Below are 71,871 nucleotides of genomic sequence, written 5' to 3' on the forward strand. Positions count from 1 at the left end.
CCTTGGGAATAACTGAACACAGCACTGAAATTCTGTGCAGCTTCAGATTCTACTTAAAAGTGTTTTAAAATCTCAAGCAACAGTGTCTCAAGGGAACAGGGCAGAGCCAGCACCAGAATTGCTCCTCTAGTTGCCCCTGAGCTGCGTTTACTGACAAATTTACTGACCTCGGCATCACTCCCTCCCTCCCTCCCTTCCCTCCTCTCTCCCCACCTCCATTCCTGCCAAGTGTTACTTTCTTCTCACATCTGCTGATAGAAGCCCTTGAAAGATTGCCCTCTATCATAGTAAATATGATTTTTCTTCTCTTGAAATATAAACTGTTTTCCATTCCAACTAGCTGTTGTTCACTTTGAATAGCAACATAAAAAAAATGCAATGGTATTAAATATAAAGTTACAGAAGGGCCAATAATTACACATTAAGGTGCAAAATTTAAAGTTTTGGGGGCTGAGAGATACAACAGCTCTGTATTTAGATATCCTATGGACTGCAAATTCCAACATTTTTGCAGTGAATGTGGCTCAGCCACACTTCCCATGTGGAGACGCCTCAGGGGCAGCAATAACTGGAACAATTCATCCCTGAAAGGAGAAAAGTCAGAAGGATATTTAGTGTGGAATTCATAATTTTCCAGATGAGGTAATTAGTCTTTTTTCCCCTCCTCTGTATTTGTATTTGTATTCTGTAGAACATAATCAACAAGAGGCCATTTGAAGTACAAATATATAAAGAGGAACTTTGGAGACCTCATTACTGCAGAATCTTGGAGGAAGGTGGTGATTTCAAAAGGCATCAAACGAGAGGAAGATAAAACCTTATTGACTTGCTTCTTCAGAAAGCAAACTGAGCCCTGCTCTGGAAAATTAATTCACTGGGGACACAAGGACGTGTCCTGTGCTAATTCTTGGCCCCAACCTGACGTGGGGACAGGGCTCAGACAATGAGTGAAATGCTGAGCTGGGATTTAGGGGTGCTCTGCTTTCAGCTGCCCACAGTTCAATTGTACTTTCAATTAAGGGGCATTTCTAAAGCCCTGCTGTCACTTGGGGTCAGTGGCAGGAAAACTGGGAAAGTCGCTGGGAATCTCTGTGTGCCATCAGTGCTTGTGGCCTCTTGCAAGCTGCTTAAACTAAGCTCTCTGTTTACAAAAGAGCCATTAATTTTCTACTTAAAGCTTATCTGTGCTAAGCTGCTGAAGACAATGACACTTGGTGATGATCATTAATGTCTGGAAATGTTTTGACCTGAATTTAGTGCATTTTGAGATAAACATTTCAGGAAGAGAACTACCATTCAACCTCACTGCACGCAGGTGGGCGATAATCCCTAAGCAATGTCCTAGGAGAGCTCCAAAGTATGAAAAATGTATTTTTGACATCCTATGTGCATAACTACTTTTATGGTGGCCCTCTAGTGCAGGCATAGTAAACCACTGAACACCTCACAAATAATTTATAGCCAATAAAGGGCTGCGTTGACCTGAACTGCAGCACAAACTTACATGGTGTCCAAGCCTGCTTGCCAAAGCACTGAAAGAGTGCCAAAAGTGGTCAAAAAATTTAAAAAAATAAATAACACAGCTGGTTTCACAAGCATCATAGGAGGGATCCTATATTTTTCAGTTTTTTGAGCTTGCTTTGAAGCAAAACCCATGGTTTTTTTCTCTATTTTTTTTTAGCTGTGTCTTTGGGCTTGAGCAAAAATAGTCTGTGCGACAGTGAGTTACCACAATGCCCTCGTTTTTTTATATTAATGCAGTTAATGGTGCCTGGCAGTGTAAAAAGAATAAAAAATAGTGCACACTTACGAATTGTTCTCTCCTGTGCAGTGTCCAGACCATCTTCACACATTTCAGCCAGCACCACTTCAGAGCTCAACGCAGCCCTCCCTGAGACCACTTTCCCTAGTAACCACCCTAAGTGATGAGGAAAATTCTCCATCAGAGTCTGAGTGAAAGAAACCCTTCTGTTGTTGTTACCATGCCCTGATATATGGCTGGGATGAACATCAACACTAATAAAATATTTAACAGCCTGGATTTCACCTGGCTGGCCATAGGGTGCAATGAAGCTTTTGACTTGATTAAATATCCCACTTCCAGTGTGGGATGCAGGTTTAGCAGTTTTAAATTCTTCCCCAGAGCACCACGACAGGTTTTCACATAATTAAGTGGGTACATCCAGGCTGTTTACAACTGGCATCCCTGATGGGACTGTTGTCTGAAAACTTTATGTTCTTCTCAAAACTACATAGAGGCTGTCAAGTTCCTTAATAATTTCCCCTGTAGTGGCTGTTCCAGAAAGAGTTTTAAGCAATTTATGATTAAGAAAGCCAAATAGGGAATCCTCTCCCCTCCTTTTTAATTTTTGTTTCTACTTTCTTATTTTATTTTCTGCCACGGGTTAACGGGTCTTAATTACAGGAGTAATTGAGAAAAAGCTAAAACAGAGCTAGCTTAATTTGAGGCATAGAAATGAGCCCATTTTCAATATATTAATCCATGGAATAATTAAAAAGCAAAGGACAAAACTTTAGTTCACAACTGACAGAGCTACAGCAAAGAAAATTAAGTTTGATACATTAAAAAGCCACTAAATCTGAACCACTGCCACCAAAATACCTGTGACTGTGAGGAAATAATCTAATAGCATATGAAACAGTCCTCTCTCTTTTTTTTCCCCCCTGCACAAATTTAATAAGATGGAACAGTTCCTTTATTTACAGGTCTCCATGCTTTAGCAGTCTGCTATCCCCCTGTCACGTCTCGTTAGGATGCAAGCAAAAAAATCAAATGGGAAAGGGGTTTCAAATAAATATTTCATTAAGGAGAGCACGACAGTAGCCAAGGGAGGAAGTCTGTACACCGAGCAAGTCCTGCATTTAGAAAAAAAGGATATTACTGCCCACATTGTTTCTGTTCAGTGACACAGCTGACCCAGCCAGGTGACATTAAGTGAATTTGTCTGCTCCCACACATCTCTTCCTCAGCATCCATGAGGAAACACAGTGACCATGGAATAAATTGCACTTCAATTGCAGGTGATGAATTCACAGCCAAAGAGAGGAAAGCAGAGCAGAATGCAACAAACACTTCCAATAAGCAGCAACAAAACATCCATGAGAGAATCACAGCACTGAGCCTTCTTCCTTCCTTCATGCCACACAAATAATTACACACTTGGAATATTTCCAGAGAGCTTCAGCAATTCCAGAGATGCACTGCTTCCCAACAAGGGTCCTAAATTTCCATGTGCTGATCCCAGCCAGAACATCATGCAGGTGTCAGAATCAGCTGTTCTTCCTACAACCCACCTGGGACATTGGCTTATTGAATATTTTGAAGATAAAAAATACAATGCCATTAACTTTAAAAAGATCATATAATTCATTGTTATTCTGCTACTTAATCTTTTAAGTGTTTTCTTGTCCTGAACGAACATTATAAAATGTACTACACTTCATATTTTCTTCAAACTTCTGTACTAATCTTTGTTAATCCATCCAAACTCAAACTGCTGATAAAAGCGTCTACTTTGAAGGAAACATCAAATAGTACAGCAATTAGTATGTAAAACAAGCTTATTTCAGGATCAGCCTCTAGTTCCTATCCCATAAATTACTCCTAACCAGAGCATATGGGCACACTGATCCACACACATCAAAGGTGGATGTAAATATTCCGCAGGCAGGAAGGAGATCACTGGGTTATCAATGGGAACTCCTGAGCTCAGTGAACACACCCTCTTACCATGGCCTTGCTAGGGACATGTGCAGCATTGCCCTCTGGAAAGCTGAAAAGTTAAAATCCTGCACTGTGACTGCAGAGAAACCCCAAAAATCCATCAGCCTCAGTCTCTGACCCCTGGAAAAAGTAAGGGCAGGACAACTGCACATCCACAAGAGCACTGCACATCCTCAGGACCACACCCAATTACAAGGGCAGACACACACACACACCAAGACACACAAAATCAGTGCCCTCTGAAGAGGTGCATTCCCCAAAAATCCTTTCACTTTCTAATTTTGTCTGCTGTAAATTGAGGTTGTGGCCTTCACTTATTTTGCTCCATCTCTTCAGAGATTTCACCAGCCACCAGTACAGTATTTGCAAAAAGCCATCTGCAGCACCAGAAGAGTCTCCTGAAGATGCTTTTCTCTCTGATATAACTGTATTTGCTATCACATCAAATGAAATACAAATCTGCATCGTAGAGATTTTTGTGTTCCAGTCTGTGGGTAATTTCTTTGGGGTCAATAATCAATAAAAGCTTAAATGAAAACAATGAACTCTACTCCAGCAGCATTTAGATCTCCAAGCAGTGGCAGAGCAGCACTTTCATAGCCATTAATTTAAATTTCAGAAAGTATTCCTTCTTTCCCAACATCCCAGTGCTGCTGAATGCCAGGCTGCTCCTAAACTCTGTTCCCTGTGAAGCACAGAGTGCAGGGCTCAAGGGGAAAAGTGTTCTGGCAACTGGGGACAAGCCCCCCACATCTGCTGCTCTGAGCTGCTGGAGGAGCTCCTGAGATGGGGAAAAACTGGCTCCAGCCTGACAGCAAATTATTCACAACTCTTGGAAGCTGGCACACTCCAGCACTTCTAATCTCCAAGATGCATTTTATGAGTACATAAACTAGGACGAGATCCGCTGTTGGCAGGGAGAACAAATCTGCTAATTAAGAAAGATGTAAAGGTTTGGTAATAATTACTTCAGCACCCACTGGGCCCTGGCTGATGGATGAGTCCACACCTCTGGTACTGCTTGAGTTCAGCAGCTTTCCCAGGCTTCCTGACACAGCCTCCTCTGGAGCTAAGGGAGAGCTCTGCCCACTGTCCAGGAGCCCTGACTGTGTCCTGCCCATGATAATTATGGATTTCGTATGAAATCCCAGCCCTGACCTGAAGGTGTAAGCGAATCGAGGCTATGTAGTTTGCTTGGATAACACTGACTGCAGAGAGCAGGACCTTCCTACAGTCAGTGGGGACAGAGGAACACATTTAGTGACCTTCTGGAAGAACCTCTTTCCTACCACTGACTGTAGAAATAAACCCAGAGAGATCAGCTGAATGTATTTCCCATTCAGCAGGAACAGTTCCTTTGCAAACATCATTTTAAAAGGTTAGATTAACTGGCCCACAGAGCGTTGGTTCAGGTTTTTTGTTTTTTTTTTTTTTTTTAATTCCACAGTTGTAGAAATGTTAAGAAACTAAACAAACAGTATGTAGCAAGTGCACAGAAACAACAGAAATGACCAAAATAAGCACCACCTTTTCCTCACTGTGATTCAATCCTGCAGAACTGTGGGGATAACGTGGAGCCACCTTAGTGGTAATTGAGCTTTTAGAGGCCTTTAGAGCTGGTGACAGATTAATAGGTTGGTCTCATAAATTCTGACATCCTTGCAATTTCTGTATTCCTGGATTTATACACAAGCTGAACACTGTAAACACTTCAGTGCCTCGGCTGCAGCATTACACATCTGTTAAGACCACTGGTAACTTTATGAAATAACACCATGTCACAGAACAAGTCAGCGTTCAGCAATTAAACTGAGTCCAGGCACCACGATTCCAACAGATAATTTTCCAAAGTAATTGCCTCAAGGAAACTCCAGCAACACTAAAAATCAGGTCTGTTGAAGACAACAGTGTAAAAGCAGTACTTTCATTGCCAGTAGTATAAACACAAGAGATTTTAAAGGGGTTTGCTGCCTGATTATTAAGTTCCATGCTGTGTAAAGCAATTATTACAGCTCTCGATTTCCCAATCTTTGTGTTTATTAAAACTAATGAATACTTTTAACATACAAGAGACTAAATAAATTTGCATAGGATTATAACAGTCAGCCTATACTCATCCCTGTAGGCTTAAACACTAACTGTAAAAGAAACATTTACCCAGTAAATAAGCAGGCTGAAACCTGAACTCCTCCTCCTTTAACTCAGTCAATGCCTGGAGTTGAATTGGAGTGGGCTGCAAAAATACTCTGACCACGGAGAGACTGGTGATCCAGGGCAATGCCAAGGTCACTCACGGACAATCCAACACTTCCCACATGATGCAGCTACAAGAAATCAGGCCTTGACATCAATAAAACACCAGGATTGTCAGTGCTTCAGGTCAGTTATTTCCCTAAGCAGAGCCCAGCTCAGCTCCTCCCTCTGTAATGAGCTATTCATCCACTCCTTTATGATGGAGAAGGTAAAAAAGAGAGAGCAGTGAAAAGTGGAAAGTTCATGTGGGGCTCTGTACTGTTCACAGCCTGAGGTACAGCCCAGGGGAGCTCAGCCCCACAACAGATGAAAAGTGATGTCCTTCCCCAAAGGATCACAAACGTTTTGTTGAATTTCTCATCAACTTCAGTGAGATTCCCTCCATATTTGAATCCTGCAGCTTCCTCTTCCTGGTGTCCTCTGTTCCTCTTCCTCCTCGCTCTCTGCTCCAGGGTGTTTAAAATTCTAATTCTTACTGCAAGCTGGAGAACAGGGAGACAGCTTCTCACTCTTACACCCAGCCTTCTTCCTGTTTCCACAGGCTAGAAGGGAATTTAATTCAGCACTTAGAAACTGCTTTGATGCCCAAATTCACACAAGTGTAAAAATTTGTCTCAGCAATGAAGGAGAAAAATTACAAACATCAATTTAGAAATAACTGTTATAAGGGAGAATTGGCTACTACACTGAATGATTTGTGCTATAAGCATAAAAGTTTCGTGCAGGAGAGAGTAGCTTAATATTCTGCCCTGTAAGATTCTGTCCATCTTCTATTAGAGCCAGACATAAATTAAAAGTATCTGCTTAAATCTTTAGCCTCATTTTCCTCTAATATGCCATCTAAGCCTGAACAGGAATTAATATCAAGGTGCTGAATGAGCTGGTAAATGCTAATAGAAGTTTTATCTAGGAACTGAATCACCAATGAAGACTTTTCCAAGTGAGGAAAATACAAAAGAAGGAAAAAATGAAAGGCCTATTTGTAAAGAGGTGGTGGGGAAACAATTCTGGTTAACATTTACTTTTTATTTTTCATACTAAAAGAGAAATTAGGGGGTTTTTGCACTTTTTCATGATACCAACATAAAAAGGGGGGAGAAAGAGTGGCTTGAAGCCTCTGTGGGAGCAATCTCTGTGATAATTACAAGGATTCTGTGGTAACAAGGGGGAAGTACACTGACATATAAATTCAAGCACTGTATTCCACTTTTATTTACTATCAACTCTGTAAGAGCAAAATAGAGTATCAGACAATAAAGCAAATAAATTCGAAGTTCATAACAACATTTGCAACTTTCAAAATTGTATTTAGGACCCATGGCTGAAAACAAAAAAGTATTAAAATCAGTGTAACTATGCATTGAGATATTAAGGACATTTCTTAAAATCTCCAAGAGCTTTGGTTTTCCTTTAAAAAAAAAAAAGATAAAATATTTGATAAAATATTAGAAACAGTCTCAGTCCACTGTCAGTTACAAATATTCCTAAATTTGGTAGAAAAAAAAGACATAGAAACCAGAGTTTTATCATAAAAGTTCTGATTCTACAGAGCCCTAAATAAAAATCCTCAGGTTCATAACCATGATTTCAGACAACTGCTCAAAATAAAGGGATTAATCACTTGAAACAAATATTCCCATGATCTGATCTCTGTTCAGTACCTGGACAACAACTCACTGCAGCCAAATTAAACAAGAAAAACTCAAAGAGCTGAAGAATCAGGAAGGAAATCCTGAACCCAGGTAGCCTTCAAGCAGTACTCTAAAGAAAACTGTGCAGCTGAGAGCACTGAGCTGATTCTGTAGGCTCTGAGTACAAGCCTCCTGTGCTTCAAGCCAGATAATTCTACTAAACAATGTTGTATTTATCTAAAATGAAGATTAAAGCTAAACACTGGCTACCGTGGTGGCAGTGGAACATTGCTATCCCAGTTTAAACACCCAGCTTTGGGAGCTGGAACAAAACCACCCTCAGAACTGCCTGTTTGGAGGGTCTGAGTAATTGAGGAGCACTAAGTAACTACAGCAAGTTTGCTTTTTTCAGTTTCTTACGAGATTTATGAACTCTTCAAAATGGGATAGCCGCTCGTTTAAAGTAATTTTACAAACTCTGTTCCAAGCTATTACAAAATGTGTTCAGAGCTTGCAGCACAGTTTCCCACTCTGCTCTCCCACTGCAAGCACTGCTCATTCACCAACCCTGAAAGGAAAACAGGGGAAGAGACCTTTTATTTCCTCTTATCAGCCTGAAAAGGGCTGTTTTTCAGCTGATCACATAGATATTTTTAAAAAATCTTTGGTGTGAGAACTTAGAAAAAAGAAATCTGTGTATAAACCCCGTTATTACAAGAATAAGCCATCTTTAGGATACGTGGGGAGTGATGTTTCCTGATAAATCTGCCTTGGATGAACACTTTGCAGGCACAAACACAGATTTATTGGAAATCATTGGATCCATCTTGTTTCTTTGAAGTGAACTGAAGCTCTGCTATTCTCTTGAATAATAGCACAGTCAGTTTCTCAGTTCAGACTCTTGTCCTACATATATTTATGTGGCACTCTGCATGTAAGAGCAAATACAAAAAAGAAACAAAACAACCCCCAAGCCACAGGACCGCCTTCATTTCCATCATAAATCAGTTTGTCTTTGCTATAGTAGAATTATTGAGAATCCAGGGCATGTATTTTATTTTTACCTATCATTTGAACAGGTTAAAGAGAAAAAAAAAAAAAAAAGAGGATCAGATTGACTTGGATCAGATTGACTTTCTATCTTTTATTAGCTTCTCTTTTTGCTTGGAGACAAAATTTACAATTACTGAAGTGCAATTAGGCTCTTTCAATCTCCAGTTTTCTCATAATAACATTCAGTTTTCAAGAATAAACATTTTCAACAGTAAATGTCCCTAGCAGCAAAGCAGATCCAGGGAAGAGGGCCTGGAATTTGGGATGAGGGACCCCTGCAGCCCTGTGCAGAAGGGACTCAAACCACCAGGCTGAGCTGAAATGGGGCTCCTGGGCCCAGGGAGAAGGTCCCAGGTGAGGCCACTGACATGTCTTGGTGCCCTCAGGTTCTGACAGAGATGAGTTTTCATTTTCCAAGCAGCAGCTGAAGCAGGTAATAAATTTCCCCGGGTGGAGGGGGGAAAGAAACAGTAGATTTCAAAAGAAAGGTCTTACTTGACAAAGCCTTACAAGCTGCACCACAGAGGTTTCTGTGGATGAACCACAGTGGTAGCTGGTTTTTATGGCTGTGGGTCATGCAAGAGAGCTCTGCTATTGCAGGAATCCTACCCAAGGCCAATCTGAGAGCGCTGTCAAAATGGAAAGAACAGAAGTATTTCTGTATAGAATTTTTAAAAGGAATTGATCCTGAGGGATGCTGACCATTTTCTGGCAGTTGGAAGGCTTCATCTTCCATCACCACTCTTCCTGTGCTAACATCTCTATCTCGAGCTTCTTGAAATTTCCAGGAATGTCTCAATCAGAAACTGAGCTGGTCCATAAGGTTTCCAATGAATAAAAAGACTAAGTAGGTTCATGTGCTTTTAACACAGTTTTTAGGCTTATGTCAACAAAATCTGCATCAGACTGTAAAGAAGTTTATTATAGAATCACATCAAACAAACACAGTGGATTTAAAATCATTATTAAACATATAAAAGTTCAACTTCTAGCTGTCCCTTACTAAGAAAAACAACAAGTCCGTCCACCTCTTGTTATGAGGCATGGCCAAAATTGTTTTATTTTAGTTTTCAAATGGAAAAAATTTGTACGTATCTAATGGATCCCTATTTAAAACTGCAGAATTGCTAGGAAGAGTGCATGTGGAAATATCATCAAGATTTTTGGTGAAAGTTCTTACCTACTCCTCTCTCTCCAAAGACATTATCCTGAGAATCTGACACAGAGGCTCTCTTTGGCAGCCCCTTTCCTGGGGAGGTGAAGCAGAAGGACCGATCAGCCAACTTTGAAGGCTTTTGACTTAGCTGAAAATGAAGTTCTAAAGGTGGGAAGGGATTTTCTGAAGTTTAATTCATTGGCAGTGTGATTCAAATGGTTTTTAAAAAGTCTTTTTCATATCTTTTAATGCTTCTGAGTAATGTTTTCCCTCTCCTAAGGGTATATTAGCTTATCTTATGACCCTAAATTACCTCAGTTACTGCTCACATGGGTTTTTTTTCTTTTGTCCCCTTCCTTGGGAATTGCTAACATATTGTTCTAAAATCTGTAATTAGGCAGTGCTCTCTTTTTGTCTCTTCACTGACAAAGAGGGCTTGATTCTTTCCTCAATTCTCATTTCAAATGCTGAGAATCACAATTCCCTGTGCTTTTAAGGACAATTGCTGCTCAATTCTGATCTCACTGACATCAATGTGACCTGTGTGTTTTGCTGGTTTAATGTCTAAAGGAGGCAAATACACCTCTGTAAGCCTGAGCTGGGAGCAGGACGGAGATGCTTAACTTCATTCACAAAAGGTCCTGACACACCTGAGAGAACTTTGGCTCATGATGAGGTTTTGCTACAGGGCCCAAAGGACAGGCTACACTCAGCTCTGTGACCTCAAAATTGCACAGCCAAATTCATGTAGTTTCCTGCAGTTATTTCAGAGCAAAAACTGCAGCAGGGCTGGCTGGGGCTGTAATCCCTGCCCCTCAGTGCCAGCCAGGTTTCCAGGAGCCACAGCTTCCTCAGGACACGGGGATGCTGCCCAGGAAATCGGAATCATTCCCTGCTGGGCACCAATCCATTAATGACACACTCGAGACACACATGGATTATTTATTTTAGAGTTGTGCAAGCCTGGGCTCCACAAATCCAGCACACCCCACCAGACAATATGGGAGCCACCGGGGAGAAAGATGCACAGGAGACAGTGCAAGGTCGTAAACTGAGACAGGGGAGGTTCAAATTAGGTATTTGAAAAAATTCTTTCATTGGTTGGGTGGTCAGGCACTGGAATAGGCTGCCCAGGGCGGTGGTGGAGTCACCATCCCTGGAGACGCTGAGGAGATGTCTCGATTGGGCATTTAAGGGCTACAGCGGCAGCGCTGGGTGAACGCTGGACTGGATGATCCTAATGGTCTCTTCCAATCTTGATGATTCACAGCACCACAAAATCAATTAGGTTGGAAAAGACCTCCAAGATCATCAAGTTCAACTTGTGATGAAACACCGACTTGTCAACCAGACCATAGCACCAAGTGCCACGTCCAGTGTTCCTTTAAACACCTCCATAGCCGCTGACTCCACCGCCTCCCGGGGCAGCCCAATGGTTAAGAAATTCCTCCCAAAGTCCAACCCGAACCGCACCTGGCGCAGCTTGGCATTGTGCCCAGCATGATTCTACGGTTCTAAAGACCAGCACAGCGACAGGCGGTATCGGGGGAGCTCCGGGCCATGAGGAACGCCGGCCCCGCCCGGGGAGGGGCGGCCGGTGACCTCGGTGCGCCACACTCAACATGGCGGCCGACACACCCCCACAGCCCCGCCACACTTTCCTCGCTTCCCATTGGCGGGGCGCGCTGTCAGTCTGCGGTCGCAACCAATCAGCGCGCGCGGAGCGGCCCGGCGGGCGGTGCCGCGGCCTGCGGCGGTGTGCGGGATGAGCCGGCTGTGCCCGCGCCTGGGCCCGCGCTCGCTGCTCTGGGCCGCGCGGGGCCCGCATCGCCTCTCGTCGGGCGCTTCTCCGGGCATGGAGGAGCTGCTGCGCCGCTCGGTGCCGCCGCTGCCACCCTACGAGACCAAGGAGAAGGCGCCGCCGCCCGCCGAGCTCCGCGGCGCGGAGTTCGTGCGGTTCTACCGCGCGCTGCAGCCCGGGCCGCCCCGCGCCGAGCTCCTCACCCGCCTGGCCCGCGACTTCGGCGTGGAGCACGGGCGGGTGGCCGAGGCCGCCGCCAAGGTGCTGCAGGCCCGCGAGCAGCGCAGGGAGCTCGGGGCGCTGCTGCAGGCCGAGGACCGGCTCCGGTACTACCTGAACCCCCAGTACCGCGGGCTCTTCCAGCACCTGGGCCGCCTCGAGGGCGGGCTGCGCTTCCTCGTGGAGCTCAGGGCCGACCTGATGGAGGGGCTGGCGAGCAAGGCGGTGGATGGGGCCCACGTCAAGGTGAGGGCTGGCCTGGGTGTCTCTAGAGGGAGTGTGGGGGGATGTGGTTTGGGGCTTGCTGCTCGTGGTGCTACTCGTGGAGCCACGTTAGGCTGGGAAGTGTCCCGTGAGCCCAGTTCACTGTCGGGGTCTCTATGGGTCCCTCAGTTCAGGGAGGGAATGTCAGGAAGGACACTGAAACGCTGGAGTGGTTCAAGGGAAGGGGAAGGCTTTAGAGGCCAAGACCGATGGAGAGCAGCTGGGGGGGCTCAGCATGGAGAAAAGGAGGCTCGGGGGGCACCTTCTGGCTCTCTGTAACTCCGTGGCAGGAGGGGGCAGCCAGGGTGGTCGGGCTCTGCTCCCAGGGAACAAATGACAGGATGAGAGGGAACGGCCTCAAGCTGTGCCAAGAGAGGTTCAGGTTGGACACCGGGAAGAATTTCTCCACATAAAGGGTAATTAAACATTGGAACAGACCCAGAGAGGTGGTGGAGTCCCCATCCTTGGAGGTATTCAAGAAACAACTGCATATGGCACTTAGTTGGTTGACAAGGCGGTGATGGGTCAACGATTGGACTCGATGATCCCAGATGTCTTTTCCAACAAATGATTCCATGATTCTCTAGAGAGACACGAGTGAACACTTTCCCACAGGCTGTGGCACCAGTGAGAGCTGCCCTGTGCTGACACTCAGGAAGGAAGTGGCCCCTGGTGTGAAACAATGGCATTTCCAGAGTGGCAGTGGGAAGTGCTGGCACGTAATACATTGTTTTAAAAGTTAATTTACAGTAATGCTGAGCTTGATTATTTTTCATGATGCTCTTGCAGTTTTTGTCGTGTCTGTATTATGTTCTTTTCATGTGTTCTGTTCCTTCTTTTCACCACAGGACACTGATTTTCCACTGCCCTTATAAACAGTTGAATTTCTGATGAGCCCTTGCAATGCACAGAGTGAAATTTGCTGAAAATCTGTTTCATGGGTGCAGTTCTTCCTCTTGCTGTTCAGAACCCTCTCACCTGCAACACTTTCACTTTTTCTGTGCCACCATTTTCCTCTTGAGATTTGTTACATTTTGCTTGCTTACTTATATTTCAGCCCTTGAAATATGACTCTGGTGAAAAATTCACAACATTATGATTTCAGGTAGCAAATCATCCAGCAATTGCTTTTAAAATATTCTTCATCTTTCCATATGATTTAGAAAAAGTCAGTGAAAAGTTCAAGTTGCTGGCAAAAGATAAGGAAAAAGAGCATTTTTGTCAAATTGATTTCTATATAAACCTGCTTCTGTAATTAAGCAGTGGTTGGAGTGTATTTGTAATCTTGGTCTTGTGTTGGTCTGCTGGAAGACAAGAAGCACCATTATTGTTTAAAGGTTTTTCTATAAGAAAAGTGTTTGCTATTTGCCTATCAAAAGTCCTGTGTAGCCATTTCATTAGTGCAAAGTTGATTTCAATTCTAACATAAAGACAAATGTGCAACGAGAGTTTTACAACCTCTGTATATTTGTGTCTGCACTGACAAGGAAATGTGGAAATAAAATTAAATGGATCTTCTTGATGCTGGTGGAGAATTACAGAATGCATTACACGGCCTACTGGGATTTTGGGTTTGCTCAAACTGCCTAAAATATTTCTTAGATAGTCCTTAGTTTTTACTTTGTAATTTGAAAGACCTATTGAAACAGGGATTGCCCATTGTTGTGTTGTAAATATGAAATATTTTTCTATTTCCTCAGCACTGTCAGCATAAAAGCAGCTTGGACTGCTCAGATATTGGGTGATGAAGGATTTCTATTTTGTGTTTGTTCAGCAGATTGCAGTAAAATATTACATTTAAGTGATTAAGTCACTTGAAAGTGCTTGAGCACGCTTTACTCATTGTCCAAATGAGCAGAAATGGGGGGGGGGGGGGGGAGGAGAGGGAGAAGAAATAATGATTTCAATTTTAAGAACAAAATGTCCAATAATATCAACCACAAGAGCTAGGAGAGTTTTCAGCACTGCCATTATCACTGCAGTAATTACTGTTAGCAATAAAAAAGCAGAACCCAGTCCCCTTTAATTTGTGTCACTATTGAATCTTATTTTGCTAGTGGGGATATTTTTGCAGTATCTCACCAGGGATATTCTCTATGTAGATTCTGGAGGTAATTTGTGGGGGAAAAAAACTCCGACAAATAAAACCCCCCAAACCCCCTCCCAAAACAAACCCAGTCAACCCGCCCACCACAGCCACCTTCAACTACTTGGCAGTATCAGAGCAGATCTGTAAGTCCAAAATGAAGTAAGTCAGGTTGAAAACTTCAAACATTCCAAACGCATGGGAAAACTCAACTCCTGTGAAGGGTCTTTTATTTAGTAGTTTGAGAGGGAAAGTGAAATAGTTCCCTCATCAGAGAGGCAGTTCTTTGTAATAAAAAAAAATTAATTGGAGTTTTTCATGAGAGTTTTCCCATTTGTTGCCCAAGAAATAGGTACTTGATGTGAAGATTAAAAAGCCTCTAATTTGCTGTCTCCTAGCAAGAACACAGAATGACAGAAAAATAATCACAATTTATTAGACTTGGCTAATAGAAATTGAAGTATAGCTGGTAATTTGAAATACTAATCTGACTATGTCTCATTGCTCAAATTTAAGACTGGGATGCTGAATAATGAATGTGCTTGCTTTTCTTTTTAATGAAGTGTTGCAGATGTAATTTTTATGACTAAAAAAGCCTCTGAAATGAAAATAAAAATTTACTTACCACTAAGTTTACAAAATAAAAGAACCTGCCACTAAATCTACAAAATAAGAGACCCAAACTTGAGCCTGTCCTTATTGGAGTGAAGCTTTTTGGAAATGTGCTGTACACTGAGATATTAAACACAAGTCAGAATCTTGTTTAGATGACTTGATTTAAACACAGTTTTGGATAGTGGAAACTTCTATGTCCTTCTGCACTAAAAAGTTCTGTCATCACAGAATCATGGAATCCCAGACTGGTTTGGGTTGGAAAGGACCTTAAAGCCCATCCACTCCCACCCCTGCCATGGGCAGGGACACCTTCCACTACCAGGGGTGCTCCAAGCCCTGTCCAACCTGGCCTTGGACACTTCCAGGGATGGGGCAGCCACAGCTTCTCTGGGTAGCCTGTGCCAGGGCCTCCCCACCCTCCCAGGGAAGAATTTCTCCCTAAGACCCACTGAAAACCTGCCCTCCTTCAGCTCAAGGCCATGCCCTCATGTCCTGTTGCTCCATGCTCAGCTGGGGGTGGACTCAATGATGGTGGCAGGTCCCTTCCACAAGGAGCCATTCAAATTCCCGCACAGTGCCCTGTTGTTGTATAAAACTTTATTATTTACCACTGACAGGTTGTTTTGAGTTGTAATTCCCCATATACAATATTCCTCCCCAAATCCTTACTGAAAGCACATCTGCTTCACTTGCTTGTTTGGTTACAACTGCATGGTTTTTCTCCAGCTGCACCCTGGAGCTGCAGTAGCCCTGTCTGAGAACAGCCCTCAGTTCCATTTCCATCCATGTGGAGAATGCTGAACCTCCAAAGGAGCAAAACTCCAATGCTTCCCACTCCTCCATTTTCCATGCAGGGTAACTGGCTCTTTCCCACATCAATCCGTGCTGTCTGAGCCTTGTTACTGCCAGGAGATGCAGAGCAGAATGTCAAAATGCTGCCAGCAGCAGTGCAGCCATCCGGTTTCCCCTCTGCCTGCTGGACTGCAGCTGAAATGCTGTTCAAAAAGCACGTGGATGACAAGAGAGCCATAAGGATCTGTTCCTTTGCCCCCACATCTGACAACTCCAGCTCATTTCTCTGGTTTACAGTGTGCCCCTACAAAAGAAAACAAACCAAACAATCCTGGAATGCCTGGAAATTTTCACTACACCAAGGGATATTTGACCGAAGTGATTTATGATTATTACCTAAAAACTTCAGAGTTGGGCTTCAGAAATGAGAATTCACAAGGGAGGTACCTTAAAGTCAGAATAAAAAAACCAATCAGAATATATTTGTTTAGGAAGAAGGTATTGAAAAAAAATTCATGCATGACAGAGTTGTATGCAAATGAATGTTTCTTCTGGGTTTGAAAATTTTAGTTTTTCTAGTGTGTTAAGGAATAAACCCATTCTTTCATTCAGTCTTGGAATACTTGTAGCAGTTGCTTTGGCCAGCAGAAACCTTCTTTGATGTGTGTCTTTACAAGTGCCTCTGCAGCTTTCATCATGGTTAGGTTATAATAGGAAATATTTTTGCTTTTTATGACAGTCCTGAGACTACATCTGAGCTTAATAAAAATGTTTTTGGTTTTCTGATTAGATTTCTTTTTTTTCCTGTTGTTTTTCTTTAATGTAGCAAGCTAAAGTACACTGGAGCTTAATTTTTATCTCTTTTATGTGCAGCAGTAGCTATTTAACAAAGGTTTGAATATAAGATGAAGAGTTTTTGTTGAAGTAAATGGTTACTACGTTAGTTTCAGGTAAGCCCGTGTTTCTGATCAGGCTGTTGGTAAGTTGGTGCTGGTATCGCACTGTGTCCTGTGTACAAGGCAAATGGAAGAAAGAAAAACAAGCTCTGGAATCTCTTTTAGGGATATTCATGCTGTGCTGAGTTTAAGAATACTTATTAAATTCAAATAAATTTAGACAGGAAATCTTTAATAATACAGGCAGCAGGAAACTGGTAGGGAATATAAAAATTACTTACAATGAATGTTTCTGAAAGGATTTGACATTGAGTTGGGTTTCATCTCTCATACTGTTCCAAAGCTGGTTTGATTTTTCAGTTCTATTGTCTTATGCTGCTGGTTTTTATTTTACTTGCTCAAAATTTTTCATATTTTTAGAGAAGGAAAATTCTGGAAAGCCTCTGGTTCTGTCTGTATCTTGTTGCAAAATGTTTCCGTGCTATTTAAATCTGAGCAACTGCAGCCTTGTGGTCAATCAAGGTTGGCTTGACTCACATTCCCATGTTGTACCTTGCTTGTTTAGCAGCTAATTCCATCGTTGTTCTGTTTGCAGGAGATGAATGGAGTTCTCAAGAACATGCTCTCAGAGTGGTTCTCCATGGGATTCCTCAACTTGGAACGGGTCACGTGGCAATCTCCTTGTGAAGTACTCCAGAAAATTAGTGAGTAAGTGCTAGAGGCTGGAAAGAGTCCTTGGTGAAGAGGTGATGAACTGCTTGGGACTGCAGAGATCCACTGTTTTCAGGACTCTGCTTTTCTGAACCATAGGCAAAGTATAATTATGAAATATTTGCATTAACACGCCGTAGAGCCCAATTTTAAAAGCTGATTGGAGTAAAGAATAAAGGGGATCATTTGTGCCATAATTTGATCCTGCAGCTCCCACACTGCACTGGTAGACTGCTGTCTTGTCTTCCAACTTTCTCAGTTTCCCACATTCCCACATTGCCAGAGGTGCTGCAGTTGTTTTGCCTGGAACTGGTGAGGTGCACAGGATCACGTGTAAATTACATGTGAAGAGAGCACCTTGGTTTTTATGCAATGTGCTCTACAACATTGATTCCTGAATCTACAACACTGATTCCTGAATTTCTGTCTAACAGTCAAAGTTGTGATGAAGTTGAAAATGACTGAAAGCAAGTTATGTTGTAGGCCACCTTGTTGTATAAAATCTTGAAAAATAACCTCTAGAATGTTCTGAAAGTACGCGACTTAAGTGCTGATGAGGCAAAGAGATCTTGTACAAGCTAAATTTTTTAAAATAAAAATAATTACTAATGTTTAATTAATCTTCAAGGTAATTTGGCAAGCACACTAGTGACTGGGTGTGCAATGTTCCTTTACAATCCACTTTGTCACAGCTTGCTGACAATTTTAAGTTATTCACTTACAGCCTAATTCTCCTTTTTTGATTGGGAAGTTTTGTCACTGACAACAGTGGGAAAAGTGCTGAGCTTGTAGGGCAGCTGACCTCTATTTTTACATGTAATAATAACAACAACAATAATAATAATAATTAATAATAATAATAATAATAATTCTTTAAAAAATTTTCTCCTTGAGTTCTGAAGCTGTGCACCCTGTCAGAAACTGGGTTGATATGAAGCGTCGAGTTGGGGCCTATAGAAGATGCTACTTCTTTTCTCACTGTGCAATCCCAGGAGAGCCATTGATAGTCCTGCACGTGGCACTAACCAGTGACATCTCCAGCAGCATCCAGGTACAGCCACTGATGCATTTAGTACACAGCAACGTGCTCAGATTGCAGTGTGCTTATTTAAATATCCACAATTCTGTATAATTTGGCAATATTTACTTTTGTTTCATCTTTTAAGAGATGAGAGAATTGGCAGGTAAAAATTACAGGGGTATTTTGTCTATCTTGCGTATTATGTAAATTGAAATTTTTTGCTCAAGAGCAAGAAGAATAAGAAAAGTTTAGAAATAAAGTAGAGCAAATGACATAAACATTTCAAAGTGGTTGAAATTAATTCTGAAAGTTTGAAACCACGTTATAATTTTTTACCTGCACGTGCTAATGTCTAAGCAGCTCTTTCTACTTTTTCATTAGATTTTTATTGTCAATGAATAAAACAGTGGGGAAAAGTGTTAATGCATTTAAAAGTTAAAAAGAAAGACCTCCTCCCCATAATGATGATAATAACTAATACTAACATTTTAAAATTTTTAATCCTTTTTTTCCCAGACCATAGTGAAAGAAGTGCCGCCTTTAGAGACAGAAGATGCAGACAAAATCACAACAGCAATTTTCTACTCTATCAGTTTGACTCAGCAGGGCCTGCAGGGGGTGGAACTCGGGACTCACCTCATCAAAAGAGTTGTCAAAGAGCTGCAGGTGAGTGTGGCAAGGGGGCCTCAGGGTCTGTTTGCCCAGCATGGCTTAGTTCCCACCTGGTGTCACTGCTCAGGCCAGGAGCTCCTGGGGCTTCCCCTGGAACTTCTTCCCAGAGCAGCCTTTGGAGGTGTGGAGAGTTGGGAGAACATTTCCTGCTCTTGGTTGATGTCTGCCAGGTGTAGATTCTGTTCCAGAGGTGACGTGTTCTGTGTAAACTCCTTGTGTTTGCCTAATCCTGTGTGGGCCGCCTGAAGTCAAACAAGAACATTTCTGTTGAAGGTGGCTTTGACACAGCTTTATTCCGCAGTGTGGGCTCTGATGGAATTCACTGTTGCCTCTCAGTTGCGTGGGAAGAGCCTGATCAACATATTCTCTTCAAAGTACCTGACAGTGCCTTTTCCAAAATCTTACAGCCGCTCTAGGAACAGAAATACTTCCTGTTCGTTAATTAGTTCATAGTTTTGTTTGTTATATTGAATTGCCACTGGTTATTTATGCAGTGAGCATGCATGCCTTGAATACCTCTATTTAGAAAAATGGAGAGAGATTTCTTTGCCCAGGCATGGCTTGAAATATAGTAAAGAAAATGTTTTAAAAGGCAAAAGAATCTTTTACTTTCTGCCAGTCAGTTCTCTGAATTTAGATAATATCATTACATGCGAAGGGATTATTGTTAATAGCTTTAGTACTTGTAGAAACTTCTTCCAAGCCACTGGAGAAAGGACTGAAAATTCATTCAGAGTGGTGTGAAAGAGACAGTCGCATTCCTGCACTGAGCACGTTATTTTATTTAATAGTCTTTACTACTTAAATTGCTGACAAAGCTACCTCTTAAAAGTAATGATCACTACTTGTGTTTATATTCATTGTTTCACATCTGGATTAGTAACGATGTCTGGAAAACTGTCTGTGATATAGAACTTCAGTTCCACTCACAAAAATAACTTAAAATTGGATGCTTGAAACTACTACTGCTAGAAAGTGATAGATTACTAAATTGCTGAATCATAGCTGGCTGCCCTGAAGTATTTTATTTTATTTTATTTTATTTTATTTTATTTTATTTTATTTTTAATGGATATTTTGGCTGAATTTTGTTGCTTCTTGCTTTTGGAATGGCTTTTAGATTAATTGTTGAAAGTGCAGTAGTCCAGGTATAATTAGACTCTGCCATCTGTCTGATCTTGACTGAGGGGAAATTGGAATAAATTCATGCAGTTATCTGCTTTTGCATCTGAAAAATAATTTCTGGGTAATTGAGTTGCTCTCATAAAATAACCCTATTGACATTGTATCTGACCATCACTAATTGCTTGCAACACCAGCAAAGTTGTGAGTTATAAAGTCAAACAGACACATCATACTTAGATAACCTAATGCAAGACTTAAAATTTGGTGTGTCCAACAGAAGGGTGTGTTTTGTATTTATACTTAGGACAAAGTTTTTACATTTCAGTGTTGTAAAATCCATCCCCTCTTCAGTGTTTATCATAGGAAACTGAGATGCCTTTAAATACATTTTAATCATAAAATTAATGCCTCAATCTTAAAGAACTTCTTTAATATTGAAAACTTGAGTGCTTTCCATGCAATGCCAAAGGTGGAGACCTTCATCCCTACTCATATTTCCTACATTGCTTAAAGGTGTTGTGAAAAACGCTCTGGTAGGAAATTCTAATGTGGGAATTGGACATGGACTGAGGTGTTAATGTGTAGTCTGGATCTAAAGGTCTAACAACTCCATGCATTGCCTCTACACCCTTCCTGTTTGGAGTGGAACCGCTGTAGGGCTAAAGAAAATAGAAAGGATAATCCAGGAATATTTATCCATTGTGGATGTGGCTGTCTAATAGTTTTTTCTTCACTCTTTGATGTTAGTATTTTTCTCTTTCCTGTTCCTCCCACTCCTTCATGCTTCCTCCACCTTCATTCCAAAGTACTGTCCTCGAATTTGTTTTCTTGAATGGTGCAAGAACCATCTCCTATTGCATATTTTATGTCCGTGAAGTGACCCTAAATCACTGTCCTGTTGTTCCCAGAATTGTTTGATGCACTTCTACAAGGCCTCCTCATTCAGCTTCAGCTGCAAACGTTGTGCCTCCCATCTCAGTGGGCTTCACCCCTCAGAGAGAAGCCCTCTGTATTTCAGCTTCAAAACACTTCCACTGCGGAATTTCTACAAAGTCAGGATTGTTCAGGGCAGAGGCATGCAATGAGTAATACTCTTGGCAGCCTGTGTTGCCTGGCTCCCAAAATTCTGGAAGTCCTTTTTCTGTGGATTAATTGCTCACATGTGCTCGCTTTCTCTCTGGTCAGGTGTAAGCAGAGGACTTTACAAGGTTGTCTCTATTCAGGTTGGACATAATTCTTTGGAGCAGAAGGGACAAATGGTGCAGCAGGAGTGCTGAGTGGACTTGGTGACAGCAGCTGAAACAATACAGCCTCAGCAAAAAAAGTCCTGGGTCAAAAATTACCTCTCATTAAGCCAGCATCCAGCAGCCTTTGTAAAAATAGATGGGTGAGGTCTCTGATAGGAGGAGGATTTTTTATATCACCTTTGCATGGCTTTGCAATAAACAAATCTTTTTTTCAAGTGCTGCTAAATCACCAAGTGTTCCAGGTTACAGAAGTTGAGACTCTCTTTAATTTAACTTATAATAAAATGCCTTGGGAAGAGGAGAGCATTTGAAAGGGTTGAGGATTTTGTTTTTCATTTTATTTAAATTGATGATTAAGACACTTTTATAACTTGCCATTTGAGTTAACTTTTGTGGACGTCTGTTTGATCTGCAGAATTCTATTTGATTTATGTTTTCTTAAGGTGCTGCAAACTCCTAACACTTCTTTTATCCTCCAGTAAAAATCCTTTACCTGACTTTTACCTTAGCGTAACCTGCTCTGACACTTCTACCTGTAAGTGCCACTGTAACCTCCAAACTGAAATCCCAGCTGTCATTCTTCATGAGGAAAACTCCAAATTGGACCTGTCATGAATGTGTATCATTAGATCAGGAAAAGACATGCACAAAGTTAGGGGTGTGCTGAGAACCCCTCTGCACTGAAGCCTTCATCTGACAGGATTTCAAAAAACTTTACTGAAACCTTGATCTAGCAGGTATCTAAGCTAAAAAATTATGGCTATGAATTCAGTTAGTACCATACTCCTTAAAATCTCATTAATGCACAATTAAAATAGAATTTAATTTTTTAGAAAATTTTTAGCAAATGTTTGCTAATTTGCCTGGACTGGTCACATATTCTGCTCAACATGAGCCCGTGTAGGGCAGCACTCCTCACCTTCAAAGAGTGCCAAGCACTGATTCCCTCCTGAAAGCATTCCTTGCAAATGGGTTTTTCTTAGGATTGTTGGGAAAACTAGTGAGGATTGCTGCACCCCAGTGCTGAGCACTGTTAGTCTGAGGCCCTGTGTACAAATTGATGGCCACTGCTTTGGGGTTTCATTAATTTAAGCAGATGGAGGATGGATAAAATTGAGGCACAGAAATGGATCCTCAGTGTCCTCTCTTTCTACGTGCACAGTTTGCAGTTGGAATCCTTAATCTTTACCTGGATGTTAAGATTTGGCATTTGCCACAGGAATTGTTCTGTATAACTGGGTAAAGGGGGAGGAGATATGCTGGAGATCAGAATTGGACCTGGTGTTACCTACAAAGGGCATCCTGGGAGAAATGGTGCTGCTCTCAGGAGCAGATTATTCCTTTTTCTGGCACTTTCTTGACAAAAGTTTGCTACACAGATAATACAGAAGGGTTTTGTGTACAGGCTTCTGTTGATGTGTGAGCATATCCTGTTGGGATTATTTTGGGATGAATTCATTAGGCCACTGATACCACTTTGATCCCTGTTCTCCCTGTACAAAGCTGGGAATAGGCTGTGCAGGCATTCCTTGCAGTCTCTTGTTTATATTAATGGATATAAAACAGGGAGCAGGCAACAGAAATGATCTCTTGTATTTCTGAAATCCAAACTTGTGTTGTTCCCAGAAATGAATTGGATTTTGAAGCTATTTCAGACAACTGCAGAAAACCAAACAAACCCCAAACTGAGTGCAGGCAGATCATTTCTAGCAAGCTGATAGGTGCTGGTGAACGAGGAGGTGGATGGATTTCTCATTAGCCAGCCATATAATTCACAATGTGTTTATAGCCACTCTAAACAGTCTGTAGCTCTGCAGAAGGTACATCATGGCAATTCAGTCAGCAGATGACAGACACAGATAACTGTGGTGAAGCCTTTGAGAAAATGCTTAGAATTTTATAGCCTGTGGCATTTGAGGGAGAAAACTGATAGCTGCTGTGTGACTCAATAGAATGCTCAGCAATTGGTGGCAGATTTTAGCTTTCTGCTTGGGCTGTTGATAATTGCTACCTTAATTTGATCTAGGTGACCCGGGGAGATCATAATTTCCAAAACAGGCTTTGATTTCATTGATGAAAAATGTGACCTTGGACTGCAGCTTTCAAGAGTGCAAGAGAGTTTCAGATGAGATATGGATAATGGGAGAAATCTCTGCTTTTCTGCAAGGAAAGAAAAACGAAAACAGCAACAAAAAGCAACAATCAAACACAGAAATCTAGCCCGAACAAAAGTTAGCAGCTGTTTCTTAATGTTGTGTGTGGGTTTCTGAGAGGAAAGTAAACATTAATGGGTCTCCACCAATAGCCTTAGAAACCAGGACATCAATTTAGCAAAGCATAAATGTGCTCACTCCACTGCATTTACTTATTTTTCCACGAGAAATGGCTGCCTCAGATAAGCTTCTAAATAAAGCTTTTATCAGATAGGTGATAGTATGTACTGTAGCTTCAAAATGGGGTCACTTTCCCATGTCTTATCTGTCCTAAGAAGTAAAAAACCCCACAATTTCCCATCTTGTGTTTTTAACAGAATAAGAGCTACTGACCTCCTGTGAAATATTTGGGGCTGTCCTGGTGAATGGGTCACTCCTGAAAGTGGTGATAAACAAGGAGCAGTCAACATTCCTAGGAATCAATGTCAGTTGCTTAATTAGGAACTTTGCACTGGTTGTTATTACTACACAGAGGGGGGAAGAAACAATTCCTTCTCACTTTTGTCATCGTGGGTGGTGCACAGGTGCCCTTGGGCTCTGCAAGCTGGGAAATGAGATTGGAATTGTTACCCTATGGAAGCAATGGACACAGCTCAGCTCCTGTGTGCAAACCTTGTTAGCTCTGTTCAGGAGCAAAACAGAATTTTCAAACACTGCTTCCTTGGCAGAGATGGTGCAGAAGAGTTCCAGACTTGACTTGGTGCTAAACAGCTTTTTCCCTTTCACCTGAAAGAAGAATTGCTGCCGCTCAAATTTCAATGCCATCTTCCTTCTTCCCCTCTCAGCTTTTAACCCTAAATAGCTGTGAAGAAATCATGAAAGAGACCTTAAGCAGTGTGTTCTCAAAGGCACTGTCTTTCATAGGAATAGTAATACAGTTAATAAAAAAAAGGAAAACCTTTAAGGAGTGTAATCCCACCTTTGGGTCAAAAAGGAACACATTCTGTATTCCTTGAATCCTTGCCTAGAGGAAATAGCCTCTAAAAACTTCTTTTTTTTCCATTTCTCTTTTCATCCCCACTGCACAGCAGTAACATCTTTACTCTCTCCAGCAGCACTTGGAAGATTTCTCATGATAGGTCATTAATTTGAAAACTTTACCCCATGTATTCCTCTCTCTTGTGCTCTATGTGTTAAAGAGGAACTTCAAATCAAAACAGAAATGAAGACCCAGAAGAATGCACCCCCATTTTGAGTTGCAGGCTGTTTGAGGGGAGCTGGCTGCTGCTGGAGGATGTGACATGGGAAGGGCACTTCTCATTGCAGTGATGGGTTTGTGTTTCTGTGCCTCGAGGTGCATCTGCAGGTCCCTCCCAGCCCAGGCCCTTGCTGAGTTCTCATCCATCATTACTGTGTGGACAGGCAGGAGGGTCCTGGGTCATTGAATCTTCAGGAGGGAGCTGTGGCCTCCCTTCTGGGCAGAGATTCATCCACCACAGCACGAGCTGACATGCAGCAGGTTACATTATGTGACAACCAAGTGTCTCAGCAGCTCAGCCATGTCCAGGTGCAGCAGAGCCAGCACTGCTCAGCTCTGCACTGCTGGAGGAGGGAAGGTGGAAGTGGTGCTGCTCTTACCAACTGGCAAAACTGGAAGCCAGCAGCTTTTTGCCCAGGATCAAATACCTTGAAATATTTTTCTGGTGGCCTTGAAAAATTCACTTCTGTGCCATCTTTCTCCCTCCTCCTTGTCCAGCAGATCCCTGGGTCTGTGGTAGCAGTGGTGAGTCAAGGAAAGTGTAGCTGGCAGAGGGGCACCTGAGTACAATCCTCCTCTGCTGTACTAATTAAGATGCTGCTGCTTTAAAGAGAAGTGGATTCCAGATGTGCTGATTAGATGAGCTGCTTAATTGAGAAACGCAATGAGGAGGTGGATGAAGCAATGAGGAGGTGGATGAGACGTGACCAAGGGAGGATTTACTGTGACCAAGGGAGGATTTACTGAGTTTGTTTGACTCTGTATTCAAATTTTATAAGGTTACTTTGAATTATTTCTGGATAAATAGTCCTTATGTCCATGGGGAAGTATTCAGTGTGGGATTGGGAAGGAAAGATGTTTGAAATCTGTGGAATTGCTTTGTTCTGTTCTCATTTTTCCATTTCTTTCACTCCATATATATATATTTTTAATTTGTCATTGCTCTTTTTCAAAAGCAAGGGGAAAACTTTTCTAATGAGTCTGAACTGTCTACTCCACAAAATATTCTTTTAATTAAAACTTCCTTTCAGTATCTTTGCCTCTTGTAGCCATGGTCTAAGAACACAACCCTAATAAACTATTTTGTTTCATAAATGTATTCCCTGAAATTGTGCAAAGAGGTGTAAGAGATGTCTGTAAAGGAACTTTTTTATTTTATGAAATGCACATTCAAGGAAACCTCATAGTTGGATCTCACAGAGCTTGTAAAAGACATCAGCTTTGGAATTACTCTTAAGAATAAAATATCATCGTGTCCTTCAGCGGAAACTTTGAAAAAGTTTCTACTTTCCTAGTTCCTACTACTTCACTAGAACTTCACTATCTGAGTGTGGTAGTTGTAGCAGTTATGAGCATGACCCAGTCAGGATCTCCTGGGAGCTCTGATTATAAAAATGGTGTTTTGTTCAATAAGATACAGAAATGAGTGTTCTTAGGAAATAATTTGCTTTGTTTTCTTTATCTGGTTCTCTAAGGACCTGAAATGAGGCGTTTCTTTGTAACTTGATCTGCTTTTCGTGTCCCTTCCTGGTCCCAAAAGAATTCTTTGGCTGACACGTCTGTGTAACAGTCAGAGAACTCCAGCTCAGGGCAGCCAGTGATTTTCTGCAGGTGATCCAGCTGTAAGTCACCAAACTGCACAGCTGGCTGTGTGCCACTGTGCTGGAAGGCACAGGACAGCAGGGACGTATTTGGGAAGCTCCTGTGGGAAGGGAAAATGTGTTGTGGATATTAGAGATGGTGCTTGGCTGCAGCCTGTGGGGAAGCCGTGCCAGGCCAGCATTCCCTGGCCCCTGCACCCTCCCGGAGCAGACTGCAGGTGGCAGCTGTGTGGAGCTCAGCAGTAGTGAGGAGCTGCAGCTCTCACAACCGGGCAGCACCATCTGAGCCCTGATAGCTTTTTAATGGTTACCTCGGTAATCCTCGAGGTAGAAAAAGTGCCGTTTGTAGTCATTTAAAGACAATTTTCTGCTGACATTAAGATGTGTCTGTAATGTTGAAGAATGTCTTGGTTCTTAGCACTTCTTCTGTTGGAGCAGTAATTAAACCAACACTGGGGTGCTTTCAGCTCAGTTCTCTCTTCCCTCTGTTCCTTTGCCCCCCACTCCTCCAGCAGATTTGCCTGATGTATTTTGTGTTAATTCCAAGTGAGTTTATTCTTCGCACTGGTGTGCCCCAAAACTAATACACAGTTTTCCTGTGTGTTTTGCTTTACATGATTTCATAGTTAGCAGGGTTTAATCAGAAATTAGTAGGAGTACAGAAGAAATTCTACTTGGTTAAAAAGTGTTATACTTGCAGTAAAAAAAAAATATTCACACACTGTATTTCTTACTGATTTAGGGAATATCATGGAAGGTAGATGGCCTGTGTAAAGAACTTCACTCAAAACTTCAGGAAATACTTCTTTCCATAAAAATCTACAAATAGTACCTCATGATTTTACAACAGAATGAAATAATAAACTGTCCTTGATTTAACAAAAAAAGATAGTTATATATGAAAAATAAATAGCATTTAAATGGTTTCCAAAGCTTGTATGTCTATTTTAAGAAAAGATTCCCTTCAGAATCACTTCTTTATGGCCTGTGATTCTATTTGTTTATTTCTGCCTATAAAAGGATAACAGCAGAACGCAGTGGTGGTAAGCACTGCATAAGTACTTTTATAGAGATTGTGTGTGAGGAATGTCATTCAGTCACTGTTAAAGTTTTCTGGGTGTTCCCAGTGCCTTCTCATCACTAACCTGTTACTGCCAGGGTGATATTTCACCTTTTTTTTGTGTCCATGTGTATCAGTTCCTTCTCAGAATCCATGGTCTCCACCTGCCATAAAGCAAAGGCCATCAGCTGCCCTTTCACTGAAACTTCTCTGTGTCAATCATGACCAAACTCATGGTTTGTTTTTTTTTTTTCCTCTCATTTTGTCTGCAGAAAGAACTTCCTCAGATAAAAGTTTTTTCCACACTTTCACCTATCCCAGGATTCACAAAATGGCTCGTTGGTCTCCTCTCCTCCCAGGCAAAAGAACAGGGAAGGAATGAACTTTTTACAGAATCCGAATGGCAGGAAATCTGTGAGATCACAGGAGACTCCACCAATGAAACACTAAAGAAACTCTTGAACACCAACGAGTGGATGAGGTCAGAGAAGCTGACTCAGGTGCTGCATCCACCCCTGATGAGACTCTGTGCCTGGTATCTGTATGGGGAGAAGCACCGAGGCTACGCGCTCAACCCGGTGGCCAATTTCCACCTGCAGAACGGCTCGGTGCTGTGGAGGATAAACTGGATGGGGGACACGAGCCCCCGGGGCATCGGGGCCTCCTGTGGCATGATGGTCAACTACAGGTACTTCCTGGAGGAGACGGCCTCCAACAGTGCCCTGTACCTGGGCTCCAAGCAGGTGCGAGCCTCCGAGCAGGTGCTGGCCTTGGTGTCCCAGTTCCAGCAGAACAGCAAGCTGTGATTCCATACCATGGACACTAACAATGAATGTTGCTCGCCGTAAAGAGCTGTAATCATCTGCAGTGTCTTTACTCAAATCAGAATGTACCTTGTAAAACAAGTGTACTCAGAGTTACCTGGGTTATCAGGGTCTTGCTTACGTGGCCGTGTACTCAAAACCTCATTGAGTCACCTCTGGTTGGAGGTTTGTGTTAAAGGGAGAGTAAAATCCTCTTAAACCAGTTACAACCCAGGGATGACTTGAATGGAAGATACCTGAGCCAGCATTATTCTGTTGGTAATAAATTGTATAAGCTGTCTTTGAAAGGAGCTGCACTTCTCTGTCATAATGCTGCTATAGATTGTTCAGAACCAAAGTACCTGGAATAAAGGTAAATTTTGGGTCAAATATATTATCAAAACCATAATCTACAGTTTTATTTCTATGATATCTGTCTTTTGCACCTTCAGAAAAATCTCATGTAAAATTTCCTGGTATTTTCCTGTTTTAATTACACTAAAACTCACTGAATCCTTGCTTTGCTGGAGCATGGAAAAGCCTTGCATTCATGTTGAAAAATCAGGATCTCAGTACAGCAGGATGTTATGTTATATTTGTGGTTTTTGGCTGCTAAAATATAATGAGCAATAAGGAAGTGTTCAAATAGGAGAGGAGAACAAGCCAGACTGTTCCTTGGGAATTAGTTGAGAAGTTTCTAAATATATATATCTTATATTTTGGCTCTGGTAACGTTTTAAGTTGATAAGGAGCTTTTTTAATAAAGAGGTAGGTGTGATTTATAAACCAATAAAATAAACTTTCTCAATAAATCATGGCTTGTGGATTTCAGCATCTCACCTCCTTCACTTAGTGACCCTGCTTGATAACAGTTTCACCACACAAATTACTATAGAACATTCCTGTTTTTAGCAGTGGTCAGGGGATGGCTCCATTCTCTTGTTGGGCTTTCTAATCTTTCTGAACTGCCTTAGAATTCAGGTTTCAAGGTGAAATTTAGCTGCCTGTATAAACACGTACAAGGCATTCTTGGCTGGCAGGAATAGAGCAAGAGAACTCTCTCTCTGTTAAGCTCTTCAAGTTTGAGGAAACCAGGTCACTTACTTCAAGTGAAAGAGTTCTGAAATTGCAATGGTTTTGAAAGATGGTTTTATTTTGAAGCAGAGGGAGCTGTGAGGGCAATTAAATGTGCATCCTCCTGGCCAAAAAGAGCTAACGCTTCTGCTGTATTGCAGATGGAAATACAACATAATCCCATATTCTTAACAGCTGGACTCGAAGGATAATGAGGTTTTTCCACTTGGAGCCCCAGACAATTGTATGAGAATTGGTTCAGTGACATGAAGTAATAGTAGCTTATGAGGAAGGAAAAGCAAAGCTGCTAATGCTTCGTTAACACTTCAGTTATTTCCCAGACCTCTGCCTGCGTAGATCTCACACAGCAGCACAGCTCTGCTCTCAGCTCACGGGAAGCAGGCTTCTCTCTTTTTTTATTCCTACCAATCTTCAAATCAGGATAATTTGTTTGCGATCTGGGCATGGCAAACAAATTCACACCTGCACCGTGTGGTTCCAGGAGTGGTTTCTCAGCTACTGACCCGTGTGCTTTGGCATGTCACGATCAGGTCTGTCCCTGTCACCTCGTGCAGGTGCCACGTGTCTCTGGATGTTGAATTACCCAGTCACCCCTGCATTAGCAGCCAGTGTAATTTGCTGGTGTTCCCCGGAGTTGTGATGTGGGGCTGAGAAGGAGATTGCAGACAAAGCTGTAGCAGCCTCTTCCTGGAGCTCTTGTGGACGGGTACATTTGTTACGTGACATCTGGTCTCCATCAGAACCGCAGCACCTGCAGAGTTGTTTCCTTTGCAACAGTTGTTATGGTTGTGGTTATTGGTTGTGTTGTGCTTTCTGAGGTCACATCATCTGTTATATTGATAAGTTAGCAATGTGAGGCCAGAACTCCTGCAGTGAGTTGTGTGTCAGAATTACAGCACCAATGTGAGTGCAAAAGGATCATTTGAAGATGAAGGTGGGACAGGCTGCCCATAAAAGCCTTCAGTTGTTAAGTGCTATTAGTTTTCTTTCACTGGCCATTGATTTTTGTCTTTCTGTTGGATTTTCCAGCTTGCTACTAAAGAGAGATTTTAGCGTGAAAGATGCTGAGGAGAAAAAAAAAATAAATATTCACCATCTGCACTACTTACCAGGACAATAACCGTCCCTGGAGAGGATTGTACTCTGTCAGAGGGAGTCTTCACAACAGGGAGGAAGAGAGAAGGCCAGTTCCTTTCTGTCGCTCTCAGTGAGTGCCACTGCAGTGCCATTTCTGAGGAGCACAGAATGTGAAAGGACACCCTCTGTGACCGTGTGTGGAGAAGGAAAAGGGAGGCTGCTTTCAGTGGCTCTCTCCTCAGCGAGCAGTGGGAGCTGCTGTGCTGGAAGGGGGTGCATAGAAAAGCATCTCAGTTTCACAGCTGCATCCTGCCTTTGAAAGCAAATCAATAGAAATTATGTTCCTTTGTCACTTAGGCTTGTTTATGATCAACTTAGGCCGTTTTTCTTGTCACGGGAGCGGGGCCTCCCTTTGTGCCAGTTGTATGGGGTTGAGTGGGATCTGTGCTCTGAGAGGAGCCCTGCTTGAGCAGTGAGACGCAAAACAGTGCTTGGCTGGGGGATGTTCAGTTTTCAGTTTGTTTGCAGGTGCTGAGCCATCAGAGAGTCCTGCTAAAAGAAAGGAGTAAGTGCTTCTTGAAGCTGACAAACTTGCCACGTATATCTCTGGAGTTTATTTTAGTCATTGACTGTCATGAGCTACAAAACGTGCCTCCTGTGGGAATTCCTCCTTGGGGAAAGGGGTACAAAGGTGTAGTAAAGATAGAGTAAGGTAAGGGCAGTGTGATTCTTCAGCCTTTTGGTAAGGAAACTCCCCTGGGAAGGAGGGATCAGGGTTATGCTTGGCATGCCAGGAGCAGTTAAAACACTTTAGCATTGTTTTCTGTTGAAAATTAGGAATGAGCCATCACATTTATTGTCTGGTCTTTTTACTGCTTCCAAAGCATTTGAATTTTTCAGGAAATTTGAACCCAAACCTTTCTCAAGCAGAGGTGTCAACCACTGGGCTGTTGTGTAAATGTGCACTGTTGAGTACCTGTCTTCAAAAAAGGACTCATAAATGGACCCAAAGGGATGTCATGACCCTGTTCAGGTGTGTTCCAGCTGTTACCCAGCTGAGTGTCTGGTGCTTGGTAGTTTTCCACATGCAGCTGCCACAAATCTTCCATCAAGGCATCAACCACAGGTTATGGGGAAAGCTGAATTGCCTTGGTGTGTCACTTCCAAGCGGAATGCTTCTAGTTAGGGAATTACCATAGCATAAGCCGGTTATATTCCAGGTATTTTGTAGTCAGTCTTAAGCTTTGTGTTTTATTGAGGATACCCAAAACTGTTCATAAAAAAAAAAAAAAAAAAAAAAATCACTTTTTGCCACTAATAGCTAATAAATTAATGTATACTTATACATCTGTAGCAGGACTGAGACACAGCTGGGTAAGTTATTAAACCTCACTCTGAGACTGCAGCTGGGAGCCAGAGGACAGCTCGGTGAGGGGCTGTGTCTCCCAGTCCCTGGTTTCCCCCGTGGGGGTTGCGGCAGTGCCTGGGAGCCGCTCCCCACCGGAGACGCCCTGCAGGGAAGGGCAGGGAAGGGGAGGGCAGCTCGGGCACTCGCGTCAGCCCTGCTGAAGCTGCCGGCACTCGCTGGGCTCGGCACCACCCTCCTCATTGCTGCCCCTCTGGGAAGAGCTTGGGCTTCCTGGGGCTCTCCCGGTTCCCTCAGCGCTGCCGGAACAGCTCCTGGCGTTCCAGCCAGCTCCTCGCTATCAGCAGCCTGGTGTCGGCTCCAGAGGCTGCTGTCCCTGCAGGCTGCTCCGAGTGAGGCTCAGAAATCCCCCGGTTAATCTGGTTTGCTAAATGCCGCGATCTGCTGGTTTTGTTCGAGCGCTGCCCTTGTCGAAGTCGATGGGAGATTTGTTTCCTGAAAGAAAAAAAGTGGGATTTGGGCTGCCTTGATTGTTTTGTCACGGCGACAAAAGCAAACCCGAGATCTCTCTGCTGCCAGGGCTGTCGTGAACACGTGCAAATGCAGATTTCTGTGGTTTTTACAGAGGAGCTGCGTCCCTTTCTCCGTGTGGCTATTCCTGGAGATGCCAGAATTGCCTGCAGGATGCGTTAGCTCACTGCAACAGCTCGGTATTGAAAACCAGAAGGCTGTATGGCGTTTTTATACTATGTGTAATACCGATCGATATCCTCCTTATCATCTCTTAATTGAGGGCAGAATTAACAATGATAATCTCTGGAAGGCAGCACCTGCAGCTGTAGCTGAACGAGATAAATTAGGCAGTATTGGGTCAGATTGTGAGGAAATAAAAGATATGCTGTTTCCATTTTTAAGAAATGGCAAGCAAAAAAGTAATTTTTACTAAATTGTTTAAACTAATAGGCCTTTCTTCTTTTTAAAGACTGAAAAGTACAAAGGAAAATTAAAGTAACTCATTTAGTGAAACAGATTTGCGAAATTCTCTGCTAAATGTGACTTTTAAACCAGACAACTCATTAACCCAAGTACTGGGAATTAGACTGGAATTATTTACTGAACCAGGGTCAGAATTTGGGAGTGTTGAGGGGAGTGGTGGAGAAAGGGAAAATTGAGAATTAAAATGACACATGTTGTTTTTTGCTTAATTACAAAAGAAAAGGAAATGATGCCAGAACTTCAAATAGGGAAAAAGTCATTATGTTACTACAGTCTGTATCTAAGAATACACTTAGATAGACTTCATGTTCCAGAATAGTATTTAAAATGCAATTTAAATATTTAAAGGATGTTTGCTTAAATTTTTAAAACAAATGTTGTTGTGGGTTTTTTTTTTCAGAGAATATTCTCCTGACAAGATGGCCTTGAAATTTCATATTTTTACTGCAAGTAACGTTCTCCTAATGAGTTATGTTAGAGTTAAGAGGATGACTTCAGGCAAAAGATAAAGTTTTAATTGGATTTTTGAATAATCATCTTTTGAGCCCTACCAAACTTCAGATTGTGTTTGAAACACAGTTTGCACCGTAGATCTTTGATGCCATACTCGGAATGTGCAGCTCTCTGCTGTATTTATGGCCCAGCCTCCCTGCATTTGGAGAGTGGTGGGTTTTGTTGAGGGGGACCTTAAAAATCACCTGTTCCACCCCTGCCGTGGGCAGGGACACCTTCCACTGTCCCAGGCTGCTCCAAGCCCCATCCAGCCTGGCCTTGGACACTTGCAGGGATCCAGGGGCAGCCACAGCTTCTCTGAGCAATGAATAATCCCATTTTTGCCCAGCTGTTTATTCTGTGTTTGTGCACCCCAGGGTGGGATTTGCTGTCCTGGCTCCCAGGACACACCTGACTCTCTAATCCTCCTTCAGACCTGCACCCCCAGATCCCTTCCTGTAGGGCTGCTCCTCAGCCTCTCTTATCCCAATCTTTATACCCCAGTAAAATTCTTCATCAGATCTGTGAATTTCAGCTCCTGTTGCTGATCTTACACCACCACTCTCCTTTTGCTGCTTTTCTCTGGTTTGGCTCCCACTGCCTCATGTCCCCTTTTATTCTCTTGGTGACCAGCAGCAGGACTGGTGTCACAGGAGACAGTTTGCTGCTATCCAGCTTTACCCTGCTCTGGGTGTCAGGGACACAGCTGCAGAGGGAATTCTTGCTCAGACCCTGCAAGCCAAGCAATGGAGCATGCTGGGGACAGCTAACCGCTTCAAAGAATTTGGCACTCTGATTGCATTTCCCCTGAGCCTGTGCAAGCAAAGACTTTCAGAGGCTTAAAATCAGGACAGATTTGTCCAGCTTTCACAGGAACCTGGTTATCTCCCAGGTTCATCAGCAGAGCACTGAGGGGAGAAGGTGTAAAGCATCTTTGTGAAGCAGCAGTAACACACAGCTGAGCACAGGGATACCTGTTCCTCCTGACTTTGTTCTCAAAGAAGTACTGAAGGTTTTTGTCCCTGCTGAAAATTGTTACTAACCGAGGTACGGTGGTGTCACAGGTGCACAGGAGCTTTCAAGCTGGGTGGACTAAATTTTAAAATAATACTAGGCTAGCCTAATTAGGGACAGCTGTCCACTGCTTCTTTCCCACCTTTTCCCAAGCAGCCTGTGGAGGGATGCTTTGCAGATCCACGGTGGAAACACACAGGTTACATGTGATGAGAAGGAACTGTTCTGTGAGGCAGAGCAGCACAGGTGAGTTTCTCTGTTTGTTAATATGCATCTGATTTAGATAAGATCACTCAGAGAAACCATAAACCCAATAAAATGTGGTGCTGTAAACTCCAGTTACCCAGCTGGATCAGGAGCCTGTGCAGTGCTAGGTGAGGGAGAGCCTTAACAGAATGAATGATGTAGGAGTGAAAGCTTTTAAAACAGAACAAGGCTCTTCTAGCTGCTACACAGATTTATCATTTCTTTTCCAGAAGGAAATAATTCTGAGGATCTGAGTCTATTCAGTCTGACACAAGTGGCTGAGAAAGGGAGCATTGAAAGAGTAGGTTTTTGATATAAAATATATTGAAGTAAGATATGTGAGCACTTTTTCCCTGAAGTGCTCACTCCTACGCTTAGGCCATTGTTAACATGATGAAATTTATTAATTAAGAGGAATTTATTCACTATGTTGTCATCTCATTTGCTGTTTCTCTTCCTCCCTGGGGCAGAGTGTGTCTCTACCAGTCTGTATTCCATGAGCTTTGATGCATACATAAAAGTAGGAGGTAAGGAAACATTCATGTTGTCATATTTATAAAAACATTCTCAATGAGAATAAGCCAGTGTTCGAGGCAAATATGTGTTTGAGGCAAATACATATTTGATTCTGTTCCATGAAGCAATCAGGCCCTTTTCTTTCCTTAGCCCATACTAAACTCCAGGCTACAGGTTTATAGAAGGAAAATAAATATTAGAACAGAGAATGAATGAAATCTGAACTATTACCACGTTCCACTTCTTTTTTTTTTTTTTTTTCTCAGTGAATTTATTTATTGGCATATCAGTGAGTGTAATTCCCCATAACCAAGTTCATAAAGTCAGGGAGAAAAGAACACTAATTAGATAATCTCTGACTTTTATAGGATTATACCATCCTGCCCACAGATAGACAGCTGAAATAGTGGCTCTGTTGAAATCATCACTGAAACTCCTAATGGCTTTCATGGAGGCACTGGTGATTTGTCTGCCTGTTTGCTCATTTGGACTATCTTGATTTATCTCTGGTTTGCTCTTCCTGTGTGTGTTTATTGCTCTTGATGCAGCCTATCAAGCCATGCAGCCCCCTATGATAGCTCTGTGGAGATATATTTAATTTGATTTGCTGCTGTCCCCAGGAGTTTATTCCCTGTCAAACAGCTGCCTGTTGCGGAGAAACCTCAATATAGAAGCACATAATGGTTTATGGATGGAGCATTTAACAACCACCAGTGAATGGCATATGTCTGGAAAATATGTCCCAAACAACGGCGTGTTCAAGGAGCATTGTTCTGCAGCAGCTACAGGGATCCATCCACAAATGCAGCACAATGGAGAATTAGCTGACAAGTGCATTCTGGAGTTTATAAACACCTCTGCTGTTTGAATGCCTCTGTGCTGTGCATTTTAGTCCATTACTCCTGAGCAGGTTCTTTATAGAAGGAGAAGGTCCTTTGGCATTCATTGCTGTGCTTTGTTACTCTGCCATTCTTCATCTCTCCCCATCAGGGCTTGTTTCTCTCTCTTTCCACTCCCTCCAAAGAAAAAAAAAAAAATAGACTGCTTAAATGTCTACTGGGCATGGCAAAAAAGAACCTGTGTTAACAGGGAATTAACTGAGGTTGCTAAAACAAGAGACACAGCAAGGCACATCATTTGCATGTGTTAATGGGAGTAAGGGAATGAAAAAATGGGAAGTGCCTGTGCTCCATCACTGCCAGAGCAGTCACTTGGAGCCACCCTGACACTGATCTACTGCCACTGGCTCTGTGCCAGAGTACATCCAGTAAGCGAAGTCCTGCCCTTGGTGAGACTGCTTGCATATGAATTTCAAAGGGTTTTTAGGCGCTTCTTTTAACCGAGTGATGAATTTGTGTTATTCCGGTTTGTGTGTGGCTTCTCACATCCTCTCAGGATCATGCAGATGGGCAGAAAACCTGAAATGGACACACTGGAATGTCAGGTGAGAATGACATTTGCCACTGGGGTTAAAAATGCTGCCTTAAACCTTAATGAGGTTCCATGGGAGCTGGATGCCACACTCCCTACTGCCCTGCCCACTCTCTTTCCTTGAGGTGCCATCCACCCACATTCCCCAGCACTTGCAGCAGTTCCTTCCCCCTGAGGCTCTCCAGGAATATTCACACACATATTTCAGGGCTCTGAAGACCTCTCTGACATTTAAACTCTTTGAGTCAGACCAGTTCATTGTGAGGAAATAGCTGATGTGTCAGGAGAGGTCCAAGCTCCAGCGTGAGAGTGATGGAAAGGTTCAGGTAACCCCTGGAATGGGAAGAGTTTGGGTGAAGAAGCCCTTAATATTGTCCTCTGAAAATCCTGACCCCCTGGATCAAATCCTGGCATCACTTGGAGCAAAGGACATGGTCCATGTCTGCAAGGACACTGGAAATGAAGTTGAGCTTTGGGGCCAGATATTCTTAAATGGTTTTTGGTGAATTCCAGTTCCCAAAAGGCCAGAATTCTAACAAGCACTCTTGAAAAAACCCCAAACCCCGAAACAACAGCAACAAAACCAAAATGGTTTCTTTTCAGAGATATTTGCCATCAGAATTTCGTTGGGGTGAGGAAGAAAAACTCACACTTCCTCACATGCTGCCAACCAAGTGACTGACACATCTTCCAGTCTCAGCTGAGCTCTTCACGTGAAACTATGGCCTATTACTGTAAACTTCCAGGGAATTGCCCTTTTTAAGGAGAAAAAAGAAAGGACAAATGATATTTGCCTTCTCTCAGCAGGGTCTGTGTGTACACAGCCAGCACATCCTGGAGTGGTCGCATGAGCTCTGGCAATGAGAGGCATCAAGGCTTTTTGAGGGGAAAATCTTCAGAGAAACTAATCCAAGTAAATCAGAAAATAGCCATAATCAGTAATAAGATTAAAGTCCTGATCCAGATCTTCTTCCATAATTTCTGTAGGCAAAGCTGCTGTATCAGAGTATCAGCAGTGTGGTGAATGCCCACGTCTGAATCAAGAGTAGAGGAATGACTACAAAGAATAACAGCTACATTTTCAGTTAATTTTATTTTTATTTTAATTTTTTTTAAACTGTGTGAAAATATCAGCTGTCAAGCTCTCTCGTGTCTCCTGGGGTTGTCTTAGCCTGCTGACCATGTGCAGGTTTTGAAAATGCATTTTTAAGATTTTTGGAGCCCTGACAAGCTGCAAATCTGAGTGCCATGATCAGAGGCTGTTCTGAGACCTGCTGTGTGCTCCTCGTGGTGCCTCCACACCCTGAAATTCCCATTTGCTCTCCATTCACACCAAGATTCACTTTTCCTTTGCAGAACTCTTTGGTTCTACCCCAAATCTCACCGAGGCTGCCTTAGCTGAAGCCCCCAGAAGATGTCTATAGATCGTGACAGAGTTTGCAGTCTGTGGTAGCCCTTAAAATTCTCTCAGATGTGTAGATTTTTGCTGTGCACTGAGAAATAATGCTTTGCTACTCTTTAGTCATTGTTTCCTGCAGTACTCCAGGCAGTAAATTCTCCTGTAAATTCACTAAATCTCTCTGTGTAGCAGTAATGCAGTGTCATCTTCTGGAAAATTACTGCCTGTATTTTGGTTTTGTGGGATGTAGGTACCCCCTGGAATAATGAGGCTGTGGTTTGTGTGTTCTCAGTTGTGTTTTGTGCCTTTGCTGCTTCTTGGAGAGTACAGAAACTTCAGGGTATAGCAAAGAGGTCTCAGAAACATTTCAAAATACAAACCAAGTTATTGACAGGGAATAATAAGCAGTAGGTGATTGCAGGAGAAAACTGGATTAAAGTGAAATTATCACAGGTCTCACTTCTGCTGGGTCAGTACCAGCCTGCCCTGGATCTTCTGGTGTCCTTGAAGCTTTTCTTGAGGAATTTGAAATGTTGTTTTTTCTGTGCTCAAACAAGAAATGTACTTATGTTTTTTTAAACAAGGTGTGCTCTGTCTGGGCGCATTGTTCTGAGGAGAATGTTGCTGTGCATTTCCAATGGGCAAAGAATCCAATTAAAGAAGCATGAGGAGGTCTGATAAATACAGAATCCTGCTTGAAGTGGGAAATGAAAAATGTCTGGAGGCACCGACCAAGCATTCTTTTGAATGCTAACAAAAAAGACATTTAATGCTTTATGGTAAACCCATCCATATATCCAAGATGCTGGAGAGGACATGAGTACATGCTCAGGTTTTATGTTTGTTGCAGCTCATTATAGGAGTGACCTGCGTTGTATTTTGAAGCGTTTCTTATGAATAGAGACATGCAGAAGAACATAATAGGTTTAGTTTGTAAAAATACCAGCTCTAGAGTGAAAATCAGCAGAACCTTTAGAGGAATTAACACCTTTTTAGATTCAGTGGGACTTTTGCAGCTTAACCTGGATATAGGATATAACTCCCTGAGTGTAAAACCCACATCACAGCACGTGGAGATACAAAATAAAGCAGCACAGAGGTGGTTTCTGCAATCCCTCTCTGGGTGACTGGGGGTTACTGTTCTATAACAGAGGAGTTTATCTTGGAACCTGTCCCAAGGGATGGGGAGCAGCTGAGCATGGAAATCACCAGAAGGGAACAAGTAAGGCTTAAAATTCCTAACCTCCGTTCTCCTCACTAGCTTCCCATCAGGAACCCAAGGAAGTCTGCTTCTCCACTCATTTCTGCACCATGGCAGCATTTTGGTGGTAGCTATGTGCACTAAAACATGCATGTTTGTAGGGGTTTGATTTGTCCAGTGGTGTCTGTAATTCTTTCTAATCTCCTTAAGGGATTTAACCAAAGCAGCACCATGAGCAAGAAGGCGTAATGCTGTTATTCTGTCATGGAATAACAGGAATATCCTTCAATAAGGGTAATGTCTGTGCTTCCATACCTCACCTTTGCTATCCTGTACCATTTCCTGCCTTTCTGCTCTTTGTTTTCACTTTGGAATTGTGTCAGTTCTCTCCATCTCTGTTTGTTTGCATGATCAATAATTCAGCATGGGATATTTCCCATGCAAACCCCTGAGAGAGGTCTGGGTGGGACTCACCACACTGCCAGGGGATGTCTCAGAATCTTCATTGTCTCAGCTGCAGTGCCACAAACTACGTGGGTGTGTGCAGAGTCTTAATCCTGGGGGTGGTCCCATTTCTTTGCCCTAATTACTGATGTACCCTGATGAATTATGGCCAGGCTGTGTCAGCCTGGGCATAAACTGGCAGTGATCACCCCAGTGCAGCATCAGGCTGCTGGCAAACTGGGAGGCTTCCAGACTGGTCAGCACTAAGGCTGCTGTTCCACGCCTGATTAAACCCCCTTCAGAGGCAGAGAACACATTTTTTGCTTCTTTTCAATGCCTCTGCAAAAGATTCACTATTGTTGCTGTTTGTAGGAGACAAACAGGCCCAAAGGTTCCAAGGTTTGATCTACCTGTTGAATTTACAAACCCACAAGTGCAATCCCTCCGTGCCCCACTGAGCAGCTGGTGCAGACTCATCAAACAGCGGCGTCTTTTTGCGCTGGCTGTGCCGTGTTTGTGGCTGTCCTTCTCCCTGAACAGCTCTGCTCACTCCACATTTTCCCTGTTTCCATCCTCCTTTCCTCTATTTACTCGTTATTTACACTTCAGTGCCTCCTGGTTGGTGAGATGTTTGATGCTCTGCTTCATGTAATATTACCTTTGATCTAATGCCTGCTCTCGCCCCAAACGCTGTCGTCATTCTCGGCTTCCCACTCTTTGATATTCCTGAACCACTCTTAAAATCAACACCTTTCCTTAATTCCACTCCCTCCCTTGCCCCTCTGCTGTGGAAAACTTCTGTTCTGATTAAGGCAGCCTATTTTCCTGTCTGCTCACTTTCCTTTGAGGTCTCAGCCTGTCCCATGCACATTTGGACACAACAATCTGGGTTAGTGTTATTGCCCCCCTGTGAACCAGCTGATATTTAGAAAGCCTTCATGTTCAGCTTTCCCCAGATGAAAGTGAGAATCAGCTTATGTGGATATTTTACTACTCCTTGACTAAGCAGTTCTTTCATCTAGTTGGACAAAATTAGAAGAAGTATAAATGTGCTGTTGAGTGGTTCTCCTGTAGCAGTGTAAGTGTGGGTGCAAGTGTACTGCTAAATATATACACATAAATAATCCTTGCTCTCTCTCTTCTTCCAGGCAACATATTTTTCCTTTATAACTCATCCCTGGAGAAAGGTTCATGAGTGAAAAATCATTGCTAACTTCATTTTTTGCCTTCACTGTGAATTTCTTTCCTGGAGCAATGATAAGAAGTAATGGATGCAATGTTTTCCTTCAGAATCCATACTGTGCAACAAATTGTCTGGTTTATTTGTTGTTGCCATATTTAATTTCAATGTGATAATTTTTCTCCTTGGCTTATCTGTTACATTTTAAGTTCAAAGGCTCTTCCAAACCATTTTAGGAGCCAGATCAGTTTTGTAGTTAGATTTGGAAAGTAAGATTCAGGTCACAAGTCTCCCACTTCCTCCCTGGATTGTAAAGCAAAATCAATCAGAGGCTACAACTTAAACTGGCACTAGAGGAGAGATGTTTTCTTGGTGTCCCCAAAAATCAGGCCAGATGAGCCACAGAAATTCAGTGTTTGTTGGTCTTTATCCCTGTATTCTCAATTTACCTTTCTGTAATATCTAATTCCCAGGGGAGAAATGTTCAGTCTATTTAAAGGCTGCCAAGCCTTGCCCAGCTCTAAGGGGATTGCACTTGATGAGTGCTGAGTTAAATGGTGATGTCTCCTGTCATTGTGAGATGGTTCTGCTTGAAGAAGATTTGGAGAAAAGGCCTGGCTGGCCAGATTCTTTTGTCACATCTGAGCGAATTTAGCAAATCTGAGGACAGAAGAATTTCCTCAGTTACATCTTTGTGACCCTGTTTTCTTCATTAGTCAGAAGAGGAGACATTTGTAAGAGCACAGGGCATGAATAATAACCTTGTGCTCACCTTTTGGTTTGTGGCTCCAATTTATTTTGGCAGGTGAGGAGTCTCATTAATTAAGGATGGGGAAACGGAGATTAGGGAATATTAAATCTGCACTGTCTGGGTCAGGCTTGCTGGCCCTGCTCTGTGCTGACAATTGGTGCCCACCTGGGCAGCAGGTTGGGGGACAGAGTGAACCCCGGGGTGTGAGGCAGTCACGTAACTCCAGCCATCCTCACCCAGGGGTAAAGGGACACTGGGGCGTGACACTGATCCTTGCTCTGTGTCAGTGGCACAGGACACCCCTCAGTGCCCTTCATCTCCAGCTGGACACCCAAACCCATCCGTGCTGCTGGCACCTAGGCTTACCTGTTGCTCAGCAAACATCAAAACACAGAGCAGATCTTTTATGTGTGTTAAAAAAACAGGTTTGCAGGAACACAAACTACCCTTTGAGAGCACTCTCAGAGCTCTTAAAAGCAAAAAAAAAAAAAAAGTAAATAACATGATAATGTTGGTTTAAATAGTCTTTCCAGTATCTCTTTAGATCTGAAGAGGATCTATCTGTTGTCATTTTCTATTCTGCTCCTTTGGGTTTTTGAAAATGTACAGTTGCTTGCTCACCAGAGGTAAGGGATTTAAGGGCAGGCTTTCCTGATTATGCTGCAAATAATTGAGGACCCTTTTCCTCGTGGTGTTCTGCAAGGTTCAGTCTGACAGAACCTCTGTGAATACAGAATCACTGCCTGGGCATTTCATCCAGCAGAGGGGAGCTCCCATTTCATGGCCATATTGAGCAGTGAAATGCAGTTTTTGGAGCATCAGCATGGGAATGGTGACTGCTGAGCTCCTCTGTTTCCAGGCTCAGCTTGGCAGGGGGGGTTTGTTTCCTCACTTCTCCCTGCCTAATATTTGCTGAGTGATTTTTCAGACACTGTTTGATCTCTTTTGGCTGCTTTGCAAAAAGGGAAGGGTTCTGTCTGCTGGGATCCTGGGACTAAAGCTGCTTTGTAACCTCAAACCATCGTGGTTCAGCTAAAATTGAGGCAGCACCATGAGGTAGGGAGGGTGCTGAGGATGGGGACTGAGACTCTGCAAAGGGGTTTTCCTCTGGCGTTCCACATCTACATGAGTTGTTCAGGCCCCGGTGGATCGTTCCAAAACTGACAATATTCCAGTGTCTCAATCCAAGCAGATTCTTAATAAATCAGGAGGATTTGAGGTCTTCATCTGCAGCATGGTTTTTAGTATAGATAATATTTTATTTCTTTAACTCCCATCCCAGATGGGAAAGCTCTGCCTTGCCAGCTTGGTTTGTCTCTCCAGATAGTTCTCACATTATGTTTTTGATGGTGGTAATTGTAGTTTATACTAAATGAGATTGCTATTATACTCTGCAATCTCTTTAATTTCTAAATATCTTCTTATAGCTGCAAATCAAAAAGACTCTGTCTTTCTTTTCTTGTGGGAATTTGAACATGTGTTTTACTGTTTTGTTATTAAATGTCACTTATGTTACTCCACTCGTAGTAGGCAAAGAATGGAGCCTTTTAAAAATCATCATAATAGTAAGATTAATAATAATAATAATAATAACGATAACTAACTTACCCTCACATCCAACCTAGGTGTAATCTTTATTTATTGCAAAAATATTTGCAATAATCTTTTAAAAATTTACACATCACACACTTTTTTCTGTGTCACCTACAGGTATTTGATATACTTTGGGGCTTCTAAAGCAATATGTCTTAGGCCAACAAGCTCCCAGCTGTTCAGAGCAGGCTTGAACTGATGTTCCTGGCCTGTAGCTAGCAGGGTGCTTCTCATGCACAACAGGAACAGTAAATAAAAGACAAAGAAATAACCTGGGAATACAATCAAGAGAGAAGGAAAGCACCTCCCTTAATAAAAAGGAGATTGCATTACACAGCCATGCCTCCAAGTGCCATTAGGATGCTGGGTCTCCATTATCTGTAATTCCCAAAATATTTAATTTGCAGCTGTGAGCAATCTTTAACGCACAAAGAGGCAGGGCTCATGCAAAAGTAATTTCAAAGTAGCTAAATGCTCCAACTTTCAGCCTCTCTTTATTGCCTGAGATAGGGCTGCTGTACTTTAGAATATATTTTTCACACTGGCATGTTCCTTATTTGCTTTGCTGTGTAACTTTGTCTTCTTTCCCCCTCCTTTTTTTTGTTTTTAGGTCTGTAACAATCCAGAGCTGGTGAGTTGCCATGAAAGGAAAGACTGCAGTGCCATAAAGAAACCCCTGTGAAGCCAGGGGCTGTGCCAGGGCATTAATGAGAGGGTTGGGTATGAAATCAGGAGGTCCAAATCAATGAACCCATTTTACCAGACGAGTATTGCCCAGGATTTTCCACCCAGCCTTTTGTGTGCACAGCCACAAGGAGCTGACACAGGCTGAAGGGCTTCATTAAATTCCCACCCATGGCATCAGTGGGCACCTATTGCTGTGCAAGATGCAGCTCAGGACAGTAAAACATTCCCACAGGGACCTGGAATTCCTGTTGTACTACAATATTCCAGATTTTACAAGTTTGAGTAAAAGTGGAGTTGGGCACCCTTTGCAGGAGTGCCCAGGAGCGTGTGCATGGGAAATAAAGAATTTGCTGCTGCAGCAGAGGTGGGGTTGTGTGGTTTGATGTTTGTGGTGGGGATCCTCATGCTGGCCCCAAACTGTTGGAGTGTGCCTCACTGCTGCTGATGTCTCCTGAATTTCCATGGGTTACTCAAACTGGGGATCCAACCCTAGAACTTGGAGGAAAGATTATTCCCCTTGGTGGAGCCAAACCAGAACAGAACTGTGACAGTGAGAAGCTGAATTAGTCAGAGGTGATAATTCAGAAGCACTGGCCTGAAGCTCTGCTGGGGCAGTAGGGAAGAGGATCCCTAGTCCAGGGCATCACACAAATCTTCATGCAAGTTGTGCTGCTGGAAATAAAGCTGTGCTGGGGGTGTTGTGTGCTTTTAACGTGCAGTACACTGATGTGAGAAAGCAGGGGGATGGAAGTGTGCCTGTCAGAAACCTCGGTCAGTCCGTGAGGTTTATGATGTGCTTGTAAAAATATACTGTGGGCTGTGGGTTTATGGGGCAGCTCTTAGGACAGAGCCACAATTTTTAAAATAACTGATACTTAAGTTAGAGGAGAGCAAGTCATAAAGAAAATTGCATGGAGATAATTTTCTCCTGCTAAAAGGCCTTTAGCAAATGAAATGTTTCAGCCTCCATCAGGCAGCCTCTGATTCTGTACATATTTATTCATCTGCTTAACCTTGGGCTCTGAATTGTTCCATCGAGAGCCCCCCTGGTGCCCTGCTTCAATATCAGTGAGTTAAACTGAGTAACAGCAAGAAACCCTGGAGAGAGATCAGGATGCTGCTGCACAAAATGCTGCACAGACACACAGTAAAAAAGACAGACTCTGCCCCAAAATCTCCCAGGTAAAGCCAAGAGAAAACAGATGGGTACTGGAAGCAGGCTCAGAGGAAGTGCCAAAATGTTATGATCAGTCTGAAAGTCAAAAGTCTACGCAGGCCTGGCTTTTGGCAAGCTTGAGCTTACAGAAGGGTTCAAAAGAAGAGGAATAAGAGGGGTGCATGGCTTGGGGGTGAAGCAGGGAGAAGACAAACAGAGGTTCCCCCTGGAAAACTTAAACCAGTGGGATGAAAATGATGCATATCCACAAATCTTTGCAAGACTGGTGCCCATGTGTTCAGGGTGATTTTTCATATGTTTCTCCTTATGTGTTTGGATTGTGTAGTCAAATCCTATATGCTTGTGCGTGGGAAAATAATTAAAGATTAATGAACATATTCAGCACAAGAAAATTCTAATTATGAATAGGCTGAGTTCTTCAGCTTGGAAAACTGTTAAGGACAGATATACAGAACAGTGTGAGAATAATTTCTGTAAGATTGGTATTGCTTAAAGGCAAATAAAACTTTCACTATTTATGACTCTTCTCTCAGATGGTTGCTTTGGGTTTTTTGCTTTTTTTTAACAGTATTTCCTAATTTCTTTCCTTCCTATTCTCTCTATGCCATGGTTGAGGAATTGCCACCATTAATATTTCATAACCTGCAGAGTATGTGCTAAAACCACAGAAATGTAGAAACAAATCACCTTTTGGTGTTAATGCAATATTGTGTGGTTCTCAAGGCTGTGCAAAGAAAGGATGAGACTTTACAGGGGGAGAAAACGGGGCAGTAAAAATGTGTCTGGCAAAGCACACTGAGAGTTTTTAAACAGTTTAAACAATTTTATCACATCCTGTAGTGACTTATTAACAGTGCCTTCAACCTTTATATATTCCAATAACAACCCGATGTCTTCATCTTATCTTATGGAACTATAATTGGCTGAATCCAGGTACCAGTGCCTGGAGGCCACACAGCCTTATAGACTTTAATGGCTCATTAGGTATTTATTCACTTTAACTTAAACAGCTCAGCCATTTGTGGAAAATGAGCCCTTAAAATAGAATTAGGGTAGGTTTCTTTTTTTTTTTCTTCCCCTAAATGTAGTGTATAACTTGAACTGCCACTGAGTTTAAATTTCCAGATCTGCCAGTTTAATTTGGCTTTGCTCCCTTCCCTTTTCAAAATGGGTTGTGGTTTTGTAATAACTTATACTGAAGAGCTATGCTGGTGGTACTGAGCTCTGCTTGAATGAAACAGAATGCTTCCTTTAGTTGGAAACCAAGCCAACCCCCAATATAATGGGGTCTTCTGATAACTCACACTGACAGGTGCCATCTCTGCACGCTCTTTCAAGCCTTTAATCATCAGAAAACAGAGACTGGAGGGGTCCTAATTAATCTGAATTTTAGCCAGGGTGGTGGGTGGTTCTACTTCGCTGTCCAAAATAGCACAAGCCTGGTGCTACACACATGGTGCACCTTGGGCGGTGTCCAGAACCAGGAGAGAAAAAGGCTGTAAAAGGTAACAGAGGGTGGGGAGATTGTGATGGTGAGTTCCTTAATGGCTCCAGCTGAAGCCTCACTTGGTGTGCTGAACAGGCAAACCCAGTTCTCCTTTAACTCACTGATCTGGAAGGCCCAGCACAGACAAAAATGTGTTTTTTCCTGGAAAAAATAAAAAATAGTTACTTCAATGAAAACGTACCATAACCACAATGTTGTTGAATGGTTTTGTTGCAAATTGCTCTGCGAGGAGAATTTCACTTGGGCTTAAAGGAAGATCATTTCTGTAACGGGGTGGATCATTTCTTTGTGTGGCAGCCCCTGGCAGGTTCTCAGTGCCTGCAAGTTTTGCTCAGTTTTACTCTTGTCCTTCACTGCCCAGCAGTGCCACGTGAGGTGGGCATGGGCTTGTGAAAAAGAGAGAATTTTGTGCAGGATGCCACAGAATTTATGGCTGCATTTGGCTTCTTGGGTCACCAGGGTCTCTGTGGGAAGAGAGAGCTCCTGCTCCTTGGGATGCTGGCTCTGGTGGATTGGTGATAATGAGAGGTGAAGATTCTGTTCTAGAGCCAAGCTGCACAATTTTCCACCCTAATAGCTCTTTTTCTTTCCCGTATCATTAGGCTCAGGCTCCCCAGCCTAAAAAAACTTTTATTTCATGAATGCATAAAAAATGATCTGGAAATCGCTTTTAAACTACAGTTTTTTCATGTTTCCTTTGTTCTTTTCCATTATTTGGAATGGTCTGGAAATGTCTGTATTTGCTCTGTTTTGTTGAACAATACACTGTGTATTTTGCTGGGGGAGGATGGCTTTGTAAAGGGAAAAATTATAAAGCTCTTAAAATACTTAGGAATAAAAATGGTGCCTTTAATATGAAGAGATTGTGATGGACTCTGAACGGCAGTGGGAGCTGAGGGCTAAAATAAAGCATTGTGAGAGTCGTGGTCTAAAGAGTGAACAAGATGAAGCTGAGGAAAAGCAGGAGCTGCTTGTTCCTCCATGGAGAATTAAAGGAGCAGTAAAATACTGAAAGGCTCTGTCTGTTCCAAAGGCATCATTAAGGTGAGTTTGTTACTTTAATTCACTTAGAGTGGTGCTTAAGGACAATTTGTTCCTGATTCCCCCTGCCAGCTGAAGCTTTTTTTCCCCCTTTTTACCTGATGAGAGCACAGAACGGGTTGTGAGAGGGAATGGCCGGAGACAGGAGCCTGGCTGCTCAGCCAGATCCCCTTTCCATCATCCCCTGGCTCTTTTCTGCACGCTGAAAGGTGCCCACAGCTTCTGATACCCCATTTAAATTGATCTCAAGCAAGTGCCAGGGGATGCATAAGCAGTGAGCTCTGGTTTGTGATGGGAGCTTGGTTGCCCTTTCAATTGCAGTGTTTCTGCTGCTCTGGGGCTGCCCCCATTGCCCAGCACCTTTGACCAAAGAGCCTGTTATTGTCTGTGTGAAATGTCCATTATTGTCTGTGTGAAATGTCCATTAGTGCCTGTATGAAATGTTTCTTGGAGATTTTTTTCTTTGAAAAGCAATATAAGTCCATGATTAACCCCTGGACAGCTCTTAAGACTGTCCCTCTCCCCCAGTGACATTGTTAAATTTAGAAAAGCTGCCTTGATGTTTAATTCCTGCAGAGAGCTGGGCTGATGCCCCTTGCCTTGGCTGCTGAAGAGATGGCAGGGAGAGCAGGGTCAGGGCTGGAGCTGAGATTCACCCCCATCCTGCTCCATCCCACATGGGATCAGACAGGATGGACCCCACATCACACAGGGAACAGAGGGACCACAGTCCCTAAGCCTCCTCCCTTGCCCTTCCAGTAGCTCCATTCTGAGAAACATTACTGGGATAATGGTTCTTCTGGGACAGGACACCACTGAATCAACATTTCTTCCTAATGAATCCCAATATTCCATGGAGCTCCTGAGCTGGGACCTCTTCTTCACGTAAAGGAGCTGTGTTGACATAATATATTTAGACTTGTCTAATGTGTTTGACTTAGCACTGCACAACATTCTGATTAAAAACAATTATCGCTGTGCAAAATCGGTGTGGCACATATTAAATGCTCCCAAACTGCCTGGATGACAGCTTGCAGAGGGGAGGAATCAGCACTCAGGGGAAGTTTCCAGTTCCCTCTGCCATGGGTTGGGCACAGAAACTCCAGTGAAGTTTTGCTGTCCTGGTTTGGGCTGGGATAGAGCTCATTTTCCTCTGTGCTTGGAGTTCAGTGTGAGGATCATGTGGGCAGCACACTGATGGTTTTGGTTGTTGCTGAGTGGTGCTGACCCTAAATCAAGGACTTCCCAGTGGCTCTGCAGTGAGGAGGTGCAGGAGGGGCCAGGAGGGAGCACGGCTGGGACAGCTGGGCCACATGGATACCGGACATGGGGACATCCCACACCACAGAGCATCCTGCCCAGTACAGGAACTGGGGGAATTGGCTCTGGGACAGCTGGGCCAGACTGCCCATGGGGACATCCCACACCACAGAACATCCTGCCCAGTACAGGAACTGGGGGAATTGGCTCTGGGACAGGCTGGGCATCGCTCAGGGGGTTACGGGCAGCTGTAGTGGGCATCCCTTTTTTTTGTGGGGTTTTATCTCTCTCTCCCTCTCCTTTTTACCACCATTTAATTAGTGGTAGCAGCATACTTTACACTTTTTCAATTATTAAACTGTTTATCTGTCTTTATCTTGACCCTTGAACTTTTCCATCCCCTTTTCTCCCCCAATTCTGCTGAGGCAGAGGATTGAGGGAGTGGCTCAAGGCCAACCGACCTCTACTTCCTTTCTGAAAAGCTTCAGAACAAGTTGCTGATGTGGAAAACTCAAGGTAATCATGGTATTATCCGGTTGGGAGGAAGGTTCTGATGTGCTTTGATTAAGACCCACGTGAGGGAAGAGCTTGAATGAGACACAGCAGACATTTCCTTAATTTAACAAGCCAAGGCAGGATGAGATCCAGTTAATTTTGCTTCACCTATAATGACTCATTCCAATTGAAGTTATGGCCCTGCAGGTCAGTGGAAAAATAACTGCCCTGTGTTGACTTTGAGCCAAAGCACAGTAACTCAGGGATTGAAGGCAGGATGGGACCTGTGGCAGAAAACTGGAGCCAGCAGAAATCCCAGTCAGGCTTCAGATGCTAAAATTTCACACAGAGACCTATAGCAGAGTTTTCATTATTTCATTTTATCCTCTTAAAACCTGCCCCAGCTCCTACCACAAAACATGCTCAGGATGCAGGAGTTACCCAGTGACACGTTTTGACCTGGATTATACTGGAAGGCACATAGATGAAGGTAGTGCTCACTTCTGGTATAAAAGTTCCATGAGGCTGAATGAGATCACAGCCTGTAATGACAGTGCTCACTGTCTCCTAGCACCACAAATGATCAGAAGCAGAATTATAGCATGGTGATTTCATGTCAGAGGACAATGCTTTATTAGAGTTTGATTTACTTGGTAATTTAAGTACGCTGAATCAGAGCAGGGGAAAGTGCTTTAGAAGTAATTTTTTTCGTTAGCTCAGTTATTTTTGTTTTGTTCTGTCTTTATTGTGACCTTCATCAGAGTGTGAGGGATCCTGGAAAACAGGAACTGGGGTTTTTTAAGCTGTTATTCACCCAATTAAAGCGCTGGTGAAACAGCAAAAGGGACAGAGAAGGTCTAAGGGACGTGGAAAGAAGCTGATGACCTAAATATGAACGTGGAATGGGTTCTTTTCCTGATTCCCATGAAGATGATAACAGCTCCTGTTGATTACCAGCTCCCCACTGCTGAGTCACATCTAATTACTCAGGTGGGAATTTACATCACTTCATTTTCCCATGTTTGAGGTAAAACTGGTCTGATTTAGGAATGTAGGTTCTGCATGGAGTCCAGAGGAAAGAATTAAACATCTCCAAAGATGATCCTCCTGTCCTGGGTTCCTGGGAGAGGTGGGCTAGCACAACTGCTAGAAATATCCGCATTCCTACAGATGATGAGGTGCATTCTGACTCCTGACTTTGGGACTCCAGCAGGAGAACCTCTCAGAGCTGCTGTGAGCAGCCCTGTCCGTCTGCCTGTGGGTTCTCATTCCCTGCTGCCCATTCCACAGCTCCAGCTGTGTGTGGAGCTGTGCATGGTCCTTGCCCCAGGGGTGGGCTGGAAGGATGGGAGGGGGTGGCCAATAATCAGAGCGAGATGGGCAGGCAAGGGTTGCTGCTTAGGAAATCTTTAATTTATCCTTTTTCCACAGGCGCATCCATTCCGTGCAAACACATCCTCTGCTATCGCATCTTCCGTCAAATTAACGCCCCAGCACCCCGCCCTGGGAGGTACCACTGGTGTTCCTGCAGCACTGTGACACCACCCCTCAGGGAATGCATTGCCCTTGGGGACACCAGGGGCTAGTTAAGCAGCATTTCTGCATGTTTGATTACCAATTTGAGTTAATTAGTGGGCTGCATGTGATCTCTATTAATTAGAGCATGCTCAGGCCTTGATGAAGTGTGTGTCCTTCTAGCTCAGCATAATGGCTTCACAAAACCCCTACAAACTGTGGTTAATTAGAGATGCATTAGGATTTCAGTATTTGAGGGGGAAAAAAAAAAGGTAAAATACCTTTTTTAATGGCTGTAAAATGGGTCTAAGAAAAGCCTTCCATGAAGTGAAGGTAAGGATGGGTTTTTTTTAAAGATGAAATGATTTGGTGGAAACGATTTTTCCTTAGTTTGACAGCTTTGCTCTGACTGTGTTATCTGTGGGAAGAACAAGCTTGGGATAGAAAAAAACAGGCAGGGGGACACATTGCTTCAGTGGAGGGGAGGAAAGGCAGTAATCTACTCTTGCTGTTTCCTTAAATTTGATAGTCAGCTCTACCCAGCTGTGTAAACTCCCCAGGAGGGCTCAGCTCCCACTTCTCACAGCCCCAGCTCCCACCAGAAACCCTTGTTTTGTTCTGCAATTTACATTTCCTGCTCGTTGCCCTTGGTTTCAACCCATTTGCTGCTGCTCTTAGAGGCAAACCCTGCCCAAACCGGGCAGCAGGGCTGTGCTGCCCACACTCTTCAGGCTGAAGACCGCACACTTGAAAATAGGGACAACTAATTAACCTTTCACTGGTAGTGAGTGTTTCCTTATTTTGATTTACCTGCCATTAGGGCTGAGAGCAGGATTATCAGCTCAGTCTCTGTGCTTGTGCCAGTTTGGCCCCTGTAACAAAGTTCCTGTGATTGATGTGGGCTCCAAGCAGCAGCTTCCCAGTGAATATTTGTGCTGCATCTATAGAAACTTCCACATTTTTTCTTTTTTGTATTGATCCAAACCCTGAAGTTCTTTGCCCTTATGCTGGCACAGCTGCCCTCACAGCCTATGAGTGTTTAGGTCGAGCACAGAGAAGGTCTTTTTTCCACTGGGTTCCATAAAATTCTTGAAAAATAATAGCACTGAGCACTGAAGATAAAGGTTAATATATTTTCTGTTTACACATACATAAATTTTACATCATATTTAATAAAATTAAAATTTTATGAGCTCTGTGGAACTGGTGATGTTTAAGTGCGAGTTTTGCTCTTTCCCCTCAGTTATCTGGAGCACAGAGTCCTTCTGCACCATTAGGAATTGTGTGTTTACACTGATTCCCTGCGGCACCGGTTGAACTCTTCAGCAACTCCTCTCCCAAGGATGAAATCCTGTGATGTGGAAACTCCAGTGCAATGGTAAACTCAAATATAGATTTGAAATTAATATCAAAGCGGATTAGAGAGTATTTGCTCAGCTGTTGTCTATCCAAGTCGTTTTGCAGGGCGTGAAAAGCAATCAGCTTTGTTTTAGGAGGGCTCTTTCACTTAGCAAGTGTCTTGATTAAGACAGATGCAAATGCAGCTCTGGCTATGTTTAAAATGGTGGCTGATCATGATTCTTTTAATCTAAGGCCTCATTTCAAATGACTACAGGAAATGGAAGAGTTTCTGCGGAAAAGTAGCATGTGCTGGGTGGATAAAGCATTTGCCTGGGTAGACAAACAGCTTTCAAAAAGAAAAAGGAGGAGAAAACCAGAAAAAAAAAGTAGCAAAAAGGAAGAATTAAAAAAACCCCTGCCACCTCAGTAGCACCTGAGATTACTCAATATTTTTCCCAACAAAGCAGGAGGAATGATTCCCAGCGCTGCTGAATCAAACCATCATGAAAGACATTTTAGTACGTTGTAAAAGCAAGATCAACTTTTCCAGTTCCCTGCAGAAACAAGTGTCAGCCTCCCAGCACAGCAAATTTCTCCTGCTCTGACTTCTTCTCCTCAAACCGCGCTGGAGTGTGGCCAGCAGCAGGACACACACCTGAGCCACCTCCCTGCTCACAAAGCACAGCCGTGTTCAGAGCATCTCCTTCCTCTGCGCGTCCAGCTGGGACACGGGGATTTCTCCCTTTTCCCTGGACTAGAAAGGTGGGAAGGACCAGCAGCGGTTCAGAATTCACCTGTCCCCGCAGCAGCAAGAGGGACAGCGAGGGGAGGTGGAGGTAGATGAGGAGGGGTTAACTTTGGGAGCTGCGAGCAGCAGGAGGAGGCAAGAGCACAGAGCGGCGCTTCCCAGCAGATGGCTCCGTGGTATTCCAGAGCCTCGCTTGGTCTCCATCAAACCCTTAAACTCCAAACAGATGTTCGGAGCTTTGCCTTTTCGTTCGGGCACTGGTGTCACGCTGAGGTGTCTTTTCTTTTTTATGATCACTGCTTTTCCCTCTGATCATCAGGTGCGAAATGCCAGCAGAAACTTCCACGGTGGAACCCCAGGGCACAGAATAACCCAGCCCTGGGCTGAGTGGGGACCAACAGCTGATTCAGCCCTGCTGAATTATTGGCTGCACGTCTATCCAGATAGGATTTAACACAGCCAATTAAACCTCCAGTGTAACACAAGGATACTTCACAAATGCTATTCCCAGATTCAGAATTTTTGTTGTTTCAGTTTTGGGGTTTTTTTTTTGCAAAGAGCACAATATGGGATTGATGAGTCTTGTTATTTTGTCTATAAAGAGAGGTCTTAAATGCTCTACAAAAGCCTGCCAAGTGCAGCCATTCAGTTCTACACCACAGAACCAGATGAGTTTTGCTCGAGTTATAAAATGCATTAATTCAAGATTATACCCCTGTATGCTGTGGAACATATGTAGGTACAGCACAAAGCTGACAATTTGTCAGGCCCTTTTCCAAGCCCTTTTCATGAAGAATGAGGTCCCATTTGGATCAATTACAAGTGAATAGGCATTACACACTGAAAATCATGCCTTTGTTGCTTAACAGTGAAAAATATTGTTGGTATAATTATTTTTGTGTAGTCCTCTTGCCCTGTGGCACCGATCCAAATGTGATTCCAGCTCTACCTGGCTCTGACCCAAGACCACTCCACATCAGGCCCTCAGGATCCTAATTCTCTCATTCAACTGACTATGACCAGTGTCTGTGTGGTTTTGGTTCAACACAGACTGGTATGTGCAGGGAAATCCAAATATTTTTCCAGTGTCAGTGGTGTTCTCCAGAAATTGCTCACATCTCCTGTGCCATGCTGGTTCTTCATGGATTTCTCCATTTGTATCCGATGCACTTTTAAATTCTAGATTCCTGAGTGTCATTTTGTGACACTGTTTCTCCACTTTGGCCCCTGATATTTTTGGGGCTCTTTGATCATTCTGATTTTAAACCCCTGACTACACACAAGTGGCCAAACTACCCAGCTTTTCTCAGAAATAACTTGCAAGAAACGCCTCTCCATGCTACACAACATAAACAATTGCTAAAATATGCGGATCAGGAAAACTAATGATGTGTAAGACTACAACGTTTTACATGTCTTAATTTAGTTTATAGGCACTCCAAAAAAAAAAAAACCAACCAAAAAAAAAACCCAACCCACGTAGGGAGCCAAGCATCAATAACGTGAATCTGCTCTAGCTGAGTAATCACCTCTTGGTGATGAATTCTTAAATATTAATTTGCTGTGTGCTATTCATCATGTGCAACAGTGAAGGCAAGACAAAATCAAGGCTCCAAAAGCAGAGAGTATATTTTTTTTCAGCCATGGTGCAGGGTTGCCACTTCTTTAGGCTGGCATGTCCCCCTCTTCCTGCCATCCACGGATCTGACCCAGCTCCCAGAGCCTGTTTGCTGGCAGGGGAAGGGCTGAGGTGACATCCCTGTGTCCCCTTCCTGAGGTGCAGGAACCAGCCCGAGGTGCTGCTCGGTGGGAGCAGGAGGTGTGAAGTCTCACAGGTTTGTCCATGTGCTCCTGAATTGCTGCAGCATTCCTTGTGAGGTGGCCAAAGAAATGCTGATGGGTTGATTTCTGCCCTCAGCAGAGAAGTGCAGCTCCTGTCAGTGGAGGGGGTCAGGGAATATCTCTGCAGAACAGCTCCTCTGTGATCAGCGTGTGTTTGAAAAGTGCAGCAGATTAGAGATTTAGACCCAGTTAAACTCAGCTGAGGGAGGTCAGACACTAAAGGTACTTCAGCTGCAGCCCTATACAACAACCCTAATTCACTCTGTCTCGTAGACTGTATGGAGAAAACCCAAGCATTTAACATTGAGTCCTTAAATGTCGTATTTATAATGAATCTAAGATTATTTCTCATGCTTTTCCACTTCAGTCCTTTGGACTTCATCCCTTCCTTGTGCGGTGAGAGAGGCAATCAGTACCTAAGACAGACAAGCAGAAGGGAAAAGTGATTTATTTCATACACCCCAAAAATAAAAGGAACCGATTTGGAGAATTTTCTCCTGTCCCAAGCAGTACTGGTTGGGTCAGGGGTGTTTTAATGCCCAGCTGCTTTCTGCTGCTGTGGTTCTGGTCATGCTGTGGTCACTCTTTATTGGGGTTATGCTGTGGTCACTGGGTTTTGCAGATCTCTGACTTGAGGGAGAGGGAAATGTCAGCCCTGGTGGAAGTTTCTCATTTTGCTATCAAGAAAATTTCTACAAGTACCCCAGTGTGCTTAACAGACAGTGCCAGTACACACTGGGGTGGAAAGCAAAAGGAATTCTGCCTTTGCTACTTATTGGTGTGGGATTTTTGAGAAGTGATTTCAGCCACTCAGGGCCTTAAGGGTCTAATTAAAGTGACAAGTCTCCACAGAGCCTGTGATGTTACAATACTGAGTGGCAGAAATAGGAATAAAAATCACTCCTTTTCATTGCCTTCCTGTTAAATGTGTCCATTTGACAGGAGAGGGGCATCAGAGTGGGCGTTTTCTTTCATTTGGAAAGCAGTGGACATCCAAAACAGGGCAGAGAGAATGCTTGCTCATTTTTTATCTTTCACAAGGGTTTATCCTGTAGTAAAATAAGGATAATTCCAGCCACATTCTCATAGGAGTTCTGTGGAGTGCAGGAGTTTTCCAGGGTCCTTCACAGATTGCCTGCAGAGTTTCCCATGGTTTATAAGCCAAGCTAAGGATCCATGGGTGGGGGTTGAGTGCTTGCAGCTCTGTACCAGGTTTGGCTCTCCTCCCCTTCGGGGTGGAGTTGATGACAAAACTCCAGGTAAAGTCTCCAGGAAAAGTATCTCCACACGGGCTCAGATTTCACATCTGTGGCCTTTTATCAGAGCATTCCCTGTCTGCTCGTGCTTCCCATCCCGAGCCAGTGAGAGCATCCAAGATTTGTGCCACAAATCCATTCTTTTATTGAGGAGCTGCTAGTGGAGAAGAAATCACATTTTTAATCATCAATCCCTCCAAGAGCAAAGTCTCTTGGGAGCAAAGATTGCAAAATGAGGCAGCACACTCAGACCTTTCACACTCTGTGCTCTTTGGGCTGATCCTCCAGGGAACCACGTTTTCCAATCCCACATTACCCACTTGGGGAGTTGTTTACTTTTCTTTAGCACAAAATTTTTTAAATGATACTTAATCACACCAAAGAGCTTTCTTTTCCTCAGACAAGTTGTGTATTTACATACAATTCTCTAATTGCTTACAACATGTTGTCTTCCAAGTGCAACACCTGCTTGGGGAGGCTGCTAATTTAGATATAACAAGATAAAAGATGGAGTTCTGCGTTTTGTAAGGAAGGCAGAAGAAAAGCAATTTAAAAAATATAATTAATTAAGATTACATAATAATAGGGATCATTTTTTTTCATATTCCATGGCAGCTTTCATAGAAAATGATTTATTTTCCTACCAAAGAAAGGAAAATTTCTGCGAAAATTTGGCGTCATTATAGGAAAGAAATGAAAAAGAAAAATCACACCTCCTGTTTAAAAATTGGAATCCTTTAGAGACATGCAGGTTTACAGCCAAAAAGGAGCTTATTTCTTGGCATGTGAAAGTCAAGGAGGAAGAAGTCTCTTCTCCCACTGCCCCTTTGCATCCTCAAGCCTTTCTTTACAGCTGCCCCTGTGCCCACCAGAGCTATGATGGAACTCACTGAGTTTTCCATCTCTGCTCTTTGCTCTCCTTCGCTTTCCCAGCCCTCACTGCAGAGACCTCTCCAAAGTATTTTCCTTCCATTTGAGGCCTCCTGCACGCTACAGTGGGGACTAAATGTTCTTTGAGGCTCCAGAGGCAAGGCTGGGTAATTGCTGGCAGGTAGAGCTGTGTCTGTCCTGGTGAAATCTTGCAGTTCAGAGTTGCTTTCTTTATTGACAAAAATGAGTTTCCATTGCACTTATTCTGCTCATCTCGTTCTGCTCTGTGCATCATAAACTAAAGGGAATATCTGGTTCTGGTTGCAAAAACGTTGGTGGAGATGAAGCACAGGGAAATGGCCTGGGCTGAGAAAACCATTTTGATTTTCACTAACCACATCTTGTGCATTGGCTGAGAGCGTTCGTAGGAAATAACTGTATGGGGATGTTGTGTCATTTTTTTTATTCCTACCATTCGATTTCTTTTGTGGCTTTTCTTCCCACCTAGGATGCAAATTTTCTCTTCTGAGTACCTAGATGTGCTTCATAAATTACTGTTTTCTCAAACTCATATGTATTTAAATGTAGTTTGTCTCCTTTTTAAAAATGGAGGGAAAATAGGATTTCACTGTGTCCAGGTAGAAGGGTTCTCACCTCCAAGCTTGGTTTTGGTCCATTCCCTGAGTTTCTGAGTTGGAAACCCAGTTCCCTATGGCTCCAGAAATTTTTTTCCCTTTTGCCCATGGCCTCATTATCTGTTCTTCACATTCTTATGAGCCACAGATCCTCAGCTGTGCTGCAAATCCCCTGCCTCCCATCCTTCAACCCCCAAAGCATTCCCAGCTCCCAGCAGGATCCAGCTGTGCCCGTTCCCTCCCACTCCCACACCTCACCTGAGCTGTTTTTAGAGGAAATGTGACACAAGCTGATACCCAGACTCAGCCATCACAGAAAGGGCTTTAACTCACCTTTGAGGGCTTGCACATGAGTCTGAACAGAACTCAGATCTTGTGTTTTCAACATTTGCTTCCACCATGGAGAGTTCCTGCAAAGATGGCCCTGTTAAATTCACTGCAGTGCCTTTGATAACTGTGCTGTGACAAACTGTAGTTATGCCACACAATGCAGGGCTCTGATTGTATTTACAGAATATTTACAGAATTGTGTAAAGTCACTTCACTTTTTTTTTTTCCCCCCCTGTGGATGATATTTCACTTTACATCTGGGTCTGGCTAAATCCTACATGAATGTATGTGGAAGCTGCAGGAGGGGGCTGTGGAATAACAGAGGCTTTTTCTTTGCACTTGGAGTCCATCCTGGGCTGTAAGAAGCAAACAGCTTTGCCACCTGCAGCTGCTGGCGAGCCAAAATGAAACGAGCTGATGTTCTCTGTCCTGTTCCAAGCATACAGGTGTCACTGGATGGAAAGTGCTATTGCCATTGGCAGGGTTGTTGATAGGGCCAGCACAGAGCCCAAATGGCTCTGTCTGGAAATTGCCCTTTGCTCTGCTCTGGGCAGCCGGGCTGAGCTTGGTCACCGGGCTCTGCCTCGTTAACAGGGAAAGAGTTTCTGTTTTAATGTTTCTGCTTCAGCAATGAATATGATTCAGAGTTCATTAAATCACTGGGGTCTGTTTACTGAATGCAAAGGCCTTTAAACAAGGTCTTGGATTCCTTCTGAGAAAAGATACAGAGCTTCATTTGCAAGGTACAGCAAATCCCCTCCATCCTCACCCATCTTCTGGTCTCTGACAGCCTTATTACCTGCATTTTTTTAGAATAATAGAATGGTTTGGGCTGGAAGGGACTTTTAAATGTCCCAACCCCCTGTAATCAGCCTGGAAGTCTACAACTGGATCAGGCTTCTCAGAGCCAACCTGACCTGGAATTTTTCCAGGGCTGGGGCATCCACCACCTCTCTGAGCAACCTGTGCCAGGGCCTCACCACCCTCACTATAAAAAACTTCTTCCTTATATCCAGTCAGCACAACCTGTGGGAATTTCCATGTGGGAAAGATTCAGCACTGTTGAAATGAAAACTTTCTTTGGGGAATGTATTTGCTAGTTTTGACAGGAAGGATTTCAAATCTAAAGTAGAATTTCATCAGTGTGTTCAGCCTATTCACAAAAGGAAGCAAGGCAGTGATCACTCCTTTGCCTGCTTTATCCATCAGTCAGGATTCCTCTGAGTGTGAGGGCAGGAGGTTTCCATGCTGACAGGACACAAAGTTTTATTCATTAGTGCTTAATTGATCAGTATATTCAGGGACCAGAATAATCTGCCTTGCCTCCCTTTTGTTGCCTCCAAGATCCAAAACATTTTCAAATTACATTGTGATTTCTGCCCTCTACCTCACTCTAAAAATCTTGGACTCTTTTTCTACTGTTATTATTTTTTTTTTAAACTTAGGGTTAGTTACTGAATTCAGCTCTGAAAGTGAGATTTTAGAAGTTTTATTCTCATAACTCTTCTAATACTGTTACTAAATCTGGAGAAAGGTGACCATCATTTCAGCAGCCATGTCGAAGTATTGGCTCTTGTAGTTTTATTGTTGGCTTCTGAGCAGGACTGAAGAGAGAACACAGAGAGAAAGCAGCACCAGCTGAGAATCCCCTCCACCCGAAGTGGGGTCCAGTTCAGGGGTGAGGGAGCTGGGAAGCAGAGGCTGTGCAGCAGCAGGGGGGCCAGCAAAATAAGAAAGCCTGGCTGAGGCCAGAGAGAAAAAACCACCAGCCATGCAAATCAGAACAGGTAGGCAAGAGAAAAACACACAGTGAGTCCGTGGAATTAACAGGGACTCAGAAAAATCCTGTTATCATTGGGCTGGAAACCCCATCAAATGCACTTGGCAGAAGGAATTTATTTAGATATAGCTCCAGAAAATCCCACCAAGGATCCATTCTGACACATGAACACTCTGTATTATCTCCCATCACACAGGTGGCTTTGGGATGCCACATGCTGCATAGCAGATGACTTTTCTGTGTCTCAGGAGCCCCTCTTCCTGCCTTCACTGTGAGCCAACACACTCTGACAACACAAAAGATTTGGGAGAGGTGCCTGCTGCTTGTGCTGTGAAGTGAGCATTTCAAACAGAATGTCTGGATTGTTTTCATTGGCCATTTGAGGGCAGTTCCGCTGGCTTACTGCTTTTATTCCCATAAAACCACTTAAAATAATTGTGGGGACTGAGCCATAGCAAAGCAAGCCACGATTCTGAGCATGCCTGTTGACATCACTGTCCAATTTTGGTCCTTGGTAGGAATTTCATTAGCTCAGAATGCAGAAACACAAGCCTCCAGCAGCAATCAATACTTCACTAATATGCCATAAAGCACCACATCAAACATTTGCATCAGTGACTAAAACTTGTGCTGTGCTAATGCAGAATGTGGACCAACAATGCTGCACAGGGCATTTATCAGCACTGCTTTCAAAAGTGCTGAAATTCAGAGACAGGGCTCAAGAAACTGCACCAAAGCAGAGCCACTAAGCAGGAACTCTTGCCTGCAAGTGAGGGAGTTCCACTCCAAGTTTCACTGGGTTTTGTTGTTGTTGTTTTATTTGTTTCTTCTATTAGGGATGACAGTGATTGTGAAAACAATCAACCCCCTCATCAGCTGTACCCATTTCTGTGCTCTGAGGCTCGCAGAGTTTAGTTACTTGGAACAGTTCTTTTGGAAGACCAGTTCTGTGGTTATTTCAGTGATTTAAATGTGTGTGGGAAATGACTGCTGTGCTGCTGACCCCCAGAGACACCTGTGACTCAAACTTTCCCATTTATGATATGACTGTTGTGGCCTGGATGGCACAGGTGGGATGGGTCACATGGGACAGGATCAAATCCATGTAGACAGAACTACAGCTCTTTGCACAAATCTCAGCAGGATTTGGATCAGCTCCTCCAAAAAAAAAAAAGAAAAGGAGTTCCTCCATTTGCATGCAGAGTCCCCATCTCCCAAACTGTGCAGCATCCCTTGGAAGTATTTGTAAACACTTCAGCACTTGCATTGCTATGCTGCTGCCTGTCCAGTCCTTCACAGAAATACATTCTGATTCCCCATTTCTGCAGGGATCTTTGCTTATCTTCTTTCAGATGTCTTGGCCTTCAGGAAATTGAAACAGAAGGGCTCAGACCCCCTGCCAGAGATTTTGTTTCACAGTGCTCTGGTGCTCTTTATGGCTGAATGATGAATACCAATTTAATTATACTTGGGAGCCCTGGCTGAGTTTTCTTTTGTTAAGTCAGAAGTGTGGAAATGAGTTCCAGCTACTGTTAAAAAATTGTTACAGCACTACTATAAAATACAGAATTTCCACTGTACAAGGCTTGTTCTACAGCCCTTCTAAACTGAACTCAATTAAGCTGCATGTCTCCTCTCTTGTCAGAGATATAAAACTGCTCCAGTCACATGTGGGATGTGGCAATGCATTAAATCAGGAGATTGTCAATACCTCTAAACCATGTCCTAAGGTGCCCTTTGCTGAAGTTCCTTTTAAATTAGTGTGAATGGCTGCAGGTGTAATAAATACATCTCTATATTTAGGACATTTATTATGGAGTGGAACCAAGGGTACACCACAAGATGAAGGAAAATTTTGCTGCTTTAAGGCTCGTGGGTGATGTTTGTGAGCAGAGATGGATAAATGAGTGTGATCACTGCAAAATTTCTTTTGTGAAGCAGGTGAGGATCCTTTATGCAGCCAGATTTTGTTTGAATTTGGTCTTTCTGCAGAAATATTACAGACAACATATGCTTCTGAAATAAGCTGGTGCATTTCCAGAGATTGCAGTGAAGTTTCATCCCTTAACATTGGGACAATATTGGAACTTGTTTTGGGAAAAGAAAAACAACAGAGCAAAGCAAATAAGAAACTGATGCAAAATTCCTTTAAATTCTCACTAAGTCTCAGTGACCTCCATGGGCACTTCATGAAACACTAGCATTATTCATAATATCTGCTTTTGAGTACTTTTCTCTCTCTTATTGCTGTTCTTTCTCCCCACCCCTTAAAATTTACTAAACAACACTGGTATTGAAATGGTATTTCCTAATATGTGTGCTCTGGCTGACAAAATGCCAGCAGACTGTTAAACAAAACAAAACAACAAAAAAAGAAAACAAAAAAGAAAATATATTTCTTTCTCCCTGCAGAAGTGGGAGGAGATGAAAAGCCCCATTGTCAGCCACCTCTCAGAGCAGACAATTAAGGAGCAGCAGTGTACTATTCACATTCAGAGCATAATTCAATAAATACAGACTGCATGCTTACATTACTCAGCTGGTAATTACACACAGATGCAATCCACAGGTCTTTTCCAACATTCTTACAAACCTTATCGAGCTGCTTAGAAACCTCAACACGCCCACCCCACACACTCTGCTCAAGTGGCTGTGATTTTAGCACACCTCACACCCCTAAATAAATAGAAAAAACCAGAAAAACGTGTGGACAGAAAGGATTTATATAAGGAGAGAATTAAAAATTCAGCACGATTTCAATTATTGGCAAGTTCCTCAGATGTCAACTGTTAAAACAGTGCCCATCACTTCCCACAGGGATGTGGGAATGTTTGGGGAGGATGGGCTTACTCTGTGATGCAGAGCTGTGAGGCAGAGCACCCCTGTGCCCGAGGTGCTCTGCACTCACAGCACCCAGGGGATGGAAGTGCTGAGGAGGAGACTTGCGAAAGGAGGTTTCCTTCCTCCTCCTCTTGGGTTCAAAGGTGTCACTCAGAAATGCCATTATTTGCTTGGAGTGTGGGAGCAGCAATGTCTGTGCAAACCAAAATATTGTTTTCATGCATTTTAACAGCTGTTGAAACACAACCAACACTTGTGGTTCCAGCCACAGTTTTCCTTCTGCGCTCTCAGACGGCATCAAACACCACGACATTGTGATTACAAGACGTGTTGTTTGCTTTTCTGAGTGGTGTAGCAGTTTTTGTCAACAGAGATATCATCCAAAACATGGGGGAAGTTCTGGAGTGAGCAGCAGATATTTCTGACAACAAGCTCAAAGCCTGACATTAATTGACTGTGCAGACTTCAAGCAGAGGGGGTGGTATGAAAGTGCCCCTCACAATATCAGCACAGTTATCACTTAATGCTCCAAGCATACAGCACTCGTGTCTCCCGTGCTGCTGTGCTGTCTCCCCCCCTCAGGAACAGGATGCCAGAGCTCTGTCTGTCAGCACTGTGATCTTTAATGGAGAGGGAGAGCTCTCAGATCCCTCCTGATGAGGAAAAGATGAAAGATATAAGAAGTCCTGGTGACTCTGAGCAGACCGTGAGGGAATGATGTGGGGGGATTCACGTTTTGCTATGGTTTTCCTGCCCACAGTTCTGAAAGTTTGTAGCTTCCTTGGCACTTTCTGAGTTCCAAAGAGAGCAGGGAATTTTCTCGCCCTCTACTTCATTTGCTGTGAAATTGATAAAAAGTTGTAGCTAATGGGAGTCTATGGAACACAGATGGATGAGGCACTGGGAGAGGCATCAGGAGCTCTAACACTGATTTATGGGACAAGTGGCTTGGGGCCACATGCAGTTAACCACTTGAGCATCGTTCACAATCTTTAAATTACATCCCCAAAGTATTCCAACTGAATGCTGGACTCACCAGGCTGTGCTTTCTGCTGCTCCCATTCCTGGCTTGTTGAATCTTAAATTCCTCTCTGCACAAGGCCCAGCTTTAAGAGGACATATTCATTTTGTGACAGTCTTTCCTGCTTTGAAATCTACACTTTCAGACCCTTTCCCAGCCCCTAGGATACTGTTTTTCCGGGAAAACTCATTGGACTACATCTTTGGAGAAAAGCCCTTGGGAATGTTGGTGGACATCTGATTTCTGCACCTGGTCATGCTGAGTTGCGAGTGGGAGCTGTTCCTAGGCCAGGGGCTTGGGATTTTATTTTTCCCAAATTATAGATAAGGATGGTGTTAGAAAATTTTGGGAAGATGGGATATAATGTATCCCACAGGGATAAGATTGTTGCAGTGGGGATCCTGCAACACGCATATATCAAACCAGGAGTCCCGTGGAAAGGAAATATATATACGGACAGACAGATTCTTGATAGCTGTTTCAGAGAGATGTTTATTTCTCCAGCCGCATGGCCGGGGCTCTGCTCAGGAACTGTCCCAGTCACGGGACCAAGGGTCCTTCTGCCCGCGCAGGGGACACAAACCAACCAATGGGAACGAGGCTGAGCAGGGGCAGGGAAACCCCGTGTCTGTGCCCTCAGGGCCCCTCTCCCAGGGCTACACGGCAGGGGAGGGACCCCAACACCTCACCCGTTTTATTTTAATAAAAGGAGAATGAAAACAACTGGATAAACATAACAAGAACAGTTTCAAAACAAAACAAGCCACCCTCCTGAGTCTTTAAATGTCCAAACAGATTCTCTGGAACATCTTAGGGCTGACAGAAGGGAGACAGAACTCTGAGCATGCTTTGTGGGGAAACTGAGGCAGGAGAGGGTTTAACTTCTTCCCTCCCCCTTTTCATCCCCCACTCGGCATTGGAAAGGGATTTTTGGGGAAACAATTGGCAAAAGCATGGTTTTGTGAGGGAAACCATGGATGAAAAAACGGATTGGGAATACACTGGGGGTAATAGGACATAGGGTAAAAGGGAAAGGTGGGATTAGGAAAGGGAAACTGTAGGGGGGGCTTACAATGGAGATACTGTCTAACATGACTACGATTTTTTGCATATATACTGCCTTTTACAGGAACACCATCAGGCCCAGTGACCTGCGATGCTTGTAACCCTTTTCTACCTAGTACAATATTAAATTCCACCACCTCTCCATCTCCCAAGCTTGGGATCCATTTTTCAGGGTTATTCTTTTTAATAGCAGTTCTATGCACGAATATGTCTTGCTGGTTGTCACACCTTGTTATAAAACCATAATTTTGCTTAACATTATACCATTTTACTATCCCTAAGGTCTTAGTTGCTATGATCTTTTCCTTTTTCCGAGTGGCTGCTGTTTTCTGTCTCGCTGCGTCTTTGCTCTCTCTTTCGGTCGCTCCCGTGTTGGAATTGTCGGGGCTGCTGGTGCCTGCGCGCTCTTCCCGGGGTCGCGTTCGGGGCTGCGCGGGCCGGGCCGGGCCACGCCGCTCAGTTCTCCGTGCGTCGCCTCCTCTGGTCGCAGCTTCGCTGCCGATGCCGGGCGCTGCACCCACGTCTCGGCCGGGCCCCCGAGCGAGGACTCCCCCGCGCCCCGCTCCAGCGCGCGTCTCAGCTGGGCGCGGCTCCGTTCCACCGCCATCGCCGCCAGCCGCCGCCCGCGCGCCGCCTCTCTCGGTCGGGCGTTCCCGGGGCTCGCTCCACCACGCACTGCACAGGACCGTGCAGGCACCGCCGGGTCCCGCCGCGCCTCGCTCCGCCACCGACACTGCGGCTCGCGTGGCTCCGCCCGCGCGCGGGAACTGCCTCGCTGCTGCTCTCAGAGCGCTCGGTGCACGTGGCCTGGGCCGCACGGTCCCTGCGCCAGGCTTCCCTTCACCAGGACACAGCCGACATTGCTCAACAGTCTCGGTAACTAAATAATATTCACGAAAATATTCTTCCATCGGCATATATTTTGACTCCAGTATTAACTGTGTCCAAACGGTTTTCCAAAAGCCCTTGGTAAGAATTAAATCCCAAGAAACATAGAAAAAGTTCTTAAACAACCATGCCAGGAAGTGTTTCAGTTCTTTTTGAGCTTGAATCAAGCTAAAATTCACAAATCGTTGTTCAAGAATCATTTTAAGATAAATGTCCATATGCGGCTCTGAGAGCCAAGAGTCTTCCCACGGTTCCTCCATAGTTTAGATATGGAATAGCAAAGCAAAACCAAGAAGAGGAATCCAAAGTTTCCAGGGTTTACTCACACAAATCAGTCGCTTAGGGATCGGGGATCGTTCTGCTCACAAATCTCCACCATTTGTTGCAGTGGGGATCCTGCAACACGCATATATCAAACCAGGAGTCCCGTGGAAAGGAAATATATATGGACAGACAGATTCTTGATAGCTGTTTCAGAGAGATGTTTATTTCTCCAGCCGCATGGCCGGAGCTCTGCCAAGGAACTGTTCCAGTCACGGGACCAAGGGTCCTTCTGCCCGCGCAGGGGACACAAACCAACCAATGGGAACGAGGCTGAGCAGGGACAGGGTAGCCCCGTGTCTGTGCCCTCAGGGCCCCTCTCCCAGGGCTACACGGCAGGGGAGGGACCCCAACATAAGATGGCACCAATCAAGGGATGAGCAGTATCATCACTCTCTGAGAGGCAGAGACTACCCTGGGACCAGGCTGCACCAAGTTAAAAATTGTACTGAATGCTGTGTTTGTAACTGTGTGTAAATTGTTCAGCCTGAACGAGGAGCAAGAAATGCATTCCTCTCAAAAAGAAGATGATTCTGCACCATATGCTATGAAATAGAATTTTCAGGTACTCAGTGAAATTTTGAGTAAAAGCTGCATTACCTGTGTGAAGGATGGTCCTAAAGGACAGCGGGAGGGAACAGGAGTGTACTTTGTGCTTAGGTACTTACAGTCTGATTCAGCTCCATTTCATGATCTTCTATAATTGGATGTAGTTTTTCTCCATGTCTTGAGTGTTCATTTACCTTTGGAGAGGATTTTGTGCTCAATGGGTGGAAGGTGTTCATTAAGCACGAAGAATCACTTTGTTTAGCTGCTGATTGAGCTGAGGGCCTCGTACAGGGTTATAGCAGAGCATAAACTGAGGCAGAGAGAAAGAAACAATCCTTCAGTTCAATTAGAAATGGAGAGAGGTGCAGCTTTGCTGCTGAGTCACTCGAGCTCTATAAAATGCACCTCATTTTCTACCTCTCTGGTATCAGAGCAAGGACTGATGGTATTTTCTTCACATCTAAAATACACCAGCCTCAGAGTCTCTAGCCTCCTCCGTGCCAACTATCCCAAAGTGTTTTGAGACTTTGTAGGGGAATCATTCCTCTTGGGAGAGATGGTGGCAATGGCTCACTGTGAGCAGGACCGTTCTGGAGTGTCTGAGGCAGATGGGTGGCCCAGAATGTCAGAGCTACCCAAGGGCAAAACTGGGCCCATTGCTCAAAAATAACAGTTAAGGAGTTCTTTAGTGTTCCCTAAAGAGACCTCTGCAAGTGTGACAGGGATTTGTTTCTGAGTGATGCCCACCAGACCAGCCAGAAGGGTGAGAAAGTCTCCAAGGTGTTTGTCTTGGGGTGACGTTATGATGTGTATCCCATATCGCTGCCTATGCCCAGAAATTCATTTTTGTGCCTTTCTATGCCTCTAAACTGAGCCTGAGAGGAGGAAGAAAAAAATTGAGCAAAACTTTCTCAAAGCAGTTTGCAGCTCGTTCAAGGTCATATAAAGATAGCAGTTTCTTTTCTCCCCCCAGCTGCAGCAGGGGAGCGAGGAAGCACCCGGCTTGCTGTTTTTCCAGTCAGCTTTTGGGCAGTCTGTTTTTCCAGTTTGCTGGTTCTCCGGAGAAAGACTGAGAGTTGGACTTTGCTTTTCCTTCTCTGGAATTCCGGATTTTCTCCCTTTTCTACTGGACTGCTTTCAACCTCAGAGCACATCGGGAGGACTTTCCACCGGGCACAGAGGGCCTGGCCCCAGGCCAAGCCCCAGCTCTGAGGAGACCAAAGGGAGGACTCTAACGCTTTCTCAGGTTTTTCCTCCACAGTGAAAGATTTTACCATCTAACATTATTTTCCTTCCCATGTGTTTGTTAAATAAATAGTTTTATCTTCTTCACTTTCCTTCGAGGAAAATTTTTTTTTTTCCCGAACCTGGTGGGGGAGGGGTGGTTGTGCCTTCTCTCAGAGGATATATTTCTAAATTTGGCCAAACCGGTACATGTTCGTGGCACCTGGTCTGATTTCAACTGGAGCAGCAAGCCAGCTATGGAGCAGGGACAATTCCCACTGCTCTGAATTGCTGCAGGCCAGGCCCCAAATGCTTTTGTGTATAAAATGTTTCTGAACTGAGCAGCGATCCCCTTCTCCTCACGCTGGCTGTGTGGCCACTGAGCCGCCAGCCTTTAATTTGCTATAGCTCATCTCTTCCTGTCACATCTGCACATCCATCCAGCATGCTGAAGATTCCTCATTTCACTTTGTTTCCCTAAAAGCAGCCAGCCATAAGCTCATTGATTCAGACAGACTCTTTTAAGGAACCCCCTGCCTCTGCTGCTTCTATATTCAACCAGACACAAGGGTCAGTAGTTTTCCACACCACCATTTCCTCCTCATCTCCTGCTCTGCTTCTTTCAGCCTGGGCCAATTTTTCATAAGAAGAGCTCAGCAGTAGAAAGAACACATGAGGCAGCAAAAGCAGAGTGTTGTTTTCCATTCCCCACTGCTGTATGACTTTTTATTTTGAAATGTAAGCACGACATGTGGCACGCTGTTCCTCAAGCTCCTGAGCTGGTGACTCTCCTCTCTGGATGTTGTCACCAGCAAGCACGGACTGGGAAAAGGCAATCTCTCCCAGTACTGATGCTTCCTAGGCAAAGGTAAGAGAAGCCTGAAGAATTATTGATCGCCTTCTACTCAGTCTCATATGGTGAATTTTATTTTTTTTAGAATACAAAAAAATTTAAACTTTGCACCATCGGGAGCCTGTCTAAGCACTGCAGTTTATTTCATGCCTTTAAATCAGAGCTGTGATAATCAAAATATTTGCCTTGGAATTGAACTACCACTTTGTTGGTTAACCTGGGCCATTCCCTGAAAAGCTCAGGTGTGGGTTCAATGAAAAGTAGAGCCTCAGGGACTGATTTGTTTTTGCAGACTTTTGTTCTTCCCTGTGTGAGGATGGCAAATGCTAAGCCTTCACTGGGGACCTTTCTTTGGAGTAATCAAGTGCCTTCTTTGCAATCATTGGGACTGGAGCTTGGAGAGGCTCTCCAGGCCTGGCCAGGTGATCAGAGGGAATTGCATCCCCTGGCCATGCTGGGATTTGCAGCTCACGAGTGGTTATGTCTGGAGAGGCACCAACCTGGCCCCTTGTGACCATCTGTCCCTGCTCCTGCTCACATTGGGGGTGCAGTGATGAAATCTTAATTAAGTCCTGGGAGTCTAAAATGTCAGGGAAGGAACTCTGGTCCCTTCCTCAGCCTCTCCACTCCAGAGCCCACAGTGCTGTGACACAGAACAAGAGTCAAGAGCAACTCTGGATTGTGGTAAATGGCCACACTCAGACTGTGGCATCTAGAGGGGATCTGCAGTGGGATGAAGTGCTGAATTAATCACATGTTGGGAATGCACATCTCTACCAGGCTGGGAGGCAGCCCAGGGGCAAAGCCTGAAAACCCTAATGGGAACAGAGATTTCAAATCACCCCTCACACCCTTTTGTTAGGCCTCCTGGAGAATCCCCACCCAGAAGGAGATGCTGCCATGGGAACAGCAAGGAAGAGCCCTTTAATATTCTGTGCATTGGGTAGGCTCACTACCAATATGCTTTTAGGATGGTAGCAATGCTGGGTTTAGTGATTAAAGATGCAAAAGTGCAGTTCTGTTCTGTACTTCCCAATGAAAATTAGACCCTCCAGAGATTATGGATAAATGACTACATATCCCAGAAAGTAATTTGAGCAAGTTCCAGATCACTGACCAGAAGAAAATTCAACTACTGAACACAAAGACATGTTTGCAGCCATGAACACTATCTGACAGGGTAACTAGATTATGTCAGATTTTGCTTACAGGCAACTGAAAGTAAATAAACCTGAAAAATTACTTCAGAGTGTATGACTGTAGGTGGTGAAAAGTACCACTCATGAAGAATTATGATCCAAACCAGAATTACCTTTATGTTCCTAATCTGCTCTCAAGGCTTTCTTTTTGTCTTTAAAATAATAATAAAATTTAAAAAAAACCTACAACCTTCATATTTCTTACATGTTGGCTCAGACCCCCTTGGGTTAATACATTCTGCAGTCTTGTTGTTTACTTCTCATTAAGCTAAATGTTTTATGCAAATCATCTGACATAAAGCCAGACGACCAATCTAGAAAGGCTGTAATTCCATCTGATGAGTTCATTCAACTGAAATCTGTACTTAATTTCCATAATTATACTACCCTATTCTCATAATGTGAACTGATTGCTGCAAAAACACAAAATAACTGAAATGCATTCAGATTTAAAATATGAAAATGATATGTCCCTTTGGGCACAAGAGTTATGTTTTACAAACAGTTTCTCTATTTTCTTTATTTTCTCCAACAAAATATTTCTTTATTTAAGGCTTTGCCAGCCTCATTTAAAGACTATTAAAATGATAAGAGCTGTTTCTAATGCAGTGTTGCCTTGCTAGTAAAAAAAAAATGAAAGAGGAGAAAAATCAGGGGAAAAGAAAATTGAGGGAAAAAAATCTGCCGGGGCATTAATAATTATATTAACGCATTATGCTCAAAAGCCTGAAGATTGCTATCTTCCTTGTCGTGGAGCTTAACCTCAGAACAAACTGGCTGTGTTCTTGCTGACAAGTCTAAGTCTCTTCTTAATTATAGAATCAGACAAATGAAGTTGCTGCTGCACCAATCAGGCATGAAAAGACCAAGTGTAGCTGTTCTCCCCTGGCTCCAAGGAGCTGACAAGGGCCTGAACCTTCTTTGGGAAGCTCAAGCCTTCCAAGAGTCAGGCTCAAATGTCTCCTTTGGTTGCTCAGAACCAGAAAGGGAAGCTGTGTTCTAGCTTTGGGTTGGATTTGTGGTGGTATTTGGGGGAATCTCATTTATAAAATAGCAATCTTTTTCAGCGTGCCCCTTCCTGCAAGTTCCTAAGGTGACAGCCCTAAAAACTAAGTCACCAAGTCACCAGAAGACCAGGATTTTATATACATATACATATACATATATATATATATATATATATATATATATGTTTTTTGGGTTTTTTTTCCTGTCTGGTTGTCTTACGAACAACCACAATTACAAAAAGTTGTACTTAAGTGGAGCAACACTCAGGATGCCTGATGGGAAGGGCAGGATACAAAAGGGGTGTTTTAAGAGGTTAAATGACATTAACCTGACGGTGTCACCAACTCCTCCCTCTCACCCATAGAAAGGTGCTCTGATATTCAGAATCGTGTGTTTCCATGTGAAAAAAACCCCATTTTATTATTTTTCTGTCTCCTGCATAGAGCTAAACCACTATTTCCTTGGGTTACTCAGAAAAGCAATGGCTATTTTCATGTAAAAGTCACTGATCCCTCTCTCAGGTGGAGCCAGTTACCCATGAACTTCAGTTTCCTTCTCCACTGTCAAGGGGGTGCTTGAATATATCACAGTTTGTGACGACTCATTTGTCTGTCCCTGTGGATTCGTGTTATCAAATCAATTTTTTTCAATCTAGGTACACACCCCTGCCTGGTGCTCTCTCATTAGGAAGCAACGCTGCAGCAATTCAGCTCTGCTAATGGTCACTGTAATGCTGTGCTTTGAAACCTTCCCTCCTTCTCCGTGGGGGGAAAAAGGCAAAATTGCAGCAGTTTTATTTCTGTTGTATTTTCAATCATTCCTGTCTCGGGCATTTCAGAACTTTTCTGTGTGGTAGCTGGTTTCAGGCTTTGCCTGAGCTCTGTGTGCTCTTAACTTGCAAGGAGCTGAAAAATGCAGCTCAATTTTTTGAACCCTTCCAGAGGCTTGAGTGTGTGGTAGGCAGTGATATATGATGGATGGTGAGACCATTAAATATGCCACACTGCTGTGAGTCTGGGCAATAACACTGCTGCAGGAATTCTATAGAATGCAGATAATTCTGCTCTTACCATGATGACCTTTCTGGGGAAAGAAAAAAAAAAAAAAAGAGATAGCAGAATCACATTATAGCTTTCTAATAAAAATAAGAAGTAATCCTGTTAAATTCAAGCTCATCCAGCTAAATCACTTGAGCTTTCTCATATCCCTGCTTTAAATATCCTCAGGTGACTCTGTTGAAATGACAAACACTCCTGGATAAACAGTGGCAGGCTGTGGGGAGAGGGATGGCAGCACTTCTGTCAGTGTTGGGCGATGCAGACTTGCACTCTGGGCCAGAGAGAAGTTCATGGGGCCCTGGAATTTGGGAATTTCTTAAAGAAATGGGCGAAACTCGGGACTTCTGTGGAGTTGCTCAAACCTGCACTTAATGGTTTGTTCTGTTTGTGCAGTTCA

The 71,871-nt window shown here is 43.5% G+C and overlaps 1 protein-coding gene across 1 annotated transcript; it reads left to right on the forward strand.

The window, feature by feature from the left end:
• Positions 1-11,573: 11,573 nt before the first annotated feature.
• On the forward strand, positions 11,574-28,974 carry MLYCD (malonyl-CoA decarboxylase). The gene is made up of 5 exons (XM_048316837.1): positions 11,574-12,104; positions 17,107-17,219; positions 18,117-18,273; positions 18,760-18,909; positions 27,632-28,974. Exons 1-5 carry the CDS (start codon positions 11,604-11,606, stop codon positions 28,163-28,165), a joined length of 1,455 nt encoding a protein of 484 aa, XP_048172794.1. The 5' UTR covers positions 11,574-11,603; the 3' UTR covers positions 28,166-28,974.
• Positions 28,975-71,871: the final 42,897 nt, after the last annotated feature.

Source organism: Corvus hawaiiensis, chromosome 12 (assembly GCF_020740725.1).
Source record: "Corvus hawaiiensis isolate bCorHaw1 chromosome 12, bCorHaw1.pri.cur, whole genome shotgun sequence".
Taxonomy (NCBI): Eukaryota; Metazoa; Chordata; class Aves; order Passeriformes; family Corvidae; genus Corvus; species Corvus hawaiiensis.

What these genes read in the sequence shown, in the direction of transcription:
- MLYCD (XM_048316837.1), top strand. Translation starts at nt 11,604, where the DNA reads ATGAGCCGGCTGTGCCCGCGCCTGGGCCCGCGCTCGCTGCTCTGGGCC. An exon ending in TGGATGGGGCCCACGTCAAG is followed by an intron (nt 12,105 to 17,106) that starts GTGAGGGCTGGC and finishes TTCTGTTTGCAG; the next exon opens with GAGATGAATGGAGTTCTCAA. An exon ending in GAGTTGTCAAAGAGCTGCAG is followed by an intron (nt 18,910 to 27,631) that starts GTGAGTGTGGCA and finishes TTTTGTCTGCAG; the next exon opens with AAAGAACTTCCTCAGATAAA.